Here is a 72,089-nt window from a genome sequence, read left to right as displayed (position 1 = left end):
CAGCTTTTCGTACAATATTTGGACTATATGAGTTTCTAATCATGCCATTTGGTTTGACCAATGCACCCACCACATTCAATTGAATGATGGAGAGAAATTCCAGACCTCACTCAAAGTTCACATGTGTCTTCTTTGATGACATTCTAATATTTTCATGGTTTGAAGAAGAGCATAGAAAACATCTATCTACTATTTTTCAAGAGCTTCGCAAGCATAGACTACAAGTCAATGCTAAGAAGAGTGAATTCTTCCTTTCGGAAATTCATTACTTGGGCCATATTGTTTCTCATAATTTGGTGAGAATGGATCCTGAGAAGATTCGAGCCATTATTGAATGGCCTACATCTACTTCTGTACATGAAGTTAGAAGTTTCTTGGGCTTATGTTCATACTACAGGAGGTTCATATGAGATTTTTCGTATGTTGCATCTCCTCTACATGATCTTACTAAGAAGTGAAAGCCTTTTCACTAGGGATCAAGGCAACTACAAGCCTTTGAAAGAATTAAGTTTCGTGTGACTCAAGAACCAGTTCTCATAGTTCCAGATCTTCAAAAACCTTTTGAAGTTCACTGCGATGCTTCTACGGATTGCATTGGAGTTGTGCTTAACCAAGAGCATCATCATGCAGTAGCGTTTGAGAGCCGATGCCTCAAGGATCATGAGCTACATGCTCCAGTATATGAGAAAGAGCCTATGGCAGTGGTACATGCTCTTCAAGTATGGAAATACTACTTACTTGGTGCAGATTTTGTTATTAAAACAGATCACTAAAGTCTAAGATACTTCCTCACTCAGAAGAAGCTCTCAGAGAAATAGATGCGCATGGAAAATTTCTTATCTATGTTTCATTTTCAAATTCTTTATACATCTAGAACTAAGAACGTGGTAGCAGATGATCTATCACAGTGACCTCAAGTAAATGCAATCACAACTGTTTACCATAACAAGTTCATGGATTTACCCAAAATGTATGCAACTGATTTTGACTTCTCAACCATATGGGATCAACTTAACTCAAGTCAGTCAATTACACCTTACTCAATTCAAGATGGTTATTCGTGTAATCATCAAGCAATTTGTATAGCATTACCATTGCGACACAAGGTAATGGATGAAGCACATGCATCTCCATATGTTGGACATAGGGGTATTCTACCCACTACTCAAGCATTGATAAGATATTTCTTTTGGCCCACTCTTAGAGAGCTGACAAGATATGTCTGCGAGTGCAAGATATGCCAAAAAGTAAAGTAAGACATGCATAAACCACCTGGTCTACTGAAGCCATTACCTATTCCTAATGAGCCTTGGGAAAGTATAGCCATGGACTTTATCATGGAGCTTCCTCGCACACAAGCAGGCAACGATGCAATCTGGACTATCATTGATAGATTCAGTAAGCAAGCTCGCTTTATACCTATGCGAAAGACAATCAAAGCCGCGATCATATGGCTAAGCTACTCATTGCTCATATTTTCAAACATCATGGTATGCCTAAGTCCGTTTCAAGTGATCGAGATCCCTACATGACCAGCCTCTTTTGGCAAGCTCTCTTCGAGGGCCTTGGGACAAAGGTAAAGTTTTCATCCTCTTATCACCCTCAAATGGATGGGCAGAGTGAAAGTGTTAATTCTACTGTTCTGGACCTTTTGAAATCCTATGTCTCTGATAATCAAAGAGAATGGGAAAAGTATTTGCCTTTAGTAGAGTTTGCATACAATAATACGGTGCACTCTAGTACTGGTAAGACACCCTTTGAGATCATCTATGGTAAGCCTCATTTACCACCCATCCTTCTTACAAATGATAAGATCTTTGCAGCAGATGAGTTTGTTAAAGACATTGATACAACTTTCACTCAAGTAAAAGCTGCTATCCAAAGAACACAAGAGAAGCAGAAACACGAAGCTAATAAGCATTGTCATAAGTTAGATCTCAATTTGGGACAACATGTTCTTCTTAAGTTTGAGAAGGCTTGCTTAAAGAAGCAGAAAGGTCAAAAGGGTAAAGTGGTTAAGCTTTCTAAACGCTATTATGGCCCTTTCAAGATCACAGATAAGATAAACGGTGTGACTTTTTGTTTGGATCTACCAAGTCATTGGAACATTCATAATACTTTCCACATAAGTTTGCTATGTCCCTATATTGGAGAACCTCCAATGGAACCAATCAAGGAAGATTTACCTGGCATAGAAGAAAAGGAAGAGTTCCTTGTGCTTGAAAGAATTTTACACCATCAAGATAATACTCTAAGGTCAGGTAAGGTATTATGAAAGTATTTGGTTAAGTTTAAGAATTATCCCCCATTGGACACTCAGTTTAGACTGAGAGAGAACTACAAGACTTTCTAGATCTTCTTAAGGACTATGTATCCCCTCTACAGTTGAGGTCAACTATTTAGAAGCTGGAGGGAGGTCACTAAATTTATTGCTTATTACACATTCTCTATTTAATAAATTCATGTCAATAAATTAATGAGTCACTTTTCCTTAAGCGTGGATGATGATCTAGCATGGCCATGAGACCATTTAGAGACCAATATTCCTGGTGCATCACTTAATGGGGTGATCAGAGCACTGTGACGAGGATATCACGTACATGTAGTACAAGTTATGAAGGGGGAAAGAAGTGACTGCCAAGTGTAAGAGGGTACACAAGAGCCAAGGAGTTACACATAAATGAAGATGGATTAAGTTCTAAGAAGTGGAAGTGCATTAGCATTGTGTATATGTATTTATGTGTACATCCAGGGACGCCTGGGAACGTTTATTTGTGTGTAATGAGCATTGCATTCATTTCGGGTCATCCTTTCCCTTACAAGTCAAGGTTTAAGGTCTTTTCTTTCATTAAGAAAGACAAGAGAGGTAATTCTCTCACTAAGAAAGACAAGAGATGCGATCCTCTGGAAGTGAGGAGAGAAGTGATTTTCTCTTTCTAAGGTCTAAAAATACACAAGCTTTTGTGTGAAAGTCAATCTTAAGGTTGAAGGCAATTTAATGAACTCTCCTTAAGGTGGTTGCATGGACCACAAGTTAAGAGTACAGTTTGAGAAGTTGTTCTTTTTAAAAAAGACATGGTGAATCTATTTTTAAAAACTCGCAATAAAAAGACGATCTCTAAAAACGGGCCGCTAGGGTTATCGAAAACAATGAGATCTACAACTTTTGTGTTGGACGTTTTTTCATCCGAACAATGCATATAGAGATATCTCGAAATTAGTGCTCCAGAGTAGGTCCTGGAATAACCACATCTTGCATGAAGATCAACTCAAGTCTCTCTCCAAGAAGAAAAGCTTTTGAAAGACTATAAAAGAGGAGGCTCTTGGGTGTGGGAGAGAAAAAGGAAGCATCATTTTGCATGCATCCAAGAGGAGAAGAGAAGGTGCGAGTGCTGTGCAAGCTTTGTTGAAATCGAGTTCCAAGAGGAGAAGAGAAGGTGCAAGTGCTGCGGAAGCTCTGTTGAAATCAAGTGCCAAGAGGAGAGCCCTACATATATTGTGTAGGAGAGAAGGAGACTTAAGAAGGATCAAAAGGTGCCAATTTCCAAGTTGTGCAAGTGTTAACTGATTGTATATCGTGCAAGGAACCGTGATCTTGTTTCCAAGATCTACAAGTAAGAACTGGCTTATGTATAACGGAGGAGCTTGCTCCTTGTCAATAATATAACTACACAAGGGGGGGACTGGCCCATCTTCCAGTCCCTAGTGTGTTGCCAATTTCTCTACCTCTCTCTCTCTCTCTCTCTCTCTCTCTCTCTCTCTCTCTCTCTCTACACCTTTCTTTTCTCTTATCTATTCTCCCTCTGTGCCAGCATAATATTTGCCATATATATTTTGAGTATATAAGAAAGTTGAGCGTGTATCTCGGATCTTATAACACACTCCACTCCCTCTACTATTGTGGTTTGCCTAAATACTACCACTATTGTATGATTTTTGCTTACATAGGGATTTTTGAGTAAATAAAACAGATGCAAAAGGTACTGAAGCTCATCATAATGAAGTTTATGTGGCAAAAGGACCCTAGACCTCTCACATATAATTATATGTTATCTTGGATTAGTAGTGAGATTTTTAAAAGTTGGATGAAACTTTTTAAACCATTAGTTGAAATTGTAATTCAAGGGAATCCTCATAATCCTCTTAGTACTTTTTATGATTTTCTCTAATTTTGAAACTCAAACCATAGAAGTTAGTACTATTTATCTACTCATTACTTATCATTTCTATTATTAAGTGTTGCCTTCCATATTGAAATACTTGTTTATAAGATTTATTATATGGCTTGAAGTTTTCTAACTTTTTCTCTTAAATTTATATTTGTGTGGCTCTTAAACTAGTTTAGGGTCTTGAATGGTTGAGTAGTTTGATGCCATGTGCATACTAGTGTGCAATTTTAGTCATGGAATAGATATTGTACTATCACCATACAAGGAGATGTTAACCACACAACTAGAAGGGATAATTGTTGTGAGTGACAGACTACTTAGTACTAGGGACACAACCTTCCCATCTGTGTTAGATTTAGCACCTTTAAGTATTGAGATGACTTATGTTCCTATAGTCCTTAAACTAGTATAGGTCCTAAGTAGCCATGTAGTTTTATTCCATGTACATACTAGTGTGCAATTTTAATTGTATGATAGATATTGTACTATCATAATACAAAGATATGTAAAACCACACCCAAAATGGATAACAATTGTGATGGACTATTGACTATTAGGAACATGACCTTCCTATTTACATTTAGTTTAGCATCTCTAAGTGTTGAGATGACTTATGTTCTTATGGCCCTTGTACTAGTCTAGGTCATAAATGGCTATGCAATTTTATTTCATGTATATACTAGTGTGTAATTTTAGTCTTGAAATAGATATTTTACTATCATCATACAAGGAGATGTTAAACCACACCCAAAAGGGATAACTGCTATGATGGACTATTGAGTCCCCTGTGTTGAGAATTATGCAATCACACCATGTGACAGTCTCTTTGTATGGAGCAATAGGGTAAGACTCACATAGTTTACTAGAGAGGATGCTTGAAATACAAGATGCTTGAATCCCATAAGCATAGTGGAGAAAAAGGGAACCATCATGAGCTTATAAAGCGATGCACCTTCTTATCATTCAATGATGGAATACAACTGTACTTTGTCCTTTCAATCATAGTCAGTGTCATACTCAAGATTGTGTTTATGAGCCCAAGATTCCATCTTGGAACCTAATTCACTTGAGTAACAATTGGTCTCTTTAGTCTATGTCATCATGAACTTTGTCCTTGTTTTCCATCTGCCATAGCCATGCCGACTCAAGTTGCAGGACAGACAAGGACAATACAAGCATCAAGAATCATCATCAAGCTCAAGTCCAGCCATATTATCTCTTGATACTACAGAGTGTGTCTTCACAGTACCTTGCACCTGTGTTCTTGACACAAAATCTTTCAACTCCTGTTATAAAATCAGAGATTTGAGGTTGATTCTTAGTAATGAGAATGTGAAGCAAATAGTTTTTCCTCATGAAGACTAGCATTAATCTTGCTACTCATTTCAACTACATAGAAGACTTGTTTATTCTACTTGCGGGGATGGTTGGATTTACTTGTTTTGAAGAAAAATCAATGAATTTATTTGAATATTTAGAAGACATTCCAGCAGTCTTGGACATCATGATACCTTTGCTTGAGGAAAACATGGAAATACAATCCAATGCAAGCAAAGTCCATGAAGAAGAAGACCAAAAAGACCATAATGAAGAAGAAAACCAAACATACCAAAAAGAGAAAGACCAAGAAAAAGAAGACCATGAAGACAAAAAAAGCAAAGTGGACTACATCAAAGAATAAGACAAAGAAAAGAAGATCTATTATGCCTACCATGACATATCTGATAAAGAAAACCATGAGGGCATGTCGGTCCTTGTTTCCATTTTTCACTAGAACTTTTTATTGTATGTACTTGCCATTAATGCTCCTGTCATACGTCTTGTAAAACTCCTCATGTAGCCTATGCATAACAGTCTCTACACACTTAGTGAGGCCTTGTAACATCACTTGGATGTTAGCCATGTCTTTGGTACCCACACTTAGCCTTTTCTACAACAGCCTCTAGTGTTTCCATGTTTGTGGCATACCCACACTTAACAATGTTCTACTCATGACATTCTTTGTACACTTATTGCTTTCTTTACGGTTGTGATTGAGGAGGGGTGTTGAGAGTTATGCAATCATACATGTTATCCCTTAGACGAACAAAGTGGAAAATCCATCTAAAGCAGAAGAAAAAGGCCAAGGCAAAAGTGAAACAGAAGATGAAGGCGCGACAAGAAGAATCTAGAAACACAAGAATTGCAGAAAAGTCCTAAATCAAGGAAAAATGCGCACGAGAAAAAGTGCGAGTCTATACTTTTGTAAAAAAGTGCAAGGCGCACCATGATTTATTTTAAGAGTACTGGCTCTCACCCGTGCAATTTGTAAAGGTAGATGGGTGGTAGGAAGGAAGCTAGGAAGATAGGAGGACTATGGGAAAAAGGGCCTAGGCCATTACTGGCCATGTAAAAAAGGGGATAAGGGGATGACCGCCCAAAGGGGATTTAGGGTTTTGTATATAAAGTTGAAAAGTGAATGAGAAGCTCATTCTTGTGTGTGGCCAAAAGTGGCTCTTCTCCTTTTCTTCTTCTTCTTGTTCTTGCTAGCTTGAGCTTGTGCTTGAGAGAGGAAGTGTGAGAGCGTGAGGGAGTGAGTGTGTGAGGGTGAGGGATTGGGAAGGAGAAGCTCTCCATCTTCTCCTCTCTTCTTCTCTTCTCTTCTCTTCTCTTGTCTTGCTCGTGGAAATGGAGCTTGGAGTGTGGAGCTTGAGCATGGAGCTTGCTTGAAGCTTGCACTTGGATTGTGGAGCTATCGGAGTGCACGGGAGAGGAGGAAACTCGATCGGCATGGAGGCAAGCTCACTACAACCGTAGATATGAATCACGCATCGACTATGTGAGAGGTAGCCATTAGTGCTCGGCTTGAAACACTTGAAGCAATAATCAGTCCGTGGGTCTTGGCAGTTAAGTGAGAGCTTCCACATTTTGGTTTTGTTGCTGGGACCAACGGATTCTAACCTTGAGTGCTTGCATGCTTTGAATCGAGCATTGAAGTAGGGTTTTCCCCAAACTGGTACTTGTGGTAGGTAGGTAGGTAGGAAGCGAGGGAGTTTGAAGGGGTATTGGATCTCCTTAGCAAGTAGGTTTTTGGTTTTTGGACTTGGAAAAGCATGATGGAGTAGTGTAGGTATTTCCCTTATGATTTTTTCTTGCATTTAGGAAGGATAGGAGCAAAACATTGGAGCATATAGTAGGGTTTTCTGTTGTTGTATAATAGATTAAAACAGGGAAAAGAAGGGAAAAAATGAAAATTTGGGTTAAATATTAGTAAGGGGAGCAAGATTAAGGTGAGTACAGGCCTGGGCAAGGTGATCAGGGGCTAGGAGTGGCAAGAAAGGACACATTTTGCATTGTAGGGTTTTAGGAGAGCTGGAGAGAGCTTCATTGCATGGATCTGCTTCGATATTGTCATCTAGGAGTTATTTGCCCAACACAGGTGATTCCACACCTTCCCCTACATGAGTAGCTTGGATCTGGAGGTGCTCAACAAGTAGGAAGGCCTGAATCGCTTGACGCGATGAATTCTTAGAAGTTTGGTGAAAAAACGCGTCACGCTCGGCCCGTTCGAGTGACGGCGATTCTGGGTCGAGTCCCAAAATTGGCCCTTGAACCACTTGGCCATTTAGCCCCCTCGGACCACTCAATCCATTCGGCCCTTTAGTATTCGGCCCTCGGCCAACTACACTTGGAAGTCTTTCACTTAGCTTGTGTGAGTGAAGCATTTGGACCACTTAATACTCGGCCCACCTGACTCGGCCATTTGGCCCTCGGCCCACTCGACCAACCCCATTCGGACAAGTTATCATTCGGCCCTTGGCCCACTTGGCCACTTGGCCTTCGGGCCACTCGGGCACTCGGCTCTTGGACAAACACACTCGGACTGGTCGAATTTAACATTCGGACCAGTTACATTCGACCCTTTGTCATTCGGCCCTTGGCCATTTGGACGGGCCGAATCGGGCATTCCGCCCCTGCAACTTGGACCTTTGGTCTGAATCTGGATTTTTTTTCAGATATTTGACCCATAGACCCCGAAACCGACACAGAGAATGTATAGATCCAAAAGCACATCATAGACTTATCACTAGATTGAAATCTAGAGCAAGTAGTTCAAAACTTGGCTATGAATGGTCCTTCAAATCACGCATGGCGTTTATCGTAATGGCCTTGCGAGCCGGAGGGATTGCCCCCTCGGACCCCCACAGAAGGGGCTCTGCCCCCTCCACACCTCCCCCTAAGCAGGTTGGAGAGAAAACACGCGCCGTGATAGGTCCTCCAAATTAGATCCTAGTGTAGTAATGGCTCTACACAAGCATGGATTCTCACTTGCAAAGGAGCAACCAAAAGCTCATACCCGAACAATTGGAATGTCTCAAAGAAAGCACTCAAAGATGATTATTTTCTGGAGGATTATGGTATTGCTACGTGGAAGACATTCAGAGAATGGGTCTATTAGTCCAACAGAAGAATTATTGCTTCCAAGTTATTGAGTGAGTTTGAAGAACATTACAACCAATTGGATGCACTTGAGCAAAGAGCCCTAAACTCGGAGAAAGTGGAGTTATTCTTGTAGGCGGTTGATCCTGCACTTTAGGACAAGTTGGGAGAGCTTCTTGAAGACCATATTTAGCCTATGGGGTTGAAGACGGATTGGCAAGATGCTGTTGATGCAGTTTCCACATTGATGAAGAGGTGAAGATGGAAGGCTCGCTTGCAGAATGACATGCAAACACCTCTAGCGACGTCTTCTCCTACCTCGACTTCTCTTATTGCTCCTTCCACTTCTTCTCCTATTTCTTATCTTGTGTCTATGCCTACTCCCATGCCCATGCCTATGCCTATTCTTGCTGCGGTTGTCAAACCATCTATCAAACCGACTGTCGAAGACATGATGGAAGAAATTTCAAAGAACTTGAAAGATCTTCAAATTAAGATGACCAGAAGAGAATAGCAACCACTTAACCCAACTCCAAATTCTGCCCCAACCTCTTCTACTCCTATGAATTCTTCTAGAAATGACTGTGTTTGCCATAGCATGTGGTGCGATAGTCTAGACTATGAGCAGAAGGACTGTCAAGACTTTGAAGAGGTAAACATACTGAAGTTGGTGGTCTGGAAGGACAGGATGATATGTTTCAGAGATATATAGCAACTGCTTATTAAAACAAATTTCGGAAAAGGAGGTATAAAGAAATTATTGGAGGAATCTCTTTTATGCTCTTCTTATGTGAAGCAAGAGGTGGCAAGAGAAGCTACTGCCTATGGTCTTCAACTGGATCAGTTGTTGCCAAAGGACAAGTCTCCTTTATGGTCCTATGTACTGCATGCAGAAAAGAAAGGATTTGAAGCACTTGTTGAAGAAAAGCGGAAAAGAGATAATGATCAACCTAAAGGATTGAAGAGGGCGACTAGGAGGAGTGAGCCACTTCTTCAAACCTTCTTTTTTAGGATGATCGGAGCAGAGTATGGATGACATACAGAAGCCAAAAGTACAAGAAGATTAGAAGGCCCCAAAGACAAAGGATCCGAAGCAGAAAAAGAAACCTTGATTCAAGTTGCTATCCGACATCGAGACAACCACGGACTTGAAAAAGTACTTGAGGATCAGATTCTTAATTGCAAAATTAAATTTACTCTTAGAGAAGTCTTAGGGATTGCCAAAAGATAATTTCATGATGTTATCATCGACATCATAAAAAGAAAATGACAAGTTATTGAAAAGCCAACGTAGGATATAATCCATCAAGAGGCTTTAGCTGTTGCTGAGGCTATTCTCTATGGGTTGCAAATTGAGGAGGTTGATTCTGATGAGGAGACTATTGAGGAGTCTACAGATAGAGCTCTATGTATGCAGTCCAAGAAGTCTCTACATCCTTTACTTCAGCCCATACAGTATGATGAGAGCGATGATGCACCTAGATTGGTGCCTCGTAGCCATTTTTCTCGTAGTTAGTCATTGGGCTCGTGAGACTATAGAGACTATAATCAAGCTTAGAGAGACTGAGACTCCTTGTGTTGCTCTTTTGGATCATGGCTTTGAGATTAATGTCATAGTATAAGGTTTTTATGATACTGGTAGATGGCCAGTTGATGTGGATCATGGTTGGCGCATGCGTGTGGCCAACAACACTGTAGGAGATTTGTATGTTGCTTGTCCAAACCTGAAGATTTCTATTGGAGATGTGGGTGAGTCCTATCAATTCTTTGTATAGAACTCTTGTTCTTATCCTATTATTTTGGGGCAGCCATTTATTGTTGAGTCTCGGATGGAGAATAAAGTTTTGGATGATGGGTTTTCCTATTCATGGATCCGAAGCAAGGATGGAAAGAGAGTTGTTTAGTTCATGACCGTTTGTATCAATCATCAAAGAAATAAGGTTTCCTTGAGGGATTCCCCTCTTCGCAGGAGAGCCGAATTTTTTTTAGGTACTGTTGTCTTGCGAGACGATGGTGGTATGAGTCAGGGAAAGCTCTCGCCTCTTGGAAGTGGTAGTTTTTCCTCGTGTGTTTATGGTGTATCCACTGAAAGTACTTTGTGTTTTTAGTATATTTCTCATATGCCCAGAGCTGCTAGGCTGTTGATATATCGAGCTCCACTCGTGATACGCCAGGGTGACTGTTGTGTATTTATGTCACCGACTTGTCAGTTGTGCAGATGCGGTTGGTACACCGCCCATGAATAACAGCTAGATGACAGCTATCCTTATCTACTCTAGTTCGTGGCTCAGTTAGTATGCCACCTTAGTTAGTTGAGTTTGGTTTGAGACCCATATATAGGGTTCTTCTATTTCTATGTACGAGAGTTCTTTTTTGGCTTACATAACTAAGAAGAGGAAAACTGTTTTCAGCCTCCATCTCTGTGTGTATTCCCCCATTGTGCAAGCAAGAAAGCTTCAAGTGAGACTCCTTCCTTCTCTCCCACAATCTTGACATGGTATCAGAGCCTTGTTCATGGTAAGGAGCTCAAGAAAGCAAGCCAAGCTCGCGGTGGTCTGGTAAGAGGAGCAGTGTTGCTTTCTTTTTCTGTTTTTGGGAGTAGATCTCTGCAGGCAGCACAGTCGAAAATTGCAAGAGTGCATTGTCTCAAGTTGCGACGCCCTTCACGGTGAAGCAAGAGGGCAGTATATGCTGCGGACAAAGGCTTTAGCCCCTAGCGACCTTGTTTTTTTGATTTGAGGCCATTTCGGGGCCTGTTTTGGAGACGGAAGTTTTTTGCACGCACTTAGGAAAAGGCCCAGTTTTATGCTGTGCAGCCACTGTTCTATAGGTCGGTGAAAAGTTACTGTAGAAATTGCATTGTATGCCTGTGCGTAGAGATATTGGGAGTTACAGAATCATCCTTGTTGCCTGTTGATGCAAAATCATCACTAGGAAGTGACTGTGTGGTTAAATACTACTTTCGTCAGTTTTGCAGATTTGCCCTTGTGAGGCTAAAGCTGTGTTCTTTGTAGTGACAGAATTTTTTGCAGTATTCTGTAATGGCGTCTGATTCTCTTTCACAGATTGTAACTGAAAAGCTTGACAAGAACAACTTCCAAGCATGGAAGTTTAGAATGACGAATTTCCTTATGGGAAAAGGATATTGGGAATTTGTTGCAGGAAATGAAGAAGAACGAGTTCTTCCTGATGTTCCCAATCAACAGCAAATGCAGGCATTCAAAGCATGGCATGAGAGAGCTAGAAAAGTTATGTACTGGCTGTCTATCAGTATTTCAGACTCTATGATTGTGCATATTCAGGATGCAAGTACGCCAAAGGAGGCATGGGATACTTTATCAAAAATGTATAGCACAAATACGCAAGCCAGGAAAATGTAGCTCAAGCAAGAGTTGCACAATGTGCAAAGAGAAAATATGAGCATCAACGACTACCACATGAAGGTGAAGAAGATTGCAGATGCACTTGCTTCCATTGGGTCGCCAGTGGAAGATGATGATTTAGTTTCTGTGACCTTGAATGGTCTAGGAAAGGATTATGCACATTTCCGAACATCCATTTCCGTCAGTGAAAGATTTCTGATTTTGAGGAGTTGATTGCTCTTCTAATTTCTGAGGAGCAGAGAAATGGTGGTGCATCTTCTTCAGGAGGAACTTCAAAAGAAACTGTCTTCTACTCAAATGCTGGAAGAGGTAGAGGCAGAGGTAGAGAAGGCCGTGGCAGAAATCAGAATATGCAGCAAACTCAAGAAAACCAGTCCTATGGAGGAGGACGTGGTAACTCTAGAGGCAGGGGGAGCCAAAGAGGTCGTGGTGGATGGAAAAGAGGCCAAAATGCAAACAGTAATGTTGAATGCTACTACTGTGGCAAAATGGGTCATATGGCTAGGGTCTGCTATAAAAAGCAGAATGACATCATGAATGGAAAACTGCAACAAGTGAATTATGCATCTTCTAGTAGACAGGGTGATGATAAAAATGAGCATTTGTTCATGGTGTAGCACATGAACAATTCTGTGACAAGTGCAGAAGAAAGCAACGATGTATGGTATGTTGACTCAGGTGCATCAAACCACATGACAGGTCATGCAGAATGGATGGAGGATGCAAGGAAAATGGAAAAACCAGGATTTGTGGAGACTGGTGATGATACTACACATCCTATTGTGCAGATTGGAAAAATTCCTTTGTCTATGCAGGATGGGAAAAAGAAATACCTGTCCGATGTATTTCATGTCCCGAATATCACCAAGAATCTGGTTTCTGTTGGTCAAATGGTTGAGCAGGGCTTGCAGGTCAGATTTAATCCTCATGGATGCTTTGTTGAGGATATGAAAAATAAAGGTCGCTTGATAGCAAAAGGAAAGAAGAAGGACAGAATGTTTACGTTGGATGCAGACATGCCTGAATTGAGTGCATCAATATTTGCACATGGGACCGGTGTAGTTGCAGATATTGATATCTGGCATAAACGCATTGGTCATGTTAATGTACAGTGACTTAAATCAATGCAGGCCCAAAATATTGTTGCAGGATTGCCTAAATTCAAGGTTGTAGAAATGCATAAGATATGTGAATCTTGTCAGTTTGGAAAACAGGCAAGGAAACCATTTCCTAGACATGTTCAAGAGAGTAAGAAGCCACTGGAATTAATCCACTCTGATGTGTGGACTACTAAAGCTGCATCTCTTGGAGGTTGTCATTATTTTGTCACTTTTATTGATGACTATAGCAGAAAAGTTTGGGTGTATTTTATGAAAAAGAAAAGTGAAGTTTTTGGGCATTTCAAAACTCTTAAAGCTGTGGTTGAAAAAGAAACAGGCCTGCAAATAAAATGCCTAAGGTCAGATGGAGGGGAAGAGTACCTCTCAAATGAGTTTGCAAGGTTCATATAGGAGCATGGCATAAAGCAGCAATATTCATGCAGTCATACCCCACAACAAAATGGAATTGCAGAAAGGAAAAATAGGCATATTGGAGAGGTATCTCGTGCCATGCTCAATGAAAAAGACCTGCCAAATTTTTATTGGGCTGAAGCAGTTGCTACAGCAGTCTACATAATGAACAGGACTCCCACTGCAGCAATACATCGGATGACTCCAGAGGAGAGGTATACTGGTAGAAAACCAGATATTTCTCATTTGAAAATTTTTGGTTGCATTGCCTATGTACATGTGCCAGATGAGTTGAGATCCAAGTTGGATCCAAAAGCTGAGAAGTGCATCTTTATTGGTTACTCTCTACAGGGTATAGATGCTATAACCCTTCTACTCGTAAGTTTACAGTGATTAGAGATGTTGTTTTTGATGAGATGAGTAGCTGGTATAAACCAGTAAATGTGATTGATGATGTAGATGCACAAAATGGTAATGCTGCACAGAATTCACAGCAGCAGTCACAAAATATTACTGGATCTGGAGCGTCCTCTAGTAGTGGTTCACATTCTTCGCCATGGACAGGCAGATTGAGATCGGGAGAATCTTCTCAAAGCAATGCAGATAGTGGTATGCAGGTATCACGAAAAGGAAAAGAGAAGGTTGATCAGCCCATGTTTGATGTGAATGCAGGTCACTCTTATGTGGATGGTGAATCCAGTGTCTCAGAACATAGCATTGATGATGAGTTGGGTATTTCTTCTATTGTTACACCTGGAGTAAGGAAGACCAGGGATGTTTTGAGAGCACATGGGAGTGAACCTATTTTGCGCAGGTGTACGAGAGCTAGGTATCCTGTGGATAGGCTGAAATATGATGGATTTATAGCCATTCACTATGCATATATGGTCAAAGTGATACAGGAACCAAAACCCACTTCTTTTGAGCAAGCCATGGGAAAAGAAAAATGGGAGAAAGCCATGGATGAAGAAATGGATACCTTGGAAGCAAATGCTACATGGGAATTGGTACCTTTACCTAAAGGTAAGAATGCAATTGGCTGTAAGTGGGTTTATAAGGTGAAGCACAATGCAGATGGTTCTGTGAACAGATACAAGGCAAGATTAGTAGTCAAGGGGTATGCACAAACATATGGCATTGATTATGAAGAAACATTCAGTCCGGTTGCAAGGATGGCAACCGTAAGAGCAGTCATTGCTATGGCTGCATCAAAGGGATGGTCTTTACATCAGATGGATGTAAAGAATGCCTTCTTGCATGGTGATTTGCAAGAAGAGGTCTATATGGAGTAGCCACCAGGTTATGTGCATGCTGTTCATCCTGAGTTTGTTTGCAGGTTGAAGAAAGCCTTGTATGGCTTGAAGCAAGCACCTAGAGCATGGTCTGACAAGATAGGACAATATATTGTCACTATTGGCTTTCAGATTTCCAAGGCAGATTTCTCACTTTATGTGAGAAAAACAAAGAAAGGTATTATGCTACTTGTCATTTATGTTGATGATTTGATTATGACAGGTGACAGTGATGAAGATATCCTTCATGTGAAAATGCTATTGAAGCAAAAGTTTGAGATGAAGGATTTGGGAGAGCTGCGTTATTTCTTGGGCATTGAGGTGATTAGATCACCAAGTGGGATACATCTCTTGCAGAGGCAGTATGGATTGGACATGCTGTCCAAATATGGGATGACAGGCTGTAAGCCTATTTCAGTTCCTTTGGAGCAGAATGTGAAGCTGAGCGCAGATGCAGGTGAGCTTCTGGAAGACCCTACTATGTACAGACGCATAGTAGGAAGTTTGATTTATATGATTATTACCAGGCCAGATTTGAGCTATGTTGTTGGATTGGTAAGTCAGTTTATGCAGGCTCCAAGGAAATCGCATTTGGATGCGGCTAGACGCATACTCAGGTATGTGAAGTCCACATTGCAGTATGGACTATTTTATGAGACTAGGGTTCAGATACAGTTGCATGGATACACTGATGCTGATTGGGCTGGTAGCATTTCTGATAGATGATCTACCAGTGGATATGTGTTCTCTTTTGGGAGTGCTGCAGTCACTTGGAACAGCAAGAAACAGCCTACAGTTGCCTTGTCCAGCACAGAGGCTGAGTACAGGGGTGCAGCAATGGCTGCATGTGAGGTAGCTTGGTTGCATAAGCTACTTTATGATATGCATCATCCTGCAGATGGGCCAGTTGTCATTTATTGTGACAACATGAGTAGTATACACTTGGCAAATAACCCAGTCTATCATGCTAGAACAAAGCACATTGAGGTGCATTATCACTATGTGCGGGAGAGGGTTTTACTAGGTCTTATTGATCTAGTTTATGTCAGCACAGAGGATCAGGTAGCTGACATATTCACGAAGGCATTGGGTGCAGAGAAGCTGCGCAAGTTCAGAGACCTGCTTGGTGTGCAGGAATTGGGATTGAGCTCGAGGGGGAGTGTTGATATATCGAGCTCCACTCGTGATACGGCAGGGTGACCGTTGTGTATTTATGTCACTGACTTGTCAGTTGCAGATGAGGTTGGTACACCGCCCATGAATAATAGCTAGATGACAGCTATCCTTATCTACTCTAGTTCGTGGCTTAGTTAGTATACCACCTTAGTTAGTTGAGTTTGGTTTGAGACCCATATATAGGGTTCTTCTATTTCTATGTACGAGAGTTCTTTTTTGGCTTACACAACTAAGAAGAGGAAAACTGTTTTCAGCCTCCATCTCTGTGTGTATTCCCCCATTGTGCAAGCAAGAAAGCTTCAAGTGAGACTCCTTCCTTCTCTCCCACAATCTTGACATAGGCAGTATGTAAAAAGAAAAGAAAAAGAATTTATGATTGAAGGTATTTTGTAGGAAGAAGGTGGGATAGATGGTCTCTATGATGGCCTTTCATGCTTAGATACCATATGAAAGAACTTTTGGTATAGCTAAATGCTAACAATCAAGAGTTATCATATGTCTTACAAGTCCATTGTCTTGCAATGTATTGCAAAATTGCTGATTTCATGCTTAAAATGAATTTGGGTGTGCTGAGGATTCTCAGCAAAAACTATTCTTTGCTGACATATTTCAGCAAAAAGATTTGGGTGTTGTTGTTTATACACAACAAAATTTGTGCTTACTAGGGTATTTTCATCGAGGAGGAGTGAAATTTGCAGGTTGTAGCAATGAATCTAGTGTTTAGAGAAAATATAAGATAATTGACAAGAAGGTTAGACTAGTTGCAGGACCGCTACATTTGGATAGTGATGAGATGATTAGGAGAGCTGCTATGCAACCTCCTTTGGGAGATCCTACAGGTATTAGACATAAGTTTTCAGCTGAGACATTGAAAGAGATGAAGATTGGGATTGAAGATTTTCTGCTTCCTAAAGAGGTAAGATGTTTTGAGGAGATGTTATGCAAACATGAAAAATCTTTTTCTTTCTTTCCACATGAGATTGGATGCATTGATCCTAGGGTTGTGACACCTATGGTTATTTTTACCATTCCACATGTCCCTTGGAATCTACAGCCTATTCCTGTGCCGAGGGCTCACTTGCCAAATTGGTAGAGCTTTTGAATGAGTGGATTAGGATGGGGATTCTAGAGTCATCTTTAGCTCCATATTTTAACTATTTGAAATGTTGGTGTAGGACCTATTGATGATGAGTTTGCAGAAGCTTTTGCTTGACATGCTATCTATTCACTTGGGGATCTTTATTCCGGATATGATCAATTTCAGCTTGCCCTTGAGAGCAAAGATTTGACTATGATGAAGACACCTTTAGGTCTTGTCCAAATGTGTATGCTTCCGTAAGGATCTACTAATTCGGTTGCCCATATGATGAATGGGATGAACAAGGTTCTACGAGATTTTATTCCTGAGCTTATTATGCCTTTCATTGATGATTTACCTATCAAGGGTTGCTTGGAAGAAGAAAAAGATGATTCTTTAGATGAACATGGATGCAGGTTATTTGTGGCTTCACATATTAGAGATGTCGAGAGGGTTCTTTGTAGATTTGAGGAAGTGAATTTGACTTTGTCAGGGTTGAAGTCAATTTTTGGAGCTAGAGAACTTTTGATTGTTGGAGATATGCGTGAATATTATGGCAAGAAGCCTTCTTCTGCGAAGGTTGATGCCATAGAGAAGATTGTGGAGACTTGCTCTTCTACTTCAGAGGTTTGCAGGTTTCTTAGGGCTTGTGTGTTTTATCTTATTTGGATTCCTCATTTTGCTCATATTGCAGATGAGCTCTTGAGGAAATGAGAAAAGGACAACATTTTTCTTGGGAGATAAAACATACTAAAGCCATGCAGAAACTGAAAAAATTATTGAGAGATGCTTCAACTCTTCGAAAGACGGATTATGAGTGTTGGAGACCTATTTTTCTTAGTGTTGATACTAGTCCTATCAGCATTGGATGGGCTATTGGCCAAGACAATGCAAATGGGAATAGGTATGCTATTCGGTTTGGGGTGAGAGTCCTAAATGAATGGCAACGAAGGTATTAAAAAGTTAAAAGAGAGCTCTTGGGAGTTGTCACAACTCTCAAGAATGACATAGAGTACTTCATTGGAGCTACAGTGGTGGTTGAGACTGATTGTTTGCCTCTTCTAGGTATGATCATGAGTTGTTCTACTCCAGATATTTCCATGCTTAGGTGGATTGGGTACATAAAATCTATGAATCCTGAGTTCAAGCACATAGCAGGTAAAGACAACCAAGTAGTCGATATGCTTTCACGAGCAAGGTACGATGATATGGATTTTTCTTACATTGATGATGCTGATGATGGGGCTGATATTTTAGCCATGCATGCTGATCATATTTGCCATGTGTTTGATTTGGAAAGCTTTGATGAGACTTTGTACACAGGAGAGTATTTATAGATTGGATGTTATTTGAGTACTATGTCTAGACATGATGGATGGACTGATGCAAACTTCAAGAAGATTAGAAGAAAAGCTTATGGTTTCTTCTTGCGAAGGGGGCTACTTTGGAAGCATCCATGAAAGCGAGGAGGACAACCATTGAGAGTTGTTTGTGATAGATCTTCACAAGTGCGGCTCATGAAAGAATTTCATGAAAGTCTTTGGGCTAGGCATCGAGTCGTTTGGGCAACCTATGAGAAGATCAAAGAGTGCTATTAGTGAAGAGGCATGTATAGAGATATCTCACAGTTTGTTGAGACATGCCCTGATTGTTAGTTGTTCTCTTCAGTGAGGCATAGAGACGAGCTTCATCCTACCTACCCGCTATGTATTCATTACAAGTGGGTTCTTGATTTGATTACTATGCCTATTGGTTTATGGCAGATGCGCTACATTTTTTTGGCACAAGAAGATCTCACAAATCAAGTGGAAGGAAGAGCATTACGAACGGAATCTACTTAAGTGGCTTGTAAGTTTCTGTTGGAGGATGTTATTTGTAGGTATGGATGTATTGGAAAAGTTACTACACATAGAAGTGAGTTGAATGATGATGAGGCTAGGGAGTTTTTCTCTTGCCTTGGCATCAAACTTGCTTTGACTTCGACATATAATCTAGAAGGCAATGGGAAGAGCGAAAGAGGCCATTTTCCAATTGTGAAAGCCTTGGCTAAAGCATGCGGTGGACGGGTTCAAGAGTGGCCTAGGTTGTTGCCTTATGCCTTATGAGCTAATCGCACTACTCATAGTGTGACTACAGGTTATATGCCACCTGAGTTGATGTATGGACAGAAGCAAGCCATGCCTATAGAGACTTGCACACTTACTTGGAGCGTTTTACCGTGGCAGCAAGAAGAGATGCCCACAGAAGATCTTTCGGTTCTTGTATTTGTTAGTTGGAGAGAAGACCTGAAGATATTGAGAGAGCGATTTAAAATCTCAAACAGGCCAGGATTCGCAATAAAGACCACTTTGATAGCAGACACAGATTGAGGCCGAAAGAGATTAAGGAAGGAGATCGGGTGTTGGTCTATGACAGCAGTCTAGACAACCAGTATAGTGCTATCTACAAGATTTCGAGATAATGGTTTGGGCTCTATTTATTGTAGCATGTCTATGACAATGCTACATATTCCTTAGCAAAGCTTGATGGTACGACCTTGTGAATTCCGATTGCAGGGAAGAGAATCAAACTATTCAAGAGAAGAGATGATGCAATTTATGCAGTTGAAGAATTGGAAGATGAGATTTATAATGGACTTAAGCCAGAAGGAGATGAAGATGAAGACATGGATATTGCAGATGCTTTTACAGAAGATGAAGAGATTGCATTGATTGTTGAGCTTGGCAGTGATGAGGATGGGTAGTAGTTGTGGCCCATCCAGAGGATGTGCAGGTTTGGAGGGGGCGGATGTCATGACACTGCGCATCCACCACTGCAAATCTGAGGGCGGAGTTTTTTGCCAAGAATTTGATCACATTAGTTAGCGTCATTAAGAATTTATTTGCCATTGTGTGTGTCTTTTTGTTTGCATTTTACATGACGCACAAGCACATGTAGTTAGGCTAGGCACAATTTCTTCAGTGCATTCATTACTTTTTGTGCAAAAGCATTGTTTGAATGATTGCAGGAATGATTGGGCATGATATTATTTTCCAAAGCATATTCTTGTTAGGGCACAATGCATGAAAAAACAGGTTCATATGAAGGTTTCTATTTTGAAGACTCAAGGATTAAAGGAAAAGGTCGTAATGTTGATCCTTCACCTTGGACTTTCCCCATGTGACTCAATTTGGATGTAGACAATACAGATGATATGTTTCTTCATATGTGAAATTGGTTGAACATTTAGCAACCTATAAAAGCTAAAAAGGCATATTAAGCAAAAGGTGGCTATATTTTTTCGACTTTAGCTGACAAAGAAAATATATTTTGCATAAGTGACAAGGCATTTTCAGCAAACATGGAAGGAAACATTATGGGGGTGAAATTCATTGGATCATCAGCATCTAGAGTGCTAGATTTTCAACATAATCAGCAAAGTGTTGCACATTTACAAGGCCTAGCTCCCTTTTCTAGCACTCAAAAAATGCAACAAAACTGTACTTTCAGAAATCAAAGGGTGCTCAAGGGTTCAAGAAACTGATGTAGAGCTGATTTTGAGGAGGATGACTTGTCCATGCAGCAATACATGTTCTCTTAGAGCTCACAGAGGCTCCAAAAGTTCCGCCTTGCAACATCTATGAAATTAAACCTGCATACATCTTCTGCAGTGTTGACGGTACATGGCTGCCTGTGCAATGCGACATGAACGTGCATGTGGGTGGAAAAAGGACATATGAAAGTTTCATTCTTATGGACAAAGGGTAGAGCTTCCCATGTTTCTTTTAGAGGAGAGTGTGCATGTACAAGAAAAGCCAGTAATGGTTGGCTAGTATGCATCTCATGGCGCACGGAATCTACATGTGCAAGTGAGGTGCAGTAATGACCATAACGGTAGTGATGCCCTTGCAGTGACCATAGCAGTAGAAGCTCAATTAACCAACATACAACCAAAGGATCTTTGTTCTGGGCTGACAAATATTAGGGCATCGATTATGAGTCACCCCAGGAGTAGAATGATGAACAGATTAGCAGCAATGATGATGGATATGCACGTGTTGTCCTAGAATTAGCCTACTCTTGAGGTATTAGCAAGGGAAGGGGGAGCTTTTGCAACCTATTTTAGTGGCATGGACCAAAAATCATGTAAAGCGAAGTGGATACCCCACGAATTTATTACATGCTGCATTGAGCATCGTTGCTTGCGTGCTTGGTGCTTATGAACAAGAAGCTGTCATGAATCCATGCATGGAGGACCTCTACTCAGAGAAACCCATGTGTGGCGCTTTGAAGTGGCCTTACTTGACGGATGCACTCATCAAATTCTAGAACCCCACTCTTATTAATAGCATTGCGAGGATCTAAGTAGACCTCAATATCACCATCACTCTCTTTCACGAGACCATCGAGGGTGCCGTTGCAAGTTGGTAGGGGCAGAGAAGATCAGGGGAAGAGTAATGACTGAAGCCTAGCTTTGGGGTACTAATTCCATTGGCCACCAAGGCTTCAGAAGAGTTATCAAAATAGCTGCACCTGGAAATTTGAAGAGATGATGATGGAAACACAGCAACGAAAGCTCTAACCTCAATCATAGAAAAAATAAAGAATGCTTTTTAAAAAAAATATTCTCGTTGGAAAAAGAAAAAAATAGTATTATTAATGATAACACCTTCAACGATTGCTTCTTCTGAAGATTTTTCGAGGTGGTAGAAAAGTATAAAAGCAACGAGGAGGCGATGTCTTGAGGCATCTCTCAATCATCAAAAGTATTCACGCTTGACTCGGAGGAGCAGAAGAACGAGAAGATGACGGATGGTGATGATCGCACCTGTGCCAACAACACCATTCAGTGGCCTTTCCATGCTTAAGAAGGAGAGACAATCTGTGTTTTGAAGGAATGATAACCGACCGAAGCCGCGGTCATCACTTCGATGTACAATCAAGAAAATTACGTAACTATTCTTCCTTTTTATTCCTCTCTGATAACGAACCTTATCATGACTTCTTGTTATTTCTTCTACTCTTCCTACTCTATCATCTAAGGCAACTCTGAGCCGTTCGAAGACTTCATAGCTCGATCAAAAGACCTGGCAGAAGATGAAGGGGCTATTTCAGTAATAGAAGCTAATTCTGCCACCCTGGAGTATGTCAAGAAGAATTGCGTGGTGGGGGGACTTGCTCAAGATGCTGCGCCGAACACACACAGAATGCACAAGGAGAAGCTCACTCAAGAGATAAGAAGAGAGATGAAGGCCAAAACGTTTTCTTGCTGGTTTTTTCTTCTTCTTCCACACTCTTTTCAATGTATACAAAGTATAGATAAGATACAACATAAAGAAAAGTGGCCTACTAAGTCAAACAATGCATAACCAACTACACTAGTCGACTGGCGTTATAACTATGCCAACTGTAAATAGGTGTAATAACCTGAATATAATAAGTAATGAGTCAGTGGCCATGTGAGAGTCATAATGACCACCGACGTGCTAAGTGTAGACGTGTGGACCCATCTAACCAGGCGGTCCATCATCAATGTCCGCATGTGTTGAGCTTGTCATCTCAACACTCCCCCTCAAGCTCAACTGCATCTCTGCAACTCCAACTAAGCTTCGAAAATTTTGAAGCTTCTCTTTACACTCAATGCCTTCGTGAAGATATCAGCTATCTGATCGTGTGTGTTGACATACACCAAGTCAATCTCACCTGCTAGTACCTTCTCTCTCACAAAATGGTAGTGTACCTCAATATGTTTTGTCCTGGCATGGAACACAGGGTTCCTAGCCAACTGTATGCTGCTCATGTTGTCACAATAAATGACAACTGGACCTTCCACCTGCACATCCAAATCAGCCATTAACTTTTGTAGCCATACTACCTCACATGCTGCAACAGCAGCACCTCTATACTCAGCCTCTGTACTTGACAAAGCAACTTTAGATTGCTTTTTGTTGCTCCAAACAACTGCTGCACTACCAAGAGAGAACATGTATCCGCTGGTAGATATTCTATCAGACATACTACCAACCCAATTTGCATCTGTGTATCCAAACACCTGTACATCTGTACCTGCCTCATAGAAAAGTCCATAATGTAATGTGGACTTCACATATCTCAATATGCGTCTGACTGTATCCAAATGTGGCTTTCTAGGTACTTGCATAAACTGACTCACAAGACCAACAACGTAGCTCAAGTTTGGCCTTGTAATGGTCATGTAGATCAAACTACCCACTATCCTCCTGAACATAGTAGGGTCTTCTATCTCATCCCCAACATCAGCACTCAACTTTACATTTTTCTCCAACGGGACTGAAAGTGGTTTGCATGCTGTCATACCATACTTGGACAACATATCCAAGCCATACTATCTTTGGGACAGCCATATGCCATAATCACATCTGATCACCTCAATGCCAAGGAAGTACCTTAGCTCACCTAAATCCTTCATCTCAAACTTCTTCTTCCAAAAATCCTTGACTTCAGCAATCCCACTATCACTATCACCTGTAATAATCAAGTCATCCACATAGATGACTATGATGACCAAACCTGCATCTCCATTTCTCACATAAAGTGAGTGATCAGCATCAGAAACATAAAAGCCAATATTGACAAGATACTCTGTGATCTTGTCAGACCATGCTCTAGGTGCTTGCTTGAGCCCATAGAGTGCCTTCTTCAATCTGCACACATACGTGGGATGCTCTAGATCTTCATAACCTGCTGGTTGATCCATATACACTTCTTTCTGCAAATCACCATGCAAGAAGGCATTCTTCACATCCACTTGCTGCAACCTCCAACCTTTGGCCTGCTGCCAAAGCAACCACACATCTGACAGTTGCCATCCTAGCAACTGGACTGAAGGTTTCTTCATAATCTATGCCATATGTCTGGGCATAGCCTTTTGCAACCAGCCTAGCTTTGTACCTACTAATAGAACCATCTGCATTGTGCTTAATCTTATAAACCCACTTATATTTAATAGCTTTCTTGCCCTTTGGCAATGGTACTAGATCCCAAGTCTTATTGGCCTCTAATGCAACCATCTCCTCATCCATCGTTGCATCCCAATGAGCATGACCAACAGCCTCTTGAAAACATGTGGGCTCAACATCCTCAACTAGTTTCACCATATAAGCATAATGGTGAGTTGCATAACCTTCAAAACCAAATCTTTTAACAAGGTATTTGACCTTGCTAGATCTGCGTACCACCGGATCACTCAATGGAGCCTTTACATTACTATGAGCTCTCTGTACACCTGATGTCCTGACAGAAGGAATACCAAGCTCATCATCCAAGCTCTCTGAGCCACTGGAGTCTCCATCAAGAACTGCATCAATGCCATCTGGCACTTTATTCTTTCCTTTGTCTTTACCTGTAGTGCTACTAGATGCACCTGAAGATGTAGAGGTACTCCTTAGTCTCCCAGTCCAAGGACTACCAGATGATGTCTCTGGTCCACTAAGAGTCCGTGATTCTTACTTTTCAGCCTGCACATGAGTGTCATGATCATCATCATCATCCAATGCATCACCAGTAGATGCATACCAACTGCTCATTTCATCAAAGATGATATCCCTGCTCACTCTAAACTTACATGTGACAGGGTTATAACAACGATACCCTTTCTGCTCTAAAGAGTATCCAATAAAAACACATTTTTCTACCTTTGGATTAAGCTTCTTCCGTAGCTCATCTGGCACATGAACGTATGCAACACAGCCAAATACCTTCAAGTGCGATACATCAGGCTTCTTTCCAATAAAGCATTCTTCATGAGTCATTCCATGAACTGCAGCTGTGGGAGTTTTGTTCATAATATAAACAGCAGTATGAACAACCTCAGACCAAAAATGCTGAGGCATATTCTTTTCAACCATCAAGGCGCGTGCAACTTCTGCAATATGCCTGTTTTTCCTTTCTGGAATCCCATTTTGCTGTGGGGTATATCTGCATGTGAACTATCTCTTTATCCCATGAGACCTCAGAAAATCACTGAACTCATTCGAGAGGTACTCTCCCCCTCCATCTGACCTCAAGCACTTTACTTTCAAGCCTGTTTCTCTTTCAACTTGCAGCCTTGAAAGTTCTAAAGTGCTCAAACGCTTGACTCTTTTTCTTCATAAAATATACCCACAGCTTTCTAGAACAATCATCAATGAATGTGACAAAGTATGAACTGCCTCCAAGAGATACATTTTGTGTAGGCCCCCAAATGTCTATATGCACAACATCAAGGATATTTCTGCTTGCACTCTGTCATGTGAAAAGGGTTGTCTTGCCTGCTTACCAAACTAACATGCTTCGCATACCTTATGAAATTTTGCAACTCTAAATGTAGGCAAACTTGTAACCAACCCTTTGGACTGCATTAATTTCAGCCTTTGTACATTTGTATGTCCAATGCGTTTGTGCCAAATTTCAATATCTGCAACAACACCTTTTTCTTTAGCATACATAGCAGCATTCATAGTAGGAATTCTAGCATCTAGAGTAAACATATGTCCAACTCTACTTCCCTTTGCTACCAACCTGCACTTGTCATTGAAGTCTTCTACAAAGCAGCCCTTTGCATTAAATCTGACTTACAGCCCTTGCTCTACCATTTGACCGACTGACACCAAGTTCTTTGTAATAGATGGCACATATAATACATCTGAAAGACTCTTTGTCTTACCATCATGCAAGGACAATGGAACTTTTCCAATGTGTGAAATTGGGTGGCATGAATCATCACTCGTCTACACATAACCTGCATTTTGCAAATCCTGCATCTCTCCAAACCATTCTGCATGGCTGGTCATATGATTGGATGCATCTGAATCAACATACCAAACATCATCATGTGTTTCCTTTCCTGTAACAGCATTCAGCATATGCTGCATAACAAACAGACGTTCATTTTTGTCTTCATTCTGTCGTGAAGACGATGCATAGTTTCCTTGCTGCAACTTACCACTACGAATATCATCTTTCTTAGCATAACATTGGGCTGCAATATAACCTGTTTTGCCACAGTAGTGACACACAATACCAGAGTTGTTAAAACCTCTGTTCTGCCATCCACCTCTTCCTCTAAAGCTCCCCCTGCCTCTAAAGTTACCACGACCTCCTGAAACCTGCATATCGCCAAATTGCTGATTCAATCTGTTTTGTTGGTTGTCACTACCATGGCTTGTACCACGGCCTCTTGAAGAGAACTTGCCACGTCCCCTTCTTAAACTGGAGTAGAAAGCTTGGACCTGTTCACCACTTCTTTCAGATGTCTCACTCTGCATGTTGATCTCTTCAGTGAGATCATAAGAGAAACCAACTCATTGAAATCTGGAAATGGCTTTCTGACATATACGGAAGTTACAAAAGACTTCCAAGACTTTTCATTGTTAAGTCCACCCAAGGTAGACGACACCAAATCATCATCATCAGGCATTGCATCAATCTCTGCCAATGCATGTGCAATGCTCCTTACCTTCAGTGCGCATACTCATTGATAGACATCTTCCCTTTCTTCAATGTATTCAACTCTTGCTTGAGTTGAATCTTTCGTGCCTTTGTATTTACGAAAAACATAATTTCAAGTATGGTCCAAGCTGCATATGAATTCTCTGCATTTCTAATATGTCTTAGCATATTATTGTCAATTATTGCAGACGGCCAATACATGACATTCTTGTCTTTTGCATTCCATTCCTTCCGTGCTTTTGTCTCTTTTGTAGTTGGAGGATCACTCACCTCCGACTCCTTTTCTTCACATGAAACAAACTCGTAGAGGCCTTTTCCAATAAGGAAGTTCGTGACACGGAACTTCCATGAAGGGTAGTTGTTCTTGTCGAGCTTCTCAATGATGGGGCTTCCACTGTTCTATGCTATTATCACAAAACTAATACCAAACAGCAAGCAAATCTTCTGCAACCCTCGACCTGTAGTGCACAGCAATACACCAGACAGCCTTTTTCACTGTCTGCTCAACAATACATGTAATCTGCAACTTGTTTGCAGATAAACCTTATGTTTGCTTCCTGCAAGCACCTCAAGAATTACAGATTCACAATCTGTAACCTGCATACCCACTTTCGATCAAAACAACCAAAATCACAGTGTACCCTAAAACTGCTGTCCGCAACCTTGCGGCTCTAAAACAGGGCCTGAAACGGCCTTAGATGCCCAAAATAACTGCGGAAAAGCCCTAAAAGACCTTTCTACAGAATACACAATGCTCTTCGCGCACATCAAATCTCACTGCAATCTGAGATTTTTGCTCTGCCTTGCTTCCGGTGCCTCCACAGGCACTATCCAAGAGAAAGAGTGGAAGGATGGGAGAGCTTCTTACCCGTGGCTTCCTTGCTTGAACCTTGCTTCTTATCCTTCACTTCAGCCTTTGAAATCAGCCTCTCTCAGTGGCGCGGCTCTAATACCATGTCAAGAATCGCGTGGTGGGGGGACTTGCTCAAGATGTTGCGTCGAACACACACATAATGCACAAGGAGAAGCTCACTCAAGAGACAAGAAGAGAGATGGAGGCCAAAACGTTTTCTTGCTGGTTTTTTCTTCTTCTTCCACACTCTTTTCAATGTATACAAAGTATAGATAAGATACAACATAAATGAAAGTGGCCTACTAAGTCAAACAATGCATAATCGACTACACTAGTCGACTGGCGCTATAACTATGCCAGCTATAAATAGGTGTAACAACCTGAATATAATAAGTAATGAGTCAGTGGCCATGTGAGAGTCATAATGACCACTAACATGCTAAGTGTAGACGTGAGCTTCAAGGATACACAATAGAAACAAAAATATGTTTATCACGAGTAAAAAATAAATTTTTTTTGCTAAGGATGTGATATAGAGTGAAATTTTATGCATTCATTTGTCAATTCCCACTCTAACAACATTTGAAGAGAAAATGGTTAAAATTGTATTTGCCAATTTCCTCTATGGATTAGGATTATGTGAATGATGTGTGCCCTACTTTGTGTTTCATCAAGAGAACATGATAGTCATATGAAAAGTGTACAAGTGTTAGTTATATTAAAAGTGTACGAGTGTTACTTAAGAACTACATTGTTTGTAAGGCTTTCATACACATTCGGTGAGGTTATTTTTAACGCTCTTCTATTTCTTCCCCCATGTAGCTTTGAGGTGTAATTGCTTGAAAGGATGTCGAAGGCTTGCCAAAATCATGGAAATAAATAGATGAGTAGTGTATCTTATGAAGAAAAATTTCCAAAAAAGGAAAAGAAATTAGAGGTAAAGACAATTACATTAAATTCTTTTTACTAGGCTTGCCAAAATCATGAAAGTTAATGGATGACTAGTGTATCTTACGAAGAAAACTTTCCAAAAAAAGGAAAAGAAACTAGAGGTAAAGAGAATTACATTAAATTCCTTTTACTAGGAAAAGTTAATGTTAAAATGGCTATCAAAACATGAAAGTCATGGATGTAAATGCTACAAAAAAACCAACCATGTTACATTGAAGAGTTTTAAAGGTTGGTTTTTGATTGGTTACATGCTTATGAATAATTACATTGCGTTTACATTGTTATAGGCTTTTGCTGGTTCTAGCTAGAGTTCCAACAACTTGGGCTTCTATGGACAATCCTAGGGTCTCACTAATAGTACCAAAGGGACATTTGATGTATGCCAATTGAGATATGTCACCAATAACAAGTTGGTGAACCTATGCTTTGATCCCTTCAAATTAAGTGCACTTTGCTTGAACGGTGTGCACCTAGCTAAGATGTTCTTGAGATGAGCCTTGTCTTTATTTATAAAGATTGTATGAATATGTGAAAGTGGTCTAGGACATCTCAATGAAGAGGCCACCTTCAAGTCCTAATGGATTGAGGATCTTTGGTGCTTTTGATCCCAAAGACAACTAATTTGCTCATGGACACCACATATGATGTGCTAGACGGAGTGGATTGTATGCATTAACTTCATGGGTTTGTGTTTTAGGGAGTGTAAGTAGGTTGTATATATAGATCTCTCTCTTTCCCCAAAGTTTAATCTTGCAAATAGGAGGAATGGACATTTGCCAATCCAATAGAATGTCCTTCAACTATGTTGTTTACACCAAAAAGTATGACAAATTAGTCTAGGGGAAGGTTTGTAAGAATCAAGAGTCAATACATGCATGTGATGGATAGTTAAAGGATTTTTTTTGTTACATGGCACTATGCATAAAATAACATGTGTCTCTAGCATGTTGGTATACTAAATGCCAAAAGTACATAACTTCAAAATCACTTCAATGTTTTTCAATGCATTGATTATGATAGGCAAAAGATTCTTCCTCTTGTATGTACTTGTAACTATTGTAACTCACATGCTCATCTCAATCACAGGTAAAGTGAGAATGTCATATATAGATAAGGTTAATTCTTAACTTCTTTAATGAGAAGGTAGGGGGTCAAGAGCCTCGTTCTTTTGTAGCATATTCAAGCCACCTTGGGAGCACAAACTTCCCTATGAGTTGTTTTCTATTTTTGGGACGGTGGACCTTATAGAGTGGCACATGGTATGTTAGAGTGTGACAAGTGTTGTCTAAGGATTGGGGTAGTTCTTCAATGTATGAAAAGAAAGCTAAAGACACTATTCATTCATCAAGTTAGTTGAAGTTAACCTCTGACAAAGTTGTGAAATAGCATGATCTTCTAAAGGAGGATCTTAAAAGCTCGAATCCCATTGTGCTTGTAAATTTTGTCACAAAATTTCGTCTTCCAAGGACGAGTAGGGGTTGGTTCCTTACGGTGACACAGTACCCACTACATTTGATCAACTTTTCAGTGTAAGTTAAGTAGTTCTTTGATAGTTGGGCTGCATCCAACCCAACCTTTTGCACCGAGGTCCGAAAGGGTAAGAGAGAGTGCCAGAGATTTTCTTTCTAGCGAGGATGGCTCTCTTAGATTTAAGTAGCTTTGCGGGAGGTGCCATTAAGGTTAGAAATTTGTCAACGAGGGGAGCGCAGATCACAGCGATAGGTGTCAGGTGAGGTGTTTTAGTCTCGGGACACAAAGCACGCGCTTTCTGAGGATACAAACATGCAATCATCTCTCCGCCATTTACGGCCTTGGGAAAGGGGATGATGGAGAGGCATTCGGTCTCTTGTTAGCATTCGTGGAGTACCATTAAAGAGAAGCTCAAAGCTCTCCATAATCAGCATTAGAATTTGATAGATCACTTCTTCCTCCTCCTCATCAGATAGCTTGCCTCTTCTTCTTCTTCTTCTTCTTCTTCTTCGCCTTCTTCTCTCTCTTCTTATGGCGTCTCCATATGCCTCAGTCTTTTGCTCCACTTAGCTTGCATGCTCTCCTCTTAACCCCTCCACACTTTGGCGCACCATCTCTTGTCTTCCCTTTTGCACTACTTTTAAGGTGATAGAATTGTTTCTCTGTTCTCCTACTTGCATTAGCTAGCTTTTAATTCACCTCAGTCGGTAAGCAATGGCTAATGATCATAGTCGATACATCGCCATCCAGATTTTGGGCATTCTTGGTAATGTGGCTTCAACCCTCACTTAAAACTAGAACATAGAGGATTATCAGCTTGAAAAATAGACATTTCATGCTTCTAACTGTACGTGCAAATTTAAACATTTTAGATTTCTTTCCTATGCTGATCATGATTCTCGGAAATGTGTGCAGGCAACATTGCATCATCGACATTCTTCTTATCTTCAATGTAGGACTCTCTCTCTCTCTCTCTCTCTCTCTCTCTCTCTCTCTCACAATAAGCTGTTCATAGATGCACTCAGAAGACAAATGTTGTAGACAAGCTTATTTGAGCATGCTTGCATGTGTCAATGTACAATGCATGTGCCGATGAAGGGCCGAACAAGCTATCATGAAGCGCCATGTCTAGGTTACGAACAGACGATCAGACATTGAAGCAACATGAGCTGATATTTAAATTGATCAATATCAGTTAACCCATGGATTAACAAATGATGGCCGGCATGCAGGCCAACGGCGATAAGGATGGTGAGGAAGAGATCAAGCGGGGGACTGACAGGGGATCTGTACGTGGTGAAGCTGTTCAACTGCTGTCTGTGGGTGCTGTACGCTAGCCCGCATCTAGGGCGCCCGCATGCCTTCTGGGTTCTACTCACCAATGCGTTAGGGGCCGCCTTCGCCCTCATCTACATCATCCCATATTGCTGCTACTCGTCGAAGTCCCAAAGGGTGAGTGCTGGATCAATTATAACATGAGGATTTTGCTTGTAACCTGGCCTATCTAGTTTACATTAAGTTATCAAAATGGCGCTCTCATTAGTACGTGATTATACACTCGTGTTTCTTGGGGGAGGAGGGTTTTACATGATCACCCACTTAATATGTACTGTGATTAAGCCCGTATTGGGTTATGTACTAAATTAAGATGTGATATGATTGCATGGTTTCAGTCATATGTTCAGGTATGAGAGAGAGAGAGAGAGAGAGAGAGAGAGAGAGAGAGAGAGAGAGAGAGAGAGAGAGAGAGAGATCATCCACTTGAGATGTAATGATTAAGCCTACATTTAATTAGGATATGTACTTAAGCTGTAATATGATTGTTTGATCCATGCCATCGTTAATCATCAATCATAAAGCCTTACAGCTAATTTGAGACGATTATTTGATCCATGTTGAATTATTCCTGAGCAAGTCTAGTTGTAAATTGCAGTTCAGTGTGCTCTGGAAGCTGAGCGTCGTCATGTTTAGCTTGGCTTTCATGGTGGCCTCATCCCTTCTTATATTGCACTCGCGTGAGAAAAAAATTGTTGTTATTGGCCTCATGTGTGCAGTCGTCAGTAGCGCCATGCACCTCTCCCTCCTCTCTCAAGCTGTAAGTGCGGATCCACCTTTACTACTCCATAACAATATTATACAGTTCTTTCTTCATTAAGCAATGGAATTATTAGTCCTATCGTAGAAACACAAAAAAGGAAATGCAACCATTGTTTATTGCACACTCAGCAAGCATACTACTGTCTTATCTCTTGATCCTGGTTATAAGATTGAATGTATTCTTCATGATCAGGGTGATGCTATCAAGTTCAAAAATCCAAAATATTTGCACCCGTACTCTTCTGTTGCAGCATTCTTAAAAGGAGCTATATGGACTGCATTCGGACTTGTTGTCACAGACATGTACATAGTGGTAATTAGATTAGAACCTTGATTCTCCTTCTAAATGTAATTTCCGACTCAGAGAACTGGTGCACTGCTAATTCGACTCAATCCATGTCAATTGACTTGAGTTGATTAATTAATATAAAAATTTTTGTCTACATGCAGATTCCTAATGGAGTGGGCATACTTATTGGTTGCATTGAAATGATTCTAGCCATGGTTCTATACCTCATGAGGAAGTTTGCTAGCAAAGATGTGGTTGGGAAATCCAATACCAAGCTTAGTCAAGACAACAATGAAAACCAATTAGAGAAAATAGAAAATCAAGAGACTCATAAGGTTGATTTAGAGTTGGGGGTCCTTGAAAATATGAAAGATCCTAGCAAAGAAGAGGATCCAATTAGTAGAGCAACAAGTGATTCCAAAAGGTGGTCATTTAGGACAGGACCCCCTTCTACAATCGTACCCTTAGATCATGATGATAATAATCTTGGAACACTTAACTTAGATGTGGAGTTTACCCAAGATCTTGAGCAAGTGTCCAATACCTCAGAACCCATCCATATGGTACACACAATTTTCCAAGCCACAATATTAGGAACTAAAACATAGTAGAATGTGCGTTCAAAAATTATAGTGCATCACAATGCAACATCATGGGCAATCTTCATACTAGTAGCTAATCAGCAATACCACTCAATACCCATCATCATCCTTAGAAGACATCCATCCAATGGCATGAAAGAAACATGAAGTCTTGCCATTGAAGAGATATTGCAATCTAGTTAATGTGGCCCTATTACATAGCACCAATGTTCTTAGACCATAGTCACCAATCGTTATCAATATCCATGCCACTCAAATGCAATACACATTCTACACATAGTCCTTCCTTGCCCAGCAACAATGAAGCTAACAAAAGGAAGCTTTTCCTCACAATTTCTTCATCCCCACATATTTATATGGGGCCCTTATGTCTAGCATGGTAAAAAACTTACATGCCATGCTTATCTTCATTTTGCTTTGAAAAGGATCTTGAGTGGGTTATGCACAATTACATGCCACTCCAGCGGTAATCTCTCACATGGGACTTCAGAACTCCTAGCTCCTACTTCAACACTCTATGGATGGAGAGGCATAAAAATGCTTCTCTCATGTCTAAAGTTTCGACATTGTAAATATATCCCATGTGAGAAAAACTTATTACCACTTGTGAGTGGAGATAGTGCAACCAAAATTGGATAACATATTATGCTCTTACAAAAAAAAAAAGACAAATTAAAAATTTGAGACCAAATTTGGAGTGTGTGTGAACATAAAATCATCAAGATTAAAGGCCAAATATATCTCAAATGTTTGTCTTGCTCTATGATTTACTATAGTACCATTTATGTACCTTTTTATTAGAGTTGAGAAGTTATATTTGAAATGTCCATGGAGGAGTAATTTGTTAGCTACATGAATATTGTTGAGACATTCCTAATGTGCCTTGCACACAATACTATAATTATTGGGTTTAATGCACTAAGTATGCATTGTTGTGACACCCTCAAGGAAGTTACTATATGTATATCCTCTACATAAAATATAACCCTTTTCTATTCAATATTGAAATAACCCTTTATATTACACCCTTTTGTATGTCAAAAATGGTATTTTAAAAATACATTTTTTTGAACCCACGTGATGCACACATATACTCATGAGTAACTTACTCAAGGTGACACCTAAGACATGAAAATAGTGGACTTATTAAGTTGAAAGCTTGCCTCTATCCCCCCCTTTTGGGGGACTAACTTAGCTTTATTTATGGTGTCACATGAGAGCAAAGGAGGAGGCTTATGGAATACAATACCACATGTAAGCATAAGGGCACATAAGTGTGTGCGCTAATATTTGGTTTATAAATTTTGAGGGAATCCCATTATGTGTGTGTGTGCATGTGTGTATGTTGATTTCTAACATAATAAATTTATCTATCATAACATCCCTTCTGTTATTTTGTAGGTGACCCATTTAGTTTATTTTCTTTCCCTTATGGCTATAAGCTGTACATGATTCCTATCATGATGAATAGGCCAATCTATTTGTATGGTTATCCATATGTTTTATATTGTTGTTGAAATAATAAATTGATCATTCAAAAGTATGAAAACCCATTCTTGCAAGTTAAGTAAAAAAGGAAAGAAATTGAAATTAGAAAAATAGAATTTGTTATCTAGTTGTCATCTCAAAGTCAAATGGAATCATGCAACTTTTTGATTATCAAAGCTTTCTTTTTGTATGCGTAATAGCTAACATGGTGGGTGATAGGTTAATTTGTCATATATACAAAATGAATGTGAGGAACCTTAAGCAATCACACTCAATAACACATTGAGAGAATAAATAGGAGTTTGATAATGATGTCATCCTACATAGTCATAAGAGTTTTGAAGGCCCCTAGGGTCTTGATATTAGCTACAAGTTAATGTTCGATACACTACTTTTTGCATGAACAATGTGAGGGAGTCCACCAAGTTTTGTGCTTCTCCATTGCTTCACATTATTATTATCTATTGTGCTTATGTAGACTTGATTGTGTACAACTAGAGCTACATCATGATAATTATGGCAATCTTATTCACCTATTTTTGTTGAAGATGCATGGATGTATTCCAAAGCTACATTTAGAAGAAGGGAATGTTTTACAACAACAACTATAGCTATCTTTGGCCTCCTATATTCTGATCCATTACCTACCCTCCTCTTAGTAAACTAAGAGAGCTCAAAATCAAGGGAGGTAGAGAGGGGAACCAACATAGTAAATCTATAATTTGGGCTTGTATTTATATTGAGAAATGGTGTGCAATATAATCTTAATATAATTAATGTGCATACACACTCCTTTATACCATTAAAACTAGTTGCACATACTAAATATATGAATTTGGCTTGTATTTATATTTAGAGAGCACCTAACACTTGATAGTGGTCTTTATACCATTAATTTGCACGTTTGAGCTTGAAGTGTAAGATTTCCAAGGCTAGATTGGGGACCACAATGCAACCAACACTAGCATTTTATTGTAAGATCCATCAACAATAGTCCTCACCATAGACCTACAAAGAATAATAACACACTATTAGTGAGTTTGGGAATCTCCCAATTCCCATTTTTTGAATACTCAAAAGGTGGCACCCTAATGACATGCCCATAAGTTTCTCAAAACCATATGATGTGACCTATCATTAGAAAGCGCTTGAAAAATGGAATCTATTGAGCTATAGAGCGCTTGATTTAGAGTTCTAGTGTTCAAGTTATGACAAATCCAAAGATTTGACCACGTGTCCCAAACTTATGGAAAATTCCCATATTCCCCAATATGGTGTTTAATGGCCATTAGCATACAACTACTAAATAATATTGCATTTGAATCACTAAGTCCAACTGATTAACAATTATCCAATGTCCAAGCTAAGAGAACATTTAATGGTGATTCACATGGGAATACCTATACAAATTATATAGTACAACATACCGAATCTGAGCAAGGAGTAGGGAACACACAACAAATATGAGAAGAACATAGAGTACTTTAATTTCAAAGAACCGATACAAAGATGGCTTTGTCCACCTGTATGCTTCCACTATAAAGCTTAGATATGGCGATCTGGATAGATGACATGCAAAGAGCTTAAGGGTAGCTAGAAGAACTGTTGGTGGGCAAAAGGTAGATTGATAATGGCTTTAGAAGGGTCTTCCTTTTATAGCCCACAAAGGTAGTTTGGTCAGCATGTCCAACCATATTATGAATCTTCCCTAGTTGGCCAGGGAATATTCCAGGGACTTGATAACTCCCACACCCTATAACTCGATGCACTATACCTCGAGTTGCTACTAGCAAAACTACTCTATCTAACCCAAAGGTTAAAATTTAATCCACAAAGGTCACATTTTTGCCAGTCGGTCATGTAGACCTCATTTGACATACAATTCAAGATCCACTCAATGTATGTAGTCACACATGGCTTCTCCTCATAATAGGGGAGTTACAACTTATAGCACCATGGATCATTGGTGCTACCTTACGAGGTTGGGGCATTCAACATCTCTAACAATACCCATGCTAATAACATAAATCATGATTCTCCCATCTCCTAAAGATTGACCCATATCCTAGGGTAAGTTACTCATGAATATATGTGTGTATCACGTGGGTTCAAAACAAGGTATTTTTAAAATACAAATTTTATACATTTTTTATATACAAAAGGGTGTAATATAAAGGGGTTATTCACATATTGAATAGAAAAGGGTTATGTGTTATTCATGAAAAATTCATAGATAAGGATATTTATAAATAAGCCTTGAATGCACATGATGTATAGGATATACATATAGTAGCTTCCCCGAGTCCATATTTGCATCACCTAGACATGTACATAGATTGTAACATATGCTTCATTATGGCTCCCTTAAATCCAATGAGATATAAACCTTTCGAATTAGTTCCCACTTCCAAACTCCTCAACCAACAAAAATACAAAAAATACGGACTATGATGCTCCACCAACAAATAACAGTGACTCAAAAAGAGATAGTAGTGATGATTCAAACCCTAAAATACAATAATTACCATCTAGGTCTCTGAAGGTCAAAATAAAGCTCTTGACTATCTCAGGGTGCAGACACCTTAAAAACATCACATAGAAAAGGAGTCAAAAAATTAAGTCCGAAGTGAAGAGCCAAAAGAAGCCACATGATCTTCCAAAATGATTTACATGATACAAAAAAAGGAGATTGAGTCATTGTACTATTTGGTGTAAAAAAGTGAAGGGAAAACTAGAAAACCCATTGAGGGCTTGGCAATGGTCATGGAGGTCAACCTTGCTCAACTAAGGGAAACCCCTAAACTTATCTACGTAGCCAAAGACCTTGATGCAAAATACAAATAGTGACTTGTCAATATACTTGAGGAGTATCACAATATATTTGATTGAAATCAATATGAACTGAAACATATACCACCTTAGTTGGTGTTGATGCATACTATTACTTTGAAATCATACACTAATCCCACTAAACAATGACCCTATCCCATGAGTCCTCACTATACACACCATGCGTGAAAAGAGCTCAAGAAACTATAAAAGTAAGATTTATTTATGAGGTTGAGCATATGGACTAGATATAATCCATCATCATGGTACTTAGGAAAAATAGAAAAATTTGAGTAAACATTAACTACAACTAAATGCTGCAACCAAGAGAGACCATTATCCATTGTCATACATAGGCCACATGATTGAGCATGTGGTAGGAAAGGAAGATTGCATCTTCTTAGATATCTTTTCACGTTATAAAGAGGTGCAAATACACATAGATGATTAGCCCAAGACTACCTTTTCCATTGAATGGGGGGTATTCACCCACATTGTCATACATTTTGGCTTAACAAATGCATTGGTAAATTTCCAAAGTCTTATATATATATTTTCAAAGATGTGCTAAGACATAAGCTCAAAGTATTCACAGATAACCTTTCTGTCCATTCAAGTTGGGAGAAATACCTCAAAGAGCTTTGACTAGTCCTCTAGCAATGTGAGTTGTACCACCTATCTCTAAATCCCTTGAAGTGTCAATTTTGGGTTAAATATGGCATCATTTTGGGGCCATGTGGTATCTTGGAATGACATTGAAATGGATCAAACCAAAACTAAGGTGATAATGGATCTCCCACCACCCATCAACCATAAAGGCATATTCCTCATACATACTGGTTACTATTGCTGCTTTACACTAAACTACATTTTCATAGCAAGCCTTTATAAGCAACTAATTATCAACGAATGGAAGGATAAATGAATGCAATGCTTTGTATAAAGCTCTAAAAAATTCTCTCATGACTACACTAATTTTACGGGCCCAAGTTTAGACAATCACTTTTCACATATATATCAATGTGTCCAAAATTACAATTGGTGATATTTGCACAAATGAGATGAGCATAATATGGATTTTCTTATGAGATATGCTAATAGATACCTCACTAAAACCATCAATTATCTATGATAGAATGAAAAGAAGTAGTGATGGTGTATGCCATTAAGAAGTCTTGATACTACTTGTTTGCTACCATATTCATGTGTTCCCAAACCATCAAGCATCGCTCTATTTAGTGAATAGGTGCCCTCTACTATAGGCCACATCACTAGATGTCTTCTACTTCTTCTAGAATCTAACTCTTGCATGGTCATGCACAAGGAAAGGAAATATTCTATCGCCAACCACATGTCTCACATTATTCGTAGATAGACGAAGAAATTGCGGTTGGTGATAATCTCCCCAATACCTATTTGTCTTGTGTAAACCATTCAAGGAAAATATTACACCTTATTGGATAGACACCATTATCCATATATTAGATAATAGACTGCTACAGATACCCACGGGGGATTCACTAGTAGTAATAAGGAGACGTCACCTGCATGCAAGAAATATATGAAAATACCCCTTATCTACCACCTATTTATGGGACCTTACCTTATAAAATGTACCTTCCTTCCCTTAAATAACCCCCTCCCTTACACTCACGTGGTACCATACGGTAAACCCTAGTGGACCCCGCCCCGGACTCATTTCTTAATTTAATTAGTTAGCAAACATCTTCTATTCACATTCTCAATCTTGCACTATTTTAAGAAGAACTATTTGAACTTCTAGAGTAGACTACGATAATATTAAGCTCATGGTTGCACTTTGGGCTTATCACATAGTTTAGAAAATAGTAACTAGCCAAATACCCTTCATGCAAACTCATGATATTGAGTAATTATGGTAATCAAATTCATTTTCTTGAGTCTTTGTATTGCAATTCAAGAACTTTGGGAAGGTGCAAACGTTTGGACAAAACATCTTTTAAAACTAAAATGATTGACTAAAACATGGTTACTTAACAAGCCACATCATAGTTTTTGAGAATTTCACAATATTAGTGAGTTTGGGAATCTCCCAATTCCCATTTTTTGAATGCTAAAAAGGTGGCACCCGGATAACATGCCCATAATTTTCTCAAAACCATATGATGTGACCTATCATTGGAAAGCGCTTGAAAAATGGAATCTATTGAGCTATAGAGCGCTCGATTTGGAGTTATAGTGTTCAGGTTATGACAAATCCAAAGATTTGACCACATGTCCCAAACTTATGGAAAATTCCCATATTTCCCAATATGGTATTGTTCAAAGCCTAATGAAATAACTAGTTTGATAAACACATAAAGCAAGGATCCTTTTGGAAGGGTGATCTCATCATGCTATACTCAATCAAAGGACAGAAAGAGAAACTTAAGTCTCAAGGCCTTGGTTTCTATCATGTTTGTGTCACAAGCAAGATAGGAAAACATAGACTTAAAAATCTTAGATGGGTAAATCATTGGTCACTTTAACAAAAGTCATAGTAAATGCAAATACCATGCTACTAGCATGAGTCACCCATGAAGGAACCTAATGCCCATATATGATCTATCATGATGATTGAGCAAACTTGATATGCACAAATGGAGCAGTGCACACAATTTACCCATCAGCCTTCAATTATTATTCTTCCCAAGAAGGTCAATGTTTGAGAAGCCACTATCAATAACCTAAGAATGGAGGATGATATTATAATTTGACCTTTTACCTTTGTATCTAGTTGACTATCAAATTATATTACCACCAATGTTCTTATTGATGAAGGTGCTAATCACAATACTCCTTCATGTTGTTATTGGCTAGAATTGGTCAACTAATGCTATAACCCACTAACATAGAGCAACAACCATACAGAGGCCAATATTATTCACTATTGGGAAAGTGTAACGTACAATTGATAGTAGAAACAAATATCAATCCCATCTCCCTCTTATTAGAGCTATCGATTGTGCAAGGTTAAGACCAACAGTCTCTGAGCACTAGGGCATAGTTGCCTAGACTCCATCAAAAGCCCCAATCTACTTCTCAACAAGATCCCATTCTTCCAAGGCCACTGTTCATTCCAGATGAACATGTATAAAGTGCCATTTTAATAAGACCAACAGTCTCTGAGCACTAGGGCATAGTTGCCTAGACTCCATCAAAAGCCCCAATCTACTTCTCAACAAGATCCCATTCTTCCAAGGCCACTGTTCATTCCAGATGAACATGTATAAAGTGCCATTTTAATTGGGGTGGACCATGAATGATACCCCATTGGATTCTCAAGGCCCTCATATGTGCAAAAGATATTATTAAGGCTCTCTAGACCTCTAAAATCCTAAGCAAACCATGCCAATGTGATAGCATCATGAGGATCCGTTGCCTTGCCCTAAACTATCCTTGATGCCAGGAGGCATATTTCACGGTGGATTCTGTGCCACGGTGGATTCCGTGAGGTTTTACGGTGGATTTTGTAAACTTTGATGGGTGACCGGGGCTCATACACAAAGTGAATTCTTTGTGCGAGAAGTTGATGGGGACGCCTGTCCTTTTCGGGCGTTTCATTAATTTAGTGTGTACATGGGTGATTCCATAGCGGGTGATTCCGCAAAATGCATATTAAATTAATAAACGTTTATGAGTTTAGAGTGCGCACTCATAATAAATTAAGGTTAGGATTTATTTCTAACTAGTTGATTTATTTATGTAGCTGAAGACTGCTAGGTATTCACTTTTGTCGGTTTAATTGTATTATTCTACTAACGATTGTGAATGCTTCAGTTGATGTGTAGAGATAGTAGCAGTGGTGGAGGAAAGCATTGGAGGATAGCAAGTATTCGATTTATGGATTATATTTTGATGGGCACATACCTTAGGCATGATGCCTATATTTTGTCACGCCTATTTATTGAGGCGTCGGTTATTTATTATTATTTTGTATGCGCATGGGCGCACGATTATGTTATTTCTATTTGGACATTGTATTGGGCATGACAGACTCTTTGGGCACCGTCCATTAGCTTTATTCTTATTTTGTGTTAAAGCAAACTCAAAAGCTAAAAGCTCGCTATTTTGTAATTTGGGCTATTATTTGAGCTTGAAGATGAATAATACATAAAATACATGCTTTGTGGAGCGTCACACAAGGCATGGGGGGAGATTGCACCCAATTGGTCTCTTTCTCTTGTCATTCATGCTTTTTGCCTTGTAATTTGTGCAAAAAGTAGAGTTTTATTGTTCTTGGGGACCTTTCGGCATTCACTACGCGAGCGTACAGCATTCGATCTGCGCACCAATCCTATATGCATAGTCACATTTGAGAACCACAGTAGTACTAATCCCATGCTGCTACTATGAATTAGGAATCATCAAGACAATAGAGTCCATTGCGCTATAAATGTTGTGTAGACCTGCCACCAATACAAAAACAAACACTAGGCACATCATGGTTTATTGTCCCAATTAGACTATAGAGATACCATGAATTATCCATGAGACATCCATGACACAAGAAACCATGACCTTAGTTGACAACAACATGTCTCATAAAGAACACTTGACGGAACCATAGCCGGAACCATAGCCAGCTACCCTATCCACCACATATAAACTTAATAAACCTCCCTTTATAGTCAATGATCTTAAGCCACTTCCCCTTTGCCATCTAAATAAGAGTTAGAATTACTATTGTATCTATGAAATAGTTGAAGAACTAGTCCAAAAAATGCAATCCACACTGATTGAATGCTTCTTTTAGGTGGACTCTACATTTGATACCCTCACAAAAATTTTCACTATGGTAGATATAGTTCTAGCTAATGTTGATATGATTGTGCTCACATCCCAGTGATACACCTCCCTTTATAGTCAATGATCATAAGCCACTTCCCCTTGGTCATCTAAAGAGGAGTCATCATTAATGTTCTATCTATGAAAACTTTGAAGAGCTAGTCTAGCAAATGCAGTATATACGGATCGAATGTTTCTTGTATGTGAACTCTACATTTGATACCCTCACAAAGCTTTTCACTATGGTAGATCTAGGCCTAGCTAATGCTGATATGATTGTGCTCACATCCTAGTGATACACCTCCCTTTATAGTCAATTATCACAAGCCACTTCCCCTTGGCCATCTAAAGACGAGTCGTATAATTAATGTTCTATCTATGAAACAATGGAAGAACTAGTCCAACAAATACAGTACATACCTATCGAATGTGTCTTGTAGGTGGACTCTACATTTGATACCCTCACGATGCTTTTTACTATGTTACTAGCTAATGCTGATATGATTGTGCTCACATCCTAGTCATAACCAACATCGGAAGAGTACGAGCACCTATTCCATAAGAGCATTTCTATCCATGAGCAACTCTCTTCGTAAAGAATGCCTCTCTTCTACTTTAAGGAGTAATATTTTCTCGTTTGTTCCTTTCTCATACATGACCGATTGATTTCCATTTAGTACACTTTATCCTTTCAAAAAAGAGGCTAATAGCATACATTCCGATAACTTCTATTGAAATACCAAAACACCAAAAACAAAACTGTCCATCCTTCTCATCCACATAGTAGCTACATGTCTCCAAGACACCTCCAAGGTTAATGAACTTAAATTTTAATGTATCTCCTCTAGTGGCTTTGCATGGAATTGGTACTAACAACACCTTGAAATGGCCACTAAAGGAAATTTCCTTTCCACCTTGTTTAAGCAACATCATGTAGTTGATTTGCTTAGTAGTGACGCAAGCTATTGTGATTCAATGTTCTTACAATCTATCCATGGGGTTTGCAAACTTAACACACCCAAATAATTGCTCCATCACCCACTTTTAGGCAATATCGTGACCAAGGAGAAGCTTCATATTGATAGTTGTTTTCATGGATCCTCATTTCGTAACAATCTTACATCCTATTTTTGCATCCTTATGGTTCAACTAATTGACTTGGATGCCCCTATTGAGCTCACATACAATCTAGATCTTTACAAGTAGTGGATTCTTAAAGCTCCTATTAGTAGTAAATAAAGTTAATTTTGATATACATACTAATAAAATAGAGACCATTGACTAAAAAACAACTCAGAAAAACTTTGCATACACTAAACCTAAGTCCACAAGCTTGGAATCTTGTATTCTTTTCTATAGGGGGAGAGAGCTTTGAGCTATTCTCCTATGCCAAATTCCTCTTAGCAAGGGAGATGACCATCAAGGAGACCTTCACCAACTCATTATCTCTTTCTATGGTTAAAAGATTAATCAAGAAAAAAATGGTAAGTAAAATTTAATTATTTTTCAATTTTTAGGTAATTATAATGAGCATTAGCTCTTTTTTGGAGATGGAAATCCAATATGCCTCTATCCCTCATATACTACCCATTCCATGCCTAGTACTAATCAAAGACCCCTATAATGAGGAAAAACTAGTGTGCACCACATAACAAAGACTAGATTTTGATCTACAAGTAACCATATGGGGAGAAAACTAATATAGTTCATGTCCTAACCAGTTTGGAATGATTGTTCAACACATACCAAATCAAGAGGGAGTTGACAAACAAGTATGGCCTAGCCAACTTTGTATAGGATATGGATACCAATGTTTACTTTATGGCATTTTTAGCTTTGATTAGATATGACTATCCTAATACCTAATCTTGCAAGTTTTGCTATATTGTAAAACAAGGTGATAAGTTTGTGGAGAGGATATTAAATTTTGAGGTCACTGCACAATTGATTAAAGAAAATCTATGAATAAAAGATAAAATATATAAATACAATAAGACAACAAAAAATATCATAGGTTGCACAAGGTAGGACAACATAGTCATAAATAGTGAAGGAGCATTGTTAAAAGCTATTACAAATGGATACCTTCAAGTCAAAACACATGTGTTCCATCACCTCTTTACTTGTAATAAGGCCACTATGATCCCAACCAGAGTTTCAAAGTGGTTATTGAAAGAAATCATAATAGAGAATTTTGTTAATTAAGGCTTAAATTCCCTTTGGTTAGAATGTGTAACCGAATCCTTAACCAAGGCTTATAAAATTCTCATGAAAGATCCCAATATGCAATTATATCGCATGATGGTGCATAACAACATTAACAACTATAACAATGCACTAATAATAGTCATTGGGACTAGTTACTAGATATTATGCCACCAATCTTGATAGCCCTATGGCAGCAACTACCAAAGGAGAGTACAAGAGAACATATCACCCAAAAGAAGGAGAAGTTGCAAAGGGAGAAAGCTAGAAATCCAAACCCTAAGGAAGAGAAAGTGTTTTCCCATTTTTAAAATCTAGTTGAGAAACAAATAGCTGTGTAGATTAAGTGCCTAAGATCATATGGAGGGGAAGAGTACCCCTCAAGTGAGTTCAATAAATTTTTTAAGAAACATGGAATTCAAGGGTAGTTTCAATGCATGTATAATCCACAAAAGGATAATGTTGATGAAAGGAAGAACTGGCACAATACAGATTAAACTGCATGAGCCTTGACAACTGAAAGGATATGTCTCATTATTATTATGCTAAAGCTATCTCTACAATTGTGTATATTTTGAATAGGACTCCCATTGATGTAGTTCATGATATGTAACAAAGGAGAAGTTTACTCATCACAAGGAATCAAATTTATCACATGTTACAATATTTTGATGCATTGTATGTAGACATGTTTCTAATGAGCTAAGAAAGAAACTAGATCTGAAGGCTAAAATGTATGTGTTTGTTGGCTATTCCCATAAGTATAAGAGTTATAGGTGTTATTATCAAATTACACAAAAGTGATAGGTAAGCAAAGATGTCGTATTTAATGAGGTGGGGAGTTGGTATGCTACTGAAAAACATATTACTATAGATGATGAAAAAAAAAGTGATTGCAAAAAATGTGGATCCACAGGCACAAACATTGAGTGGGTCAAAAGAGTCCTCTTCTATTAGGTCTATTGAGAGACCATGGAGTGGTAAGTTGCATTCAAATAACACTTGTAGAAGTGCACAAAATGTATCACACAAGGGAAAATAAAAGGTAGTTGAGTCACTTAGTGTGCCAAATATTTCTCAAGCTATTCACATGTAGATGACGATTCTGATGGCTCAGATTAGATTATGGATGAGGAGTTTGGTATTCCAAATTTTCATACATCTCATATAAGGAAAACCATGGCTAATATAAAGGGATCAGGGAGTGATCTGCAACAAGTAGGTAAATGAGAGTAAGATATCCCATAAACTAGTTGACATATGATGACTATGTTGCTCAGCATTATGCATATATAGCAAAGGTTATAAAATCAATTGATACCGCTTGTTTTGAGGAAGCTACTAGTCATGTGTATTGGAAGAAAGCCACAAAAGAAGAAATGTTGCATTGACATAAATGAGACTTGGGATTTTGTACCATTGCTTGAGGGAATGAAAGCTATGGATTGAAAGTGGGTTTAGAAAGAAAAACATTATGCTGATGGTAGTGTGAGTAGATATAAGGCAAGACTAGTTGCTAAAGGTTAGCACAAACTTATGGGATTGATTATTAGGAGACATTTGCTCCAATAGCAATGATGGCAACTATAAGAGCTATCATTAGAGGGGATGTAGTAGCAAAAAGTTGAGTTATGAATCAACTGGACATAAACAATACATTCTTGCATGGTGAGTTGCAAAAAACAACATACATGGAGTAATGATAGGGTAATGAGAACATGGTCCATCCTAATTATGTATGTAGGTTAAGCAAATCCTTATATGGGCTGAAACACGCACTAAGAGCATGGCATGGTAAGATAGCATGGTATATTTTCTCTATTGGCTTTCATGCTAGAAATACAAATCACTCCCTTTATGACTGCCAAAGTGATAGAGCCATTGTTGTGATTACCTTGTATGTGGATGATTTGATTGTTGGGGGTGATAATGTGCAAGAGCTAGAGCATGTAAAGAGTCTTCTCAAGAGAAAAATTGACATAAGAGCTTTGGAATATTTAAAGCACTTTCTTGGGATTGAGGTGATAAGAACATCTAAGAGGATATGGTTTTCAAAAAGTTAGTACATTTTGGATAGGTTGAAGAAATATGGTATGGCTAATTGTGAGCCAGTCTCAATGCCATTGGATCAGAATGTGAAACTAAGTGCTGATGTGGATGAGATATTGGAGGATCCCACAATGTATAAGAAGATAGTGGGAAGTTTAAGCTTCACTATTATTACCAGGCCAAATTGTAACATGCCAACATGAGTAGTATATAGTTGGCTAGGAGCCTAGTGTTCGATATACCCTTAAAAGACATTGAGGTTCATTACCATCTCATCAGAGAGCAGGTCTTGCCAAGCGACATTGATCTCATGTATGTTACCACAGAGAAGAAAATTGTAGATATTTTCACAATGCCCTAGGAGTAGAAAAGCTTCAGTGTTTTCAGAGCTTACTAGGAGTATAGCTCATGGAGTTGAGCTTGAGGGGGAGTGTTGAGATCTGAAACTCAACATGAGTTTTGACACACACTTGGATGATGGTTTCTACATTCATATAACTAATGTGGTTGATATCTTCATTGGATATCATTCCAATGATACTTTAAAACTATTAGTCTACCTACCCAAGTTACGAGATATCTATCTAGTCATCTTTCTACTTACAACGTGAGAGGTGCAACTAAACACAAAAAATGAAGTATTTGCAATAAAAATAAAGAGGAATTGAATTTGTCATAAAAATAAGGTCCATTCATCAATTGAAGTTTGTTAGACTGCCCATTTAAAGATGTCCAAATTTAGCATTAGTGCGATGAGGTGCCAAAAATGAAGTAAAAAATGAAGCATCTATAGTAAAAATAAAGAGGCATTAGAGTTTTCTAAGAGACAACACAAGTGGCCTATAACACGTTGGAAGTTTCCATTCATCAATCAAAGTTTATTAGATGACACATTTAAAGAGGTGTAACTTTTGTGTTATAAAGCATCTACCTAATCCAAAAGCAAAAAATAGCACCTAGGAGGCTAAGTTACTAGAAGACAACACCAAGAATGTGTCCATGTCTTTAGATCTCCGATTTTAATTTAACCACTTGTGTCAACATTGTAAACACAAACGATTGAACCACTTTTCTGGTTGATTAAGCTTAAGTGAGTTAAAACTTTAAAATCTCATGATTTGGTGGGGGGGGGGGGGGGAGAGTGAGTGCATTTTTCTGGTGCACCCCCTCAATCCCATGAAATGTGATATTTCAACCACCATAGATGCCAAGAGTAGCCTTGGCCATGAGATGCTACATATTTTTTCTCCAAATCATTGCAAAAATGGTGAAAAATGATACATTGTATTGAAAGTTTAGCTTTGAGATTTTCTCTCCCCTCCTTCTTTCTTGCCATAATTGCTATTCATGTGGGCTTAGAGAATGAAGGGGAATGGGTGCTCAAACATAGTACAATGTGAGAAATGGAGTGAAGAGGCATGAAGATGGCTATTAGCGGCTATGTAGAGCATTAATAGGCCACCTAAGTGACTACAAAATCATAAAAAATTAAGCGATTTTATGAAATATTTTTTGATAACTTTCATTTCAAAGAAAGTTTGATTCTATTTCTGTTTTTTATCATGGAATTGAGATACATGTGGGTTGAAATTTGATACGAAACTAATATGTATTGCGTTCAAGTCCTATAATTTTCACATTTAAATTTTTTTGGGTTTTTAAATGTAGAAATCAATTATTCAAGTCACATAAAACTTGTAAAATCAAGAAATAGGACAATATTGATAATATTGATGAAAGTAAGTGTATATGGAGAAAAATAATATATGCCCGTTAGCATGGTTTCTTGGAAATGCAATCCACACTTGCTAGAGAAAACTAGCTCACTATCGATGCAATGGCAATGAGTTGAGACTAGGTTTGAATCCTAGGCCAAATGGAGGAAGATTTCCATAATTGGATAGACCGAAGGTCATCCATCACCTTAAGGTTTTGGAGGCTAGATTACTAGCTCAATTATGGAAAACTTCTAGTTAAGCACGCGTTGGCGTGAACAATATTTGAATGGGTGACCTCCCGGGAAGGGGAGGTATAAGGGCCCCCCACCTACTTTATAACTTGGTATCAGAGCTCAAGTTGTTGAGCTCGGGTGGCACTAGGACCTCAAGAAAGGTGTGGCTTGAGGGGGGGTGTTGGAAATGCAATCAACACTTGCTAGAGAAAACTAGCTCACTATTGATGCATCAACGATGAGTTGAGATTAGGTTTGAATCCTAGGCCAAATAGAGGAAGATTTCCATAATTGGATAGATCGAAGGTCATCCATCACCTTAAGGTTTTGGGGGCTAGATGGATAGCTCAATTATGGAAAACTTCTAGTTAAGCACACGTTGGCGTGAATAATAATGGAATGGGTGACCTCCCAGGAAGGGGAGGTATAAGCCCCCCCCACCTACTTTCTAACTTGGTCGTGTTTCACTATTTAATGATTGGAAATTGGAGAATTATCAATAATCATGATAAAATTTGTAAAAAACTAGAAAATAATAGATTTTTGAGTTTTAAAAAATAGATAAAATTAAGGAAACATTGGCAAATGTGTAGTGTGCGTAGTAGGGCATGGGGTCTAATTTTAGTCTATACTTTCTTTTGTGTTAAACTGGTTGAGTAGGGGGAGATTCTATGCAAAATGACACATAAAATATAAAAATTGACACACACACACACACACACACACACACACACACACACACACACACACACACACACACACACACACACACACACACACACACACACACACACACACACACACACACACACACACACACACACACACACACACACACACACACACACACACACACACACACACACACACACACACACACACACACACACACACACACACACACACACACACACACACACACACACACACAAGGCATAGACATGAGATGAATGTTGAAATTGTATATCTTTGCAATGAAGAACCGAATTTTTATACATCATAATAAGGTATTTAGGGGCTTAGAAAATATTCAAAGGAGTGGAAGCATGAGCTAGCCTGGTTTCATCTCTTCAATGCCAAACTATGCTAGAATAAATCATGAAAAGAATGGTTTCACATGTGACAAGGTAGTTTTATTAGTCAAATTCGTTTGAGCACCATGTGGCACAACAAGCATGGTATTGAAATGAATCTCCTAGATACATAGCAATTTTTTCAAACTCATTGACCTACATAGAGGTAAATAGGATCTCTAGTTGTACGTTAGAGTGGTTATTTTATAGAAAATGAGGTTATAAATAATCTCCTAGGATGATAAATATTGAAATAGGAGCATGTTATGATGTGTCATATATTTCAGTCGGTGTTTCTTGGGGCCAATGCCTGGGGTATATGAGAGTTGTAGGGGCCACAACAGTCATTCATGGATGCCCTTTATATGTATGATTTGAGGTCAGATAGTCACCTATGTGCGGGAAACTCATTTGCTTGGAGTTGGGAGGGGTAATTAGTTAGACCAAAAGTTGAAATTATATCTATAAATGCATTAGTTAGAAGAAGTATTTATAATACTTAGAAGCTCTTAGCCCGAGGTTGTGTGGGTTTATTTTGTGTGTTCAGGAGCCCTTGGCTAAAGCTGCTAGAGCTAGTATTCGGTATTGTTTTAGGCCCTGATAGGTGGTGCATTTTTCGAGTTCTTTAGGATTTCTATAAGGACATAGGACTCAGATCTTGAGAGTATGACCTTTGGCAAAAGCAAAGAAAGAGTTTTTAAGTCAAGAACATAAGTATAGACTAGAGATCTTTCAAATTCAATGAGAGAAACCTAAAGAACCACTATAAGAAAATGCACTAATGTTTTTACAAATAATCCTTAGACCATACTAGCCTAGTATCACTTAAAATAAGTGGCCTTATAGTCCTTGTAGTAAGAGAAGTCCTTGTGCATGCAAAAGAGGGAGTTTACCCTTAGCACCTAAGAGTCGGTGGTCAACTCCTTATAGGACCAGCCAAAGTGGTGGATCAACACCACTATCTCGTACTACTAATATGAGCATCGTAGTTGTTCCTCCTAAGCCTATTTCTATATTGGTAGGGATGGCATAACCACCCTTAATACCCCCTCAAGCAATACAAATTCTAGCAAACATAGTGGCTCTACCCACTTTAGAACATCAATTGCCTATTTTTAGTAGAAGTCAAAATGAAGATGCAAAAATACATATCAAATATCTCCAATAACTTATGTTTAATTGTGAATTGGAGGAGGAAGCACATCATTTGATGTTCTTCAGCATGACCTTAAAGGGAAATGCAGCCCTCATTGGTACCATCAACTTATGTTTTACACAATATTTCATATAGGGAGTTCTCTCTTAAAAAGCGGATCCAATATTGGATGTGTGCCCTAAATGAGACTCAATAAGAATTCAATGAGTGTAAAAGCATATGCTCAAAACCTATGTGAGGTCTTTCGGTGTTTCAATAATACCATCCAATTACCCCCTATATCTCAGTTGCAATTCTTGTTGAGAGGGTTGGATTTTATGATCCAACTACACTTGAGCAACATGATACTAAATGATTTAGATATGGCCATAATAGCAATAGAGGAAGTCAAGCCAAGAATTCATGTTGCCTATGTTGCAAGAGGGCAAGCTCTCTCAATGACTAGGATGGTGCCAAATGTGGTATTAACAAGATATAATTTAATACTTGCACCACCTTATAATAGCAGGGTCAAATTTAAGGGACTTTAAATCAAGGGTTGCTTCAATTACTTTCTCTTGTAGAGCCGAATATTTGCCACCAAGACCCATGACATATATGAGTAGCAGATAAGGTCCCACTATAAACCAAGGGTTTCAACCCATTTACAAATCATAAAACCTTATATGGGATGGCTCTAGATATCATTGGCTACAAATCTTCTATATCAAATATTGTTGAGATAATTAAAGATATGATGAAACATTACATTGACATGATTATTGAATAATATTGGCAAATCACTGTGGATATAGATTTCCTAAAGGATCACCAAATCTAATGGGCTCTAGAAAGCCTGATGAGGCGAGTCCATCCATATTTAATTGCAAGTGGTGTGGTGGTCAACACTTCCCTCAAAATTGTCCCAATGTTAAATGTGACATATGTAGGAAATCTAGCCACATAACCAATACATTGGAGTAAGATTAGTTCTCTGCGGTAAGAAAGTAGACAACAAGGTCCTATTAATAACTGATAATAAGAAAATAATCTTTATCAAGGTGAGGGGTTGAAGCAGATTTTGCAAAGAGGAAAGGTTATTGTAGAAGAACTGCTTAGTGATAGTAGTGTAAGTGTGATTGAAGGAATGAATGTTAATGCTAGTGATGCTTCTAATTTATGAGTGATTCGAGAGGTTAGAAGGCCAAATATGAAGTTAATTGTAATGTATAACTAGTTGAGGAAACCCCTAAACAAGATGATAAGGGTAGAAAATCCTTAGACTTGATGTACAAGATTGTTCTTTGGAGCTATAGATGGTAGAGTAGACCTAAATCAAGAGCCGACAAAGAAGAGAGTGAAGGTCAAGAAAGAAGCACCTAAGCCTACGAAGTGACTAAGAGAGTGCTTGGTTTGGTGAGAGAAGAGAGCTACTAGTATCTTCCAAGAATTTAATCTAGAAAGTTCTCTTTGTGAGGTCAAGGTTTGACGTTTATCTCTTGTAGCTAATTAAACTATCTCCAAGTGTGTGTAAGGACTTTAAGAAGTTTCTTCGCACTAGATATATTGTTAAACCCTTGGGTATAGCCTATGTCAGTAATGAGTGGTTTGAGCACCCTAAAAAACATTACCCAAGGGTGTCTGCTTATGTTGACGGCATATTGGTAGATCATACCATTGTGGATATATGATCCTTCATTAATATTATGAGCTCAGAGAATTGATGGAAAGGATGGGATTAGAGATCCAAAAGATATCTCCATAATTCTAAGGATGGTTGATGATAGTTTAAGACAACTAGAGGGTTGTATTACGAATGTTCATGTAACCATTGAGAACTGGAATGTTGTAGGGTGGCCAAGCTATGAAGTGCTATCAGGAAAGCCAGGGATGTTGCAATCTGACTATCAAGTCAACATACTGGCTAGTTGTTTGATCTTCAACAATAGAGGTACTGGATGAGTTATAATCGATGCTTATCTAGAATCACCTCAAAGTGAGAGAATTCATATCCTCAACAAAATTGGATGTACTAGAGGGACCTTCTAGTAGTGAGACTTCATCAATTGATCAACTAAGAGGGGATCTACTATGGAAGATGTTTACCAAGTAGCTTTAGACAAGCCTATAGAAGCTTAGGATAGAATTAGAGATGTGGATGTGATAAAGATAGGCCTTGGTTCATTGCATGATTTGCAGTCGATCAAGTTAGGGTCTTTTCTTAGCATAGAAGAAAGAAATGACTACATGTCCTTAGCCCAAGAATTTTATAATATGCTTGCCTAGAGTTAGGATGAATTAAGGGGTATTTCCCCCCGGTTTAGCCATTCACACTATTCCACTAAAAGAGGGGACTCAACTTGTCTAACAGAAAGTCAAGCACATGCTTTTGAGTTAAGGGATGAGCTATTTGAAGAGTTACAAAAATTATGTAAGGATGGCATGATATTTTTCGTGCAATACATGGAGTGAATTTTACCAATGGTTAGGAAGAATAATAATAATCAAATTTGTCTTTGCATTTATTTTGTAGAGCTCAATAAGAAAATAGATAAGGATTATTATTTGTTGCCATTCATTGATAAAATCTTAAATCAATTAGTGGGTAGGGATAGATATGCATTTATGGACTATTTTACTAGATACAATCAAATGACCATCATAGAAGAAAACAAAGTTAAAGTTAACATTTGCAACTATGTTTGGAACCTTTCATATCATGTCATGGCCTTCGGATTATGTAATACACTATTCTTGGCAATGCACGACCGACAAAACCTTCCGTGATATTTTTTCAAAAGAGGTAAAAGTTTTCATTGATGATCTAGGGGAAGCTACCACTAGGAATACACTATTGATAATTTTGAGGAAATGTTTTGAGTGCTAAAGGTAGTTTTTCATTACTCTAAATCTAAGGAAATGTGTATTTAGAGTGCCCTACGGATTATTGTTGGGCCATATAGTTGGTTTGATCAGAATTGTGATTGATCCAAAAAGGACTAAAGTCATTGTTGCTATGAGTCTGACATGAAAACCTAAGGAAATGCATAGTTTTCTATCATTAGTAAAATATTATTGATGATTGATCATTAATGTAATAGCTGAAAGGATGTTTCCATTGAAAATTTTATTATCCTTCAATTATTCTTTAGTTTGGAGTGATATGTGTAGAATATCCTTCAAGGATGTGAAGCAAAATTTGGCTAAAGTGCCAATCCTGAAAGCACCTAAAAGAGGTGAGACATTCTATGTGTTTTGGGCAGCCATGATGTATAGTAACAACTCCTACTGCTTAGCTTAGATATGGAATGAGAAATGCTACCACCTGATTGCATTCGCCAATCACATAAGTTGGGTGTGTCCAACTTTAATTATATGTATATGAAAAAACTGTGACTTGGGATGGCCTTTGCTGCCAATAAGAAATTCAAACACTACATTTTGTACAAGAGGGTTGTATTCTATACAAAGACTAAAGGGCAAGGTTATTATTGAACAATTTATAGCCACCCAATTGCCTAGCAGAGTGGTTCATCACCTTGCAAGAATTCAATTATGAGATTAAGAGTAATCTGCCAAGATTGCAAGACATCGTAGACTATCTTATTGACTTTAGGGAGCCGAAAGAAGTTTTGGGTAAATTTAGCAACCTTGAGGGTCTATTTAAAATAGATACGACCTCCATTGAATTTCTATCTTGGTATGCTACAATAATAATGCATTATCTATCCACAGGAGAGAATGGAGCCTCTTTGCCCATGGCTAGGAAAAGGAAAATCAAACAACAATCCTTAAAGTTTTCCTTAATTATAGGAACTCTATATCAGCGATGGGTAGATGTTATCTATCATCGATGTGTTATGCTTGATGAGGTTCCATTTATCTTGGAGGAGTACCATGCCTCTGCTTGTCGAGGGCACTTTACTCCTATTATGGATTTTTTAACCATTCAAGAAGTGGGACATTAACTTTGTAGGTCCAATTACCTCGTTAGCCTCCACACAGAATCCTCCACAAAGAATATGTATATATCATAGTAGCGGTTAACTATTTTACGGAATGGATAGAAGCATGAGTGACAAGAAAGGATAATGCAAAGGACAAACTATCCATTTAGTCTGCCAAAGGAGTATGTGTCAAACTGTGGAACTCATTTCTTGAATAAAGTGATCAAAAGTTTGATTGAGACTTCGCAGATAAAGCATAATAAAATGACACCTTAGAACCTATAGGTATTTAGGCAAGTTGAAAGTACCAATAAGAATCTTGTGGAGATTCTACCAAACATTATTTAAGAAAAAAAATGAGATTGGGATAGGAATTTATATGTGGCTATATGGGCATAGAACATGGCCTTTAAACGAGCTATTGGCCACACGTTGTTCAAAGTAGTCTATGGAGATGAGTGTGTGTTACCCCTTGAGATCGAGTTACCTACCATAAGATTCATAATCAACCATTCTCTAGGGGATAAAGGTGCACTTTTACCTTAGCCAAATCTCGATAAGCTTAAACTTCAAAGCTTATTACATCGGGAGATGGCTAAGTGTTGCATGAAGCAACTTTATGATGTGAAAGTGAAGAAGTATGTCTTTAAAAAAGGACAATGGTTCATGTACTGTGATGCACATAGGGAGATTTTCCTAGAAAATTAGAGCCTAAGTGGGATCATGGGTCCTACATAGTAGTTGGAATAGGTAGAAATAAGTCCACTACATTATTAGTAGATTTAGAAGGGGTGGAATTTAAGAATAAGATTTAATCATAACAAGATTAAGCCTATATATAAGCATAATAATGGGATGAATGCCCTTGTAGATCTATATCATATTGATTTGAAAGCTGAAAGAGTGATCAAAGTGGTTGATGAGGCGCTTAATCCCCTGTTTGGAGCATCCATACCTGAAACAAAGATACTATCAGGAAATGTTGATTTGGTGGAGCAAAGGGTATAAGGTAATTGAACAAGCAGATGAGATGTTTATTTGGAAAATTAAGGTCTTTGCCATCACTACAAGAGTATCTAGCAAGTATTCTTGTAAGTTTGATTGAAGAATGTGGAATGGATCCTTTGATTCACCCTCTAAAATTGGTGAACTTTTATTATCATAGTTATGAATAGAGGCATTGATGATGACCAAATATGTAAACCCTTTATGGAATTTTATATTGTATTTTGATGGAGAGTATAAGGGTCGCAATAAGAAAGGAAGTATCAAGGTAGTCATTAGAGATTCCTAACATAGGGTCACAGTGAAATTAGCTACCTACCTTGGGATAGGATTTACTAACAATATATAGAATATATAAACCCCTAATAATAGGACTAAACATTATTAAGAGAGATGATATTCCCCAGTTTAGTAAAGGGAGATTCCCAATTGATATTGTATCAAACAAATGGGATGTATATGGTACAAAATTCCATACTTTGTATTATTGCACTACTATGGACATGATTAGTGAGTTTGAAAGAGTGTCTCTTCAATTGGTTTCACAACATTGGAACCAATTTTCTGATTCATTAGTGAATTATACTTATGAAGAATATTATTTTTTCAGCTATGACCCTAACTCTAATATATCTCTTGATGATGTGATGAGACGTGGTCAATTATGGGAATCCATTTGGTGAACCTTCAAATCCAACTCAACAACAAAAACTAACAAGACCCGAATAGTGGTAATACGAACAATAGGTGAGAAAGTTTCTTGATAATTGACTCCTACAATTTGTGAGCAACATTTGGCAAACAACTAGCCTTGCTTTGGATTTGTGGAATGTTCCAACTACTTTAGTTTTAGTCTTATGAAGCCATTTGCAGTTAATAGCAGTATGTCCAAGCGGTAACTCAGTTAGAATCCATGTACCTTTAGAGAGAAGAGATTCATAATCAGCTTCCATGGCCTCCTGCCATTGTTCCTTTTGTGGGGATGACATGGCATCACTACAAGAGACAGGGTCTTCTCAAATATTGAGAGCATTCTCAAGAATATCAGCATCATAAACATAACAAGTACTTTGCTCAATTCATATGGTATCGATTCTATTTGTATAAACAATTTCCAATAATCACAGAAGAAAGGACATTTAGAAAAAAATGAGTTTTTGGTCACAAAAATATGACTCTAAGCACGATTTTACCGTCTATGGATCTATGGGTTTTTCCCTAACATAGAGCACATTCATAATTTTCCAAAAATACACATAAAAGTTGCAATCAGAGCACATATATATCAAAGTTTAAAGGATCTTGAAGATTGCAAGAGATTAACCATTCAAAAGTGCCACTAAAGTCAAGCTTATTATCTCCTAAATACACCCAGTTAGAAATGGGTTTTTTAACATGAGGCATTACAATATATTTGATGTACCGTAACTTTTTATCTTGCATATCCAATGAGAATAACTTTCAAACCGAGAGGATAAAGTTTTTTGTGAGTCTCTTTGGATACATGAATATAAGTAATACATCCAAAAGTTTAAAAATATGAAACAGAAGGAGTTTCAATTGTCCAAGTAGTAATTGACATTTTACAAGGAGCAGTTGTAGGAAGATGATTTTGCACAAATACTACTGTTACGGTAGCTTCAGCCCAGAAACATTGAGATAAGCCACAGTGAATGAGCATACAGTGCATGGCATTGAGAATAGTCCTATTTTTACATTCAGTAATACGATTCTGTTGAGGATCAGAGTAGGGAACCGTATATTCATGATGAAGTGAATACCCTGATTATTACAATAATCATCAAAATCATTTGAAATGTATTCTCCACCATTATCACCGTGAAGTTTCTTGATGCGACCACCAATATATAAAGTTTTGCAGCCTTTTGATGTTACTTAAAAGATAATAAAGCTTTTGATTTGTGTCGCAAGAGAAAAACAATGGTGTATCTTGAGAAGTCATCAATAAAAGTCATGAAATATCAATATTGAGATTTTGATAGAGGAAAAGGTCCACAAATATCAACATGAGGAAGATCAAACAAATCTCTAGAATGAGTTGTGGTGGAAATAAAAAATGGTTTGCAAAAATGCTTTACAAGCGCACAATATTCAGAAACACCCATATGAGGACGAGCTTTGAATTCCATACCTTTAAAAAGGTCACACTGATAAAGATAAAAAAGCTTAGAAAAATCAAAGTGAACAAACCATGATGCCATATTTTTCTGTTAAGATCTCTAGGAGCTGTAACAACATTTGCAACATCTTCATTCAAAGATAACTCAAAAGATTACCATTTCGAGGAGCAGCAACGATGGCTTTTAGCCATCTTTCTCAATGTGCCACTTGGTATGGTCAAAACTGACAAAAAGACCAAGATCCACAAGTCTTGCAATTGAAAGAAGATTCCTTTGTAGATCCAGGACATGTAAAACTACATGTAGAATTCTTCATGAAGAAAGAGTATCGAGATAGAAATCACCTATACCTTTGACTTGACTGGTTGTGTCGTCAGCAAGATAAATCAATTTCTTAATATGAATAGAATGATAATTGTGTACCTATTAAGATTGATATGTCATGTTTAACACAATATTAGTGAGTTTGGGAATCTCCCAATTCCCATTTTTTCAATACTAAAAAGGTGGCACCCACATAACATGCCCATAAGTTTCTCAAAACTATATGATCTGACCTACCATTAGAAAGTGCTTGAAAAATGGAATCTATTGAGATATAGAGCGCTCGATTTGGAGTTATAGTGTTCAAGTTATGACAAATCCAAAGATTTGACCGCGTTGTCGAAGGGTTTTCGAAAGCAAAGTTGCGACCACAGAGGTTCTTGAGAAATTCCAAGATAGAATATCAATCAAGCGAGATCAGGCTATGTAGCAGTAAACTCCAGACTCTTCATATTGAATGCAAAAATTGCTGATTTAACATGCATTAGAGAGTTTTCCCAAAAGAAGAAGACCAATTCTAGTCTGCGCAGTGCAGCTTAGTCTCAATTAAAGCTTCGAACAATGAGTCCTGCTAAGAAGATGTTTAGGTGTGTCCAAAACCACACATATACATAATGTCAAAGTGATGTAATGAACAAACAGAAGCCTATTTTTTTTTTCTGTTTTTCAAGCACTTTTCCGGAACCTATACTTTGGTAAGCTGACTTAGAATAGAATGGCCAATTAAATTTTAGCTTTGAGCTCATGTAAAGAGAGTCATTTGTAGTAAAACGGAATAGTTTATAACCACTTTCAAGAGAGAAACTCCTCTTTGAACCTTGAAGGAAAGGAGGACATATAGATGTCAAAAGGATTCTTATCATTCATCTCCTTAATATCTGCACCAGTTGCAAAGGCTTTACCCTTCCTTGTAATTACAATGGCACCAACTTCAAGTAGTGCATCCTGTTTGTTATAGCTTTCACCATTGGCATTCAAATGATTCTCTCTGTTTTTTTGGTGATCTATAGGGTGCCCATTTTCATCAACTCGAGGTAGGGTTACCACAATACCACTTCCAACTGCAGAGTCAAGGAGTTGGCACTCTGCTTTTATTTGAAGATATTTTTCTCTGCGAGATTTGCGGATTCTTGCACGCTCAACGTAAGTGCTATCAGCAACAAAGCACCCAAGAAAAAACTCCCACACTTCTCCCCTTATGGAAGGATGCACACCCCCTCCTTGCATCTGTATCAAAACCTTTGAGATATCGAGGCAACCCTACTTGTCAAATACAACTCTTCACTTCTTCTCAGTCAGCGTTTTGCCCACCAATTCAGGATGAAACCTTGAGGCCGTGACATCGGTGCTATCTGCACGAACCTTGTAATAAAGATCTGGATCATCCATATTAGACGTCTGCGATGGAGAAAAGCCTTAAGGAGGGCATTTTCACTCCATGATCAAGTATGGGAGAGAATGCTTTTGACACACGAATAAAGCAATGTTGCTAACTGTGAAATTGACCTCAGGACTCACACGTCACACATGAAAACCTCGTTCACTACGGCATCAATAGCTAAACTCAATCCCTGCGGAATGACAGAGGCCTTTGTGATATTGCGATGGAATTGAGCAAAAGTTGTAGGAAAGGGCCTGTATATTTACTTCATTCGGAGATCGATCTATCAAAATCCTACACTTGCTTTGGCTCAATTGGCGATCCTATCTGAGCTGCTCTCTCTCTCTCTCTCTCTTTCTCTCTCAGAGTCACTCTGGTGCCCAATCTTGATTGCTCCCTTTGTCCGATACAGTGCACTTTTCTTCCTCAAGCCAGACGGTTCTATTTTTACGGCACGGTGGCCCTTTAGAATTTCTAGTCACATAACCCCAAAGCTGTAGACATCACTTTTTAGAGGTAAGATGCCCTGTTGCAACATATTCGGGGCTACATAGCCATACGTGCCAATTACACGTGTAGAGATGTGTGTGTTGTCTCCTGTAGGTCCATCCCGTGTGAGCCCTATTTCTGCAGTCTCCCTTTTCCTTTTCTATCCAGAAGAGCTTTACTAAGAGTAGACATAGCATCCTTATCTTCTGGGTTCGGAATGTGATTTGGAAACATACCATTAGGTTCTAAAAACTGACTTCCCACTATTGATGCACCCAATGATACAACATCTCGCTTTGGCATAAGATAAAACATCTTTTGCAAATCCTCCAAGCTTCCGCAGTTTGCATACATGTCCAGTAGTGCACTTTCCACAAGGGAATCTAATTGCACTCTGTGTTTAATGATCTGGCCATGTATCAGCCTGCTCTTCAGCAGAGCTCCTACATTCCCACAAGCTTTCAAGATGAACAAAAAGACAACCCTCTTGGGAGACACACCTTCCTATTCCATCCGTCCATAAAGTTCAATACTGGCTAGATCATGACCTTGTAGAGAAACACCAGCAATCATTACACCCTTCATATGCTTCAGCAGGTTCTCCATGTTTGGAGTACATATCAATGAGTGCATTTCCTACTTGTACATCAAAATTGGATTCTGTCCTGATTATCTGATCATGTATCATTCTACCATGCCTTAGGGCCCCAATGCTACTACAAGCTTTTAGAACACATGTCAATATGAACTTGTTTGTCACAGTGCCCTCATGCTTCTCCCTATACTTCCCATGCAGAACAAAAAGCAAACACAATGACTAAGTATGTACAAAATAACAAATGTCACACACACAAACTTTTTGGTGGATTCCACACCTCGGATGCGCTGCAGTACGACATCCACCCCCTCTGATCCTACGCATCCTCCAGATGGGCCAACTACCCATGATCATTATCATCAAGATCCACGAATAGATCAATCTCTTCATTGTGTATTTTCGGTATATCAACAAGGTTATCTGTCATATCATCTGTCTCTTCTACTGGAGTTTCTTCTCATTGCTCTTCTCTTGCAAATTCTTCCAATGCATAATCCTCATCATCTCTTTTCTTGAAAATCTTGATTCTTTTTCCTACAATAGGCACTCTAAGCACTGTCCCATCCAATTCTGTTAGCTCATATGTTGCATTGTCAAAGACATGTCTGTACGGACCAAACCATCTTTTCACCATTTTCCAACGTGCAGTATGTTGATTTTCAAGGCTGCTATCAAAGACTAATACCCAGTCTCCCTCTTCTATTGCTCTAGGCGGTAAGCGATGCCTGTTGTCAAACCTGTCCTTATTTCTTAGTCTAGCAACCTTTAACCTGTCAATAGCTAGCTGAATATCCTCTGGTCTTCTCTCCAACTGCCGAATCCAAAGAGCTAAGAGCTCCTCTCTCGTCAAATCCTCCTGCCGAGGTAAAACTGACCAACTCAAAGCACAAGTCTCAGTCGGCATAACCGGTTTCTGACCATACATCAACTACGACATATATCCTGTGGTAACACTATGAGTCGTACGATCAGCCCACAAAGCAAATGGTAGAAGTCTTGGCCATTCTCCAATCCCTCTCTGCATGCTTTGGCTAATGCTTTCACTATCGCCGAATGCCCTCTTTCACTTTTTCCATTTCCCTCTGGATTGTATGTTGTGGTTAGAGCCAACTTGATTCCTAGTTGAGAGAAAAACTCCCTAGCTTCATCTGCATCTAATTCACCGCGATCTGCAGTGATCTTACCCACACAGCCATACCTGTAGAAAATTTCTTCCAATAAGAACTTACTCACTGCACTAGTGGTCTTCGTTCTCAAAGGTCTGCCCTCAACATGATTGGTAAGATCCTCTCTAGCCAAAACAATATACCTCATCTACCGTAGACCCATAGGCATAGTAACCAAGTCAACTATCCACTTATAATAAATGCATAGCGGATAGATCGGATGAAGCTCATCTCGATGACGCACTACAGAATACATCTGACAATCTCTGCAAGTCTCTATAAAGCGAGAAACATCTTTGTACATGCCTATCCACCAATATTTTTCCTTGATTTTCTCATAAGTAGCCCATACTCCTCTATGACCAGCCCAAGGACTCTCATGAAACTCTCTCATCACATGTAACTGGGTCTCTTTATTGTAGACAACCCGCAAGGGTAATCCACCTCTTTTCTTCGGGTGCTTCCAAAGAAATCTATCCTTGAGAAAATAACCATAGGCGTTTCTTCTGATCTTCTTGAACTCTTCATCTGTCCATTTATCTCTTTTGCTTAGTGTACTAAGGTACTTGCCAATCTGCAACCAATCTCCAACATAGAGTTCTTCTATGAAAGCCACAATATCATAGACATGGCAAACATGATCAACTATAGCAGCTGAAATTTTTGCATCATCCTCTTCTGCAAGTAGTGTCTCCTCATCATCATATCTGGCTCTAGACAACATATCCACCACTGGATTATCCTTCCCTGCTATGTGTTTAAATTCTGGATTTAATGACTTGATGTATGCGATCCATCTCAGCATAGCTATATCCAGAGTAGAGCAACTCGTAATCATACCTATCAATGGCAAGCAATCTATCTCTACCACAACTGGAGCTCCAATAAAGTACTCCTTGTCACATTTGAGAGCCGTAACAATTCCCAATAATTCCCTCTTGATTTGCGGATACCTCCTCTGTCTCTCGTTTGGGACTTTCGCCCCAAACCAAATAGTGTATCTGTTTCCATCTGCATCATCTTGGACCCATAGCCCAAAATATGCCAATTGGACTAGTGTCAACTGTCAATGCAATAGGCCTTCCGCAATTATAATCTACTTTCCTGAGAGTAGGAGCAATCTGCAATAGCTTCTTCAATTTCCGCATGGCTCTAGTGTGGCTCTCATCCCAAAAACAATTATGCCCCTTTCGAAGTAGCTGATATAAACAATCTGCTATGTGTGCAAAATGGGCTATCCAAATCATGTAAAACACATAGGCAATGAATCTCCGTATCTCTGAAGTGGTAGAACAATACTCCGTAATCTTGCCTATAGTATCCACCTTCTTAGGTGAAGGTTTCCTGCCATAATACCCACACATATGTCCAACAATGACAACCTCATTTACTCCAAAAACAGATTTTTGCCCTGATAGTGTCAAGTTCACTTCTTCTAACCTGGCCAAAATCTTTTCACAAGCTGCAATATGATCATCAACAAAGTATCTGCATCCCTGCTCATTTAGGCTCTCATTCTTCTCTTCTTCTGCACACCCCTTAATGGGCACATAATCCAAGAAAGGCATGGTAAGCTGAGGTATGTACTCACGAAGGACCTTATGCATGGCATTCACCATATGCGTGATAGAATTAGTGGTACCTTGAGGCAAGGTACACATCCTGACAAGCCCAATAGGAGTTCTCATAATGGCTATGTCCCTGCTTTCCAAGGCCAGCTGAAACTGATCATATCCCAAATACAAGTCACCTAAAGAATTGATGGCACGTCCAACAAATGCTTCTGCAAACTCATCCACAACTCGACCTATACCAACATTCCTGATAGTAACTCTATTTACTGGCTACATGTCTTGTATAAATCGGAGAGTACCATTCTTCTTTGGAACCCTAAACCACCTATTTGAGTATGGTGCAGATGAAGGCTCTAGGATTCCCATCCTAATTTTCTCATTCAACAAGTCAACTAGCTTTGGCAGGTGTGCCTTAGGCACTAGAATAGGTCGAAGGTTCCATGGAATATGAGGAATAGTAAAGATCGCCATAGGGGCAACAATATTCGGATTCACACATCCAATCTTATGCGAAAAGAAAGCAAACCCACTTCCATGTTGCTCAAGCATATCCTGAAAGCACTGCTTCTCTAAGGGTAGCAAGAAATCACAATTTCCAATTTTTAATTCAGTAAGAGTCTCTGCTGAAAATTTATGGCCTATATGCTCTGGATTCCTCAAAATTGGCTACTTGGCAGCCCTCTCTATTTGCTGGTCACTGTTAGGTGGAAGCGGTCTAGCTATCGGTTTCACCTTCTTATCCACAGTCTTGTATTTCGTGTCAACCCTGGCTTCATTATGATCCTCTGCATTACTGAAATCTTGGTGTAAATCAGCAATTCTGCCCTCTGGTGGTGGTTGAATATCCTCAACCCTCTACTTTATGGTCTGCATAGGAATAGCCCTAAACTCTGGATGTTGAAATATTTTAGCAGTAAACTCTGTTGGCTGAAAGTTTTCAGCCCTCTGTGTCTCTGTAGACTGATCATAATCAGCCGGAAACTCTGTTTGCTGAATTTCTTCAGCACTCAACACTTTTTGCTGAGTCACCTCAGCCTCTGACTCAATCTCTGACACAAAATCTGAAATTTCATGAAACATGTCCAAGGATTGCACTGATACATTACTATGACAACTCTGCATATCAGTTTTCAGCATATTTTCCATCTCTGTCATTGTATCTGCACAAACCATACTATCATACATCCTATCTATATGCTCATCATCCTCTAAAATACCTGCATTTTTCAAATCTTTCTCCTTCCTACATATGTACGGCATGGCAGCTCTAGGAAACTTAGAAATCTTCTGATAACTCATCGAACTGTTTGTTGAAATTCCAACAAAATTGGAGGAGAAAACACTGCTACCAGGAGGCGAGAACTCCAATCTCCTCTGCTCTATACCATCGTCGTCTCGCGGAACAGCGGTACCTAATGAAAACCCGAATCCCTCACAATGGGCAAAGGTGCATCTCAAAGAGTATCCCTGTTTCTAGCATGATTTACACACACAGTCATAAACTGGACTGCTCTCATACCATCTTTACTGTGAATCCGTGCATAAGCAGATTCATCATCCATTACTTTCGTCTCCATGCGCATCTCTGTGATGAATGGCTGTCCTAGGATTATGGGGTAAGAGCATGAATCCTGCACAAAGAAATGGAAATCCTCCTCTACATCTCCAATAGAAATTGTGATACTGGGATATGCGGCATACATATCACCTGTAGTGTTGTTGGCAGCTCTCATATGCCACCTAATGCTCTGCATCCATAGGCCATCTATTACTTTCATAAACTCCATGAACTATGAGATTAATCTCTAAACCATGATCCACCAAAGCAACATAAGGCACTTGTTTCTCTCCAATTTTTACCATTGTTTCTGTAGTTTCCCTAGCCCAATGACTCCTCGAAAAATGACTACACGGTACCAAGATAGGCTCATCAGTTTCAGCATAATGCAGAGGCTAAACCCCCTTCTCTGTCTGCGGAAAAATAGAAGCATTCTCAACCATAACCTCATCCTCATCCTCATCCAATTTCCCAATCAAAACTCCCTGTGTATAAGTAGTAGGCAATGTATGTCTTTTCCTCTTCAGGACTTCTTGGAATTGATCTTGAAACTCTCTTTTCGAGATGCCCAAAACCTCAGAAATAGTAAAAGTCACCTCATTGCCAAGTATCTTTTCATTAAAGATTTTCTTCATATCCGTAGATGTCTCAATGTCGGGCATTAATCTAAATCCTGGCTGCTTTCTCTGTCTAGGCTCCTGACTCTTTTCTTTCTTTTGAGCATCTTCCATTTGTCATTTTGGCCCTAGTCTCAAAGACGGCCCTGCAGTAGGTGGAGTAACAAACTCACCCCCTCTAGTCTTTTTACCTGCATTTGGATTCTCTTCATCCCTCTTACGTTTCTCCTCAACAAGTACATCTGCTCCCTGAGACTTAGCCAAGTAGGCATAAGTAGTGTACCTGCGAATCCCAACCTGTCTCGAATCTGATGCTAGAACCTGCACTAGTCAAAATAGTCTGCTGAATTTTTCCTTGTTTGCCATCTCCATAGCATAGGTCCATAATGCTGACTGACTCTCTGAACCTTTCTCAATCTGGACTCCATATGCAGAAGCATCTCCTTTAGCTGCCACATAAGAAGTACGCGTAGCCATATCATCTACTAATTTCTTTATTCCGCCTTTCCCAAAATTGGTAGCAAGCGAAGCTCCTGTTTCAGTCAACCAGATCTTGCCATCTTGTCCCCAAAATACCAAATTCTTCCTCCTTGCATCTTGAAAATATTTGCAATCCCTGCAATGCTGATGGTCCGTACTATCACACCAAATACATCTTCGATCTATCCTAGGTGCACTAGGAGCATTCCTAGGTGCACTAGGAGCACTAGAAGAAATAGTAGGCACGGTCGAAGTAAACTGCTCTTTCAACTTTCCCACCAATTTTGCTTTAACTGACTCCAGTGTCAAATTCATTATGCCTTTGATTATGTCATCAAGAGAGGAAGGAACCAAAGGAGCGGATGATTTTGGAGCAGAAGGAGTCGGCATCAGTCTTGGAAGAAGAGAAACAGGAGGATTAGAAATAGTAGGCACTAGCATAGGTCAAGTGACTGGTTGAGGAAGAGAAGAAATGACAGGGGTAGAAGCAGACATAGGAGCAGAAGACGGCGTCGGTGTCATCATGGATCCATTCTGTAGGCGGGTCTTCCATATCCACCTCTTGGTCAAAGTCGAGACCGCATCCTGGGTATCTTGCCAATCTGTTTTAAGACCCATAGGCTTCATGCGATCTTGAAGAAGCTCTCCTAATTCTTCCTAAAGAGCACGATTTGCAACTTGCAAGAAAAGCTCAAAATTTTCAACATCTAATGCTCTTTGTTCAATAGCATCAAGCTGACTATACCTCTCTTCAAATTCTCGTATCAATTCTAAAGCATCTAGACCTTTGTTTGGCATGTAGACCCACTCTCGGAATGATTGCCGTGTAGCCATCCCAAAGTCCTCAAGAAAAAACTCCTCTTTCAGGGCCTTCTTAAAATCTTGCCAATGCGAATTTTGAAGGAAAAGATCAGTCACTTTTACCCTCAAGGCAGGTGTGACAAGGCGAAGAAAATATCTACTCATAAGTCCTATTGGTACTCCAAAAAATCCCATCTTGATCTCATACATCTTCAAATAAGCCGATACATTACGGCCATCAAATAGCTTCTTTTCATTTTCAACTGCTTCAATCGCCTTAGTCGCGTTGATTGCTCTTACTCCGAATATAGTTGCCTTTGCTGAGACAACTGTTGTTGATGTAACTGCTCCTGCTGTTGCATATACAATTGTGTCTGCTGATTTTGAAGTTGCATATACATAGACATATTCTATAAAATCTGCTTTAAATCATTTGTAGAAGTACTTGAAGCAGAAGTCGATGATGAAGCTGAAGTAGAGGACAAAGCAAGAATCGTAGAAGAGGCTGAAATTGATGCTGAAGTATCTCCCATCTTGAAATTTAAATGTGACGCTTTCACGTCAGGTTCACCAAAGACGTTGAAGGGTTTTTGAAAGCAAAGTCACGACCATAGAGGTTCTTGAGAAATTCCAAGATAGAAGATCAATCAAGCGAGATCAGGCTATCCAGCAGTAAACTCTAGACTCTTCATATTGAATGCAAAAAATGATGATTTAACATGCATCAAAGAGTTTTCCTAAAAGAAGAAGACCAATTCTAGTCTGCGCAGTGCAGCTTAGTCTTAATTAAAGCTTCAAACAATGAGTCCTGCTAAGAAGATGTTAATGTGTGTCCAAAACCACGCATATACATAATGTCAAAGTGATGTAATGAACAAATAGAAGCCAGTTCAATAAGCCTGATTTTTTTTTGTTGTTCAAGCACTTTTCGGGAACCTATAATTTGGTAAGCTGACTTAAAATAGAATGGCCAATTAAATTTTAGCTTTGAGCTCATGTAAACAGAGTCATTTGCAGTAAAATAGAATAGTTTATAGCCACTTTCAAGAGAGCACATCCTCTTTGAACCTTGAAGGAAAGGAGGACATATAGATGTCAACAGGATTCTTATCCTTCATCTCCTTGATATCTGCACTAGCTGCAAAGGCTTTACCCTTCCCTCTAATTACAATGGCACCAACTTCAGGTAGTGTATCCTGTCTCTTATAGCTTTCACCATTGGCATTCAAATGATTCTCTCTGTTTTTCTAGTGATCTATAGGGTGCCCATTTTCATCAACTCGAGGTAGGGTTACCACAATACCACTTCCAATTGCAAAGTCAAGGAGTTGGCACTCTGCTTTTATTTGAAAATATTTTTCTCTGCGAGATTTGCAGATTGTTGCATGCTCAACGTAAGTGCTATCAGCAACAAAGCACCCAAGCAAAAACTCCCATACTTCTCCCCTTATGGAAGGATGCACACCCCCTCCTTGTATCCATATCAAAACCTTTGAGATATCGAGGCGACCCTGCCTGTCAAATACAGCTCTCCACTTCTTCTCAGTCAGCGTTTTGCCCACCTATTTAGGATGAAACCTTGAGGCCGTGACATCGATGCTATCTGCGCAAACCTTGTAATAAAGATCTGGATCATCCATATCAGACGTTTGCGATGCAGAAAAGCCTTAAGGAGGGCATTTTCACTCCATGATCAAGTATGGGAGAGAATGCTTTTGACACACGAATAAAGCAATGTCGCTAACTGTGAAATTGACCTGAGGACCCAGACATGAAAACCTTGTGCGTTGCAGCATCAATAGCTCAACTCAATCCTTGTGGAATGACGGAGGCCTTTGTGATATTGCGACGGAATTGAGCATAAGTTGCAGGAAAGGGCTTGTATATTTACTTCATTCGGAGATCGATCTGTCAAAATCCTGCACTTGCTTTGGCTCAATTGGCGATCCTATCTGAGCGGCTCTCTCTCTCTCTCTCTCTCTCTCTCTCTCTCTCTCTCTCGGAGTCACTCTGGTGCCCAGTCTTGATCACTCCCTTTGTCTGATACACTGTGCTTTTCTTCCCCAGACCAGACCGTTCTATTTTTACTACACGGCAGCCCTTCAGAATTTCTAGTCACACAACCCCAAAGCTGTATACATCACTTTTTAGAGGTAAGATGCCCTGTTGCAACATATTCTGGGTTGCATAGCCATACGTGCCAATTACATGTGTAGAGACGTGTGTGTTGTCTCCTGTAGGTCCATCCTGTGCGAGCCCTATTTCTGCAATCTCCCTTTTCCTTTTCTGTCCAGAAGAGCTTTTCTAAGAGAAGACATAGCATCCTTATCTTTCGGGTTCAGAATGTGATTCAGAAACATACCATCAGGTTCTAAAAACTGACTTCCCACTGTTGATGCACCCAATGATACAACATCTCACTTTGGCATAAGATAAAACATCTTTTGCAAATCCTCCAAGCTTCCGCAATTTGCATACATGTCCAGTAGAGCACTTTCCACAAGGGAATCTAATTACAGTCTGTGTTTAATGATTTGGCCATGTATTAGCCTGCCCTTCAGCAGAGCTCCTACATTCCAACAAGCTTTCAAGATGAACAAAAAGACAACCCTATTGGGAGACACACCTTCCTGTTCCATCTTTCCATAAAGTCCAATACTGGCTAGATCATGACCTTGTAGAGAAACACCAGCAATCATTACACCCTTCATATGCTTCAGCAGGTTCTCCATGTTTGGAGTACATATCAATGAGTGCATTTCCTACTTGTACATCAAAATCGGATTCTGTCCTGATTATCTGATCGTGTATCATTCTACCATGCCTTAGGGCCCCAATGCTACTACAAGCTTTTAGAACACATGTCAATATGAACTTGTTTGGCACAGTGCCCTCATGCTTCTCCCTATACTGTCCACGCAGAACAAAATGCAAACACAATGACTAAGTATGTACAAAATAACAAATGTCACACACACAAACTTTTTGGTGGATTCCACACCTCAGATGCGCAGCAGTACGACATCGTGTCCCAAACTTATGGAAATTTCCCATATTCCCCAATATGGTGTTGTTTTCTGTAGCACCAGAATCAATAATAAAAAGAGATCCATCACAAACATGAAGTATCCTTTTCAAACAGGTAGAATAACTTATACAATTTGCTTCTTCAATAGTGTTATCATGTGTAGCAGTATATGCTCTGTTACGATCTGAATCAAAACACCACTTGAAACATAGATGGGTTGGATGATCACTCTTTTTACAGTAGTCACAAGGAGAATAATACATGTAAAAACATGGTTGATTATTTGTAATATCACGTTCTTTATCATATTTTTTTGCCTAGAAAACATTTATAGCGTGTGGCATCTCTATTGAAATAAGAACAATGTCTCTTAGGAAACTTGAGATGAGAGAAATTACCACCATGACAATTCCTACGTGTAGAGCATGGAAAGGGATGCCTTCGAGCAAGTAAAGCTTGGTCGATTTGTTTTGATTGTGTGTCCTCTTGTGAGATCTGAATATTCAATCAAAGAAAGACAAGCTTGATCAAAATTGATTCCATCTTTGTTAGATAATATGGTAGAAATATTATCATATACAGGACTCTTTACAATGTCAAGAAGTTGTGTTACCAATTGCTTTCGTGGAATAGCATCCAGGATAATGTTCTTGAATGATTTGATATGTGTTGCATAGAAGTTCTGATGTTGCATTGTAACTCGGTGAGCTAACTACGAAGATAAATTATTTTTGTAATAGATTTCTTTCAAAATTTGCTATCAAATACTCCCATAATATAGCTTCTGAGGTTGAAAGATTACATACATCAAGCTTAAGAGATTATTGAAGAGCAGAGAGAATATATTGACGAGCTGCTTTGTCATGTTTGACCCACTCATTATAAATAGTTTGCCATTCTTCAAAGATAGGTCATTCACTTGCAAAGGTATTATCATGAGCCTGATCAATCGGTTGAGGCAGGCATTGATAATTACCAAGAACAATATCATGCAAGTCATCACCTTCACGAATTAGCAGCATCTTTACTTTCCACCCAAGGAATCCTTGTCCTTGAAAGTGAGGAATGGAACTTTGTCTAGAAGAAAATCCGTTGAGGATTATAGAATTTGACATAGCTAGCTGAGAGAATACATACAATATGAGATTACAGAATTTGCACACATATACGAAATGATGAGATGAAAGTGCCACACAACAAATCATATGCAAAAGCTATACTATAAGGAAAGATGTTTAGTTCAAAAAGCATACTCCAAAGGAGCATGAAGGTGACTATTAGTAGCTATATAGAGCATCAGTGGGCTACCTAAGTGATTCCAAAATTTAAAAAAAATAAAGCCATTTTATGGAATATTTCTTGGTAAGTCTTGATTTTAAAGGAAATTGGATCGTATCTATGTTTTCATCATGGAATTGAGATACATGTGGGTCAAATTTTGATATATAAGTAATATGCATTGCATTGAAGTGCTCTGATTTTAAAATTTTTGGTTATTATAATGTAAAAAATAATTATTCAAGTCATGCAAACTTGTAAAATAAAAAAATATGATGATAGTTTATGAAATTGATAAAAGTAATGGTGCATATGAGGCAAAATAATGCATGCTAATTAGTGTTTTTTAAAAATGATAAAAAATTATGCATATATCAATAACTATGGAAAAAAATGTGAAAAATAAGAAAAAATAGAGAAAAAAATTAAAAATGGATTTTAAAGCCTTAAAAAACAGGTAAAACTAAAGAAACATTGACAAATATATAGTGAGTAGTAGGGCATGGGGTTTAGACTCATTCTATGCTTGCTATTGTATTAAAGTGATTGAGTAGGGGTAGGTTCTATAGAAAATGGCACATAAAATATAACAATCAATATATACGAGGCATAGACATGAAATGAATGTTGAAATTGTATATCTTTGCAATGGAAAACCAAATGTTCTTGCATCATACTAAGGCATTTATGGGTTTAGTGAATATTTAAAGGAGTGGCCGAAGTATGAGTTAGCTCAATTCCATCTCTTCTCAACACCACACTATGCTAGAATAAATCATAAAAGGAATGGTTTCACACATCATATTGCTATTTTATTAGTTAGAATTGTTTAAGCACCATGTGGTAGGACATGCTATATATATATACAAGCATTGTATAGAAATGAATCTCCAAGATGCATAGCAATTGTTTGCAAACTTGTTGATCTACATAGACTAAAAGAGGATCCCCAATTGTAGGTTAGAGCACTTATTACTTGGAAAAAAATTATGTGAGGTTATAAATAATCTCTTGAAATGATAAATATCAAGAGAGGAGCGTGTTACAATGTGTTATATCTTTTAGATTACACATCTTGGGGCCAATCCCTAGGGTGTAAAAGAGCCAAGGGGCCATAATAGTTAGCTCAAGGATGTCCTTTTATATGTGTGATTCAAGGTGAGATAGTCACCTAAGTGTGAAAAACTTATTTAATGTAGTCAGAAGGGGTAATTAGTTGGACTACAATCTGAAATTATATCTACAAATGCATTAGTTAGAAGAATTATTTATAATGCTTAAATGCTCCTGGTAGTGAGGTTGTTCAAACTCATATGCTTTGGTTTTGCACATTAATCAAACACTCATTGAGAACTCCAAATTTGGACCTTCCATCATAGCAAAGGGGCGTGCTTCTTGCTTCACCATAAAATAATGTGCTTCCATGCAT

The 72,089-nt window shown here is 38.8% G+C and overlaps 1 protein-coding gene across 2 annotated transcripts; it reads left to right on the top strand.

Moving 5' to 3' along the window:
• Positions 1–29,867: 29,867 nt before the first annotated feature.
• On the top strand, positions 29,868–41,141 carry LOC148032270 (bidirectional sugar transporter SWEET6b-like). Of its 2 annotated transcripts, none has more exons than XM_087684065.1 (6): positions 29,868–30,515; positions 30,665–30,701; positions 30,982–31,201; positions 31,683–31,844; positions 32,040–32,159; positions 40,853–41,141. In XM_087684065.1, the coding sequence occupies exons 1-6, from the start codon at positions 30,464–30,466 to the stop codon at positions 41,063–41,065; spliced, it is 804 nt and encodes a 267-aa protein (XP_087540191.1). In that variant the 5' UTR covers positions 29,868–30,463; the 3' UTR covers positions 41,066–41,141. The 2 variants fall into 2 exon arrangements, with proteins under 2 accessions (XP_087540191.1, XP_087540189.1); XM_087684063.1 differs by lacking the exon at positions 40,853–41,141 and adding an exon at positions 32,297–33,876.
• Positions 41,142–72,089: the final 30,948 nt, after the last annotated feature.

Source organism: Lygodium microphyllum, chromosome 8 (assembly GCF_053477565.2).
Source record: "Lygodium microphyllum isolate KBCC chromosome 8, Lygodium_microphyllum_v1.1.10, whole genome shotgun sequence".
Classification (NCBI taxonomy): Eukaryota; Viridiplantae; Streptophyta; class Polypodiopsida; order Schizaeales; family Lygodiaceae; genus Lygodium; species Lygodium microphyllum.
This window is presented reverse-complemented; position numbering and strand designations above follow the sequence as displayed.

What these genes read in the sequence shown, in the direction of transcription:
- LOC148032270 (XM_087684063.1), top strand. Translation starts at nt 30,464, where the DNA reads ATGGCTAATGATCATAGTCGATACATCGCCATCCAGATTTTGGGCATT. An exon ending in CCAGATTTTGGGCATTCTTG is followed by an intron (nt 30,516 to 30,664) that starts GTAATGTGGCTT and finishes AAATGTGTGCAG; the next exon opens with GCAACATTGCATCATCGACA. An exon ending in ACTCGTCGAAGTCCCAAAGG is followed by an intron (nt 31,202 to 31,682) that starts GTGAGTGCTGGA and finishes TGTAAATTGCAG; the next exon opens with TTCAGTGTGCTCTGGAAGCT.